The 72,089-nt window shown below is 30.2% G+C and overlaps 1 protein-coding gene across 2 annotated transcripts; it reads left to right on the forward strand.

The window, feature by feature from the left end:
* Positions 1-10,767: 10,767 nt before the first annotated feature.
* LOC119682175 lies at positions 10,768-16,068 on the forward strand. 2 transcript variants are annotated; one of them, XM_038095541.1, is made up of 3 exons: positions 10,768-12,773; positions 13,370-13,441; positions 15,627-16,068. In XM_038095541.1, exons 1-3 carry the CDS (start codon positions 11,910-11,912, stop codon positions 16,041-16,043), a joined length of 1,353 nt encoding a protein of 450 aa, XP_037951469.1. In that variant the 5' UTR covers positions 10,768-11,909; the 3' UTR covers positions 16,044-16,068. The 2 variants fall into 2 exon arrangements, with proteins under 2 accessions (XP_037951469.1, XP_037951477.1); XM_038095549.1 differs by having other exon boundaries at positions 10,770-12,764.
* Positions 16,069-72,089: the final 56,021 nt, after the last annotated feature.

A 72,089-nucleotide genomic window follows, 5' to 3' on the forward strand; every position in this document is an offset into this window, starting at 1 on the left:
AAATTTATTTTATTTTTTAAATGAGTAATAATTATATATTTTTATATAATCCCTTTTTATTTGTAAGATAAAAACTCGTAACTGAATAAAACTTTCTATTGAACCTGTTAATTAATAATACAGTACAAACATTTAATAATAAAATAACTTGTTTTTTGTTGATTAGATATATGTTTTTATTAATAATAAAATTAACATTTATGGTATTTATAAATTCATGAAATTAACCTAATTATAGGCAAATTGCAATTTTGTTTAATGGAGCCCTTTGAACTTCTATTTCTAAAGTGACTAAGAGTTTATAATTAATAATAATAGTTCTTTCAAATAGAATTATTAATTAGAATGATTTCTGATTTAGTTTATATTTGTTCGACATGAGATCGAGCTGTTAAAGTAGGGTAAAGAACATTTCAGACATTGAATTAATGTTAATAGTAGAATAATAATTAGAAGAATAATAAAAAGTTTTGCGCGGGTATTGATGCTGAGTTTAAGTAAATATAAATATTTGCATTTTAATATTTACACTGATCGTTTAAGCTTTTTTTATAGTAATTCTACTACGAAACCGGCAATGTTCGCCGTAATTTAGTTTTGTCTGGCGCTGCAATCGCGGGTATTACAAAACAAAGTAATTTTGCAAATTATTGTGTTATTAAAAATAGAAATAAACTTCAAAAAAAATGAGTAATTACAACAAATCACGTCTTATGTAATTAAATAAATGCAAATGAAGACTGTAACACAAGCTTTTAATTTATACTTATGGCTTCAGTCAGAAATTGAGTGACGATTAAGATAAGTGGTCTGTTATTATTCAAAAGATTACGCACTTACATATATGATTTGAACAACTTTATACGCCCTTTTTACATACATACATGGTATTGAAATGGCAAACAAAGTTCTCTTTTAAAATTTTTAATGCAATGAAGAAGAGATTGAAGAAGATACTGCTATATGTATTTATGTATATTCTTATAAATCTAATCAATAAGTTGATATCGCTAGTTTTCCTAGTTGTCAAATTATCTGTGTATATGCCAAGCAGCAAACCTGCTTGTCTTGAGGGGTTTTGAAATGAACTTTGTATACTTAGCCAAAATGACCATTAGAGGAGGACTGAGAAGAAGAGCTGTTTTGTTTCTAAGTATTTCGAAGTCCAATCACTAAGTAGATATAGCTATGTTCTCCTAGTTGTCAACATATCTGCGTATTTGCCAAGCATTAAACCTGCTCGTCTTGAGGGATTTTGAAATGAACTTTGTATACTAAACCAAAACGACCATTAGAAGAGGACTGAGAAGAAGAGCTGTAATGTGTCTTTTTTGTATTTTTGCTTAAAATATTAATTGAAGATTAAAACACTATATCCAATTAAGGAATATAGTGGTCTATAGATTACGCGTTTCCGAAGCGAATGTTTAATATAACAGTTTGAAAAATACAACTTTTTTTTATAACGGTAACAATGTTTTGGTCATTGTAGAATTTTAAGTTTATTTATTTTTTTAATTAAAATATTTTATTAACAAATATTATTCGACTATTGGAGTTTTCGATTAGTAAATCCTGGTTATTTTTTTCAATCGCGATGCATTTTTAATGCACCTTTAGTGAAATCATGATATTCGATTGGTAAATCTGGAGCATTGATAAACACTCGAGATTAATTTATAACACTCCAGATCAGTGGTTCCCAATCCGTGATTAAAAATGGTTTGTGAATTAAATTTAACAGGAATGGATACATAGCTTAAAGTTTGTCCACTAAGACCTTACTTACTTGAAAATAAGCAAACAAAATTTGCAAGTATTCATAAAACTATTTTATAACCTATACAATGCACCTATGCACTTATACAATTCATTATACATTATACCAAAAAAGCCCAGTTCGAAAAATTTGAGGCTCTTCGGTTTCTTTAAAACAATTTAAACCTACGGTTGTAAGGTTCCAGAAATAGAAATTTAGAAGGCTTTGCAAACATATTTACCTCAGAAGATAAAGTTCGCGCATTTATTTGTAAACTATAATTATGGATGGGGAAAGTTGGCGAAAAAAATTGTGTGCACTTTTAGATGACCAAAAATACGATATGATCAGTATGCATATACACGACAACATTAGAATATATACTGAAAGTACTGGCACGTAATATGAGGAAAGTGAATCCAAAAGTATCCAAAAGCTTCTTCGTATATCTTTTTGGCTTTAATGTTGGGGAAATTGCTGATGAAATCCAAGAAGAAATGCTTGAATTACAAAATGATAGAAACTGCAAAGAAATTTTTAAATCTGTTTCGCTTGAGGACTTTTGGTGCAAAAATGCAGTTTGATATATTAAAACTAACGATATTGCCTTGCAGTATCTGACACTCTTCTTCACGACTTCTCCTTTTTTTTGCTTTGATTGTAACTAAGAATAAGTCTCGAAATCGATTAAATGCAAGTACTGAGATGAGAGTAGCTTTAAGCAATACTATCAGCCCTAGGATTGCAGAGCTAGTAAAGTAAGCTCAAAGATCTCATAGAGGATTTTTCACATCAAATTTTTTAAACTTAGATTAAATCCAGATTTTCCAATTCAGACACCATTTTTCTTTTGTAAATATTTAGCACAAGTCATTTTGACTGAATAACCTAAAAATTACTTAATGGAAATCTTTCTTTAAGAATATTTTTTATTATTGCGAGTTAGCAATTGTAAATAAATATGTAAATTAATGAATAAGTTCAATGTATATAAATGGATAAAAATAATTGAAGAATGAAAATATTTTAATCTTTTTAACTATTACTTAATAAACAGCCTATAAAATTAAAATAAATTTAAAATTCTTTGTGTATAAGTAAATTTGTGTCTGTATCTAAAGAGAATTTAATCTTTATTAAAAATGTATATAATATTACTTCTTATTCACTATTGATTTAAAAATTGTTGACACATAGCAGGTATTAATTACTGTTTAGAATATAAGTGTGGTTCATATCTAATCAAAATAATTGTTTTCGAAAATGCATGAGTTTACAGACTTGTCGTTCACAACCAGTAAGGAATAATGTAATTATTGCTTAACTTATTAGCGAAATCAGATTTCTGAACAAAGAAGAAAAGAAATACCCGTGTGTTGTTCAGAAATTTTTATCAAGACCTCCATAATACAAAACAGTTAGGAAATAGTTATTTCATTTACATAAATTTTTTTCATCCAATCTTTCTTTGTGCTTAAAAACTCCAGCTTCTGCAGCTTTATCACTGTTACGACCTCATAACTATATCATGGTTACAAAGCCATGCCTTCAGTATATTGTTCAATGACAATACCTGGACAATAGTGGTGGATGGCTTGCTTTTAAATTCTAACAGTCTATTATTCTAAATTCATTCGCTTATATACTATTTATATCTTATTTACAACTTCTGCGACCATTACAATCATCATTGATATTAATAAATTTTGCGATTTTTGCTAGTAGTGCCATAAGAGCAGAGCTGCTATTGCTGCTGCCAATGGAATTAAGATTATGTATTATGTTGAGGCTAGTTGAGTCAGTGCACTTGAGCATTTTACTCTCTATTAACTGCGAGGTTTCTTCATAAACCCTTTCTACGCTGGATTATTGTTTATCATCAGACTAATCAACAATTGACCTCAGATCTGCATATCTCCACGAGGAGACTGTAACCATTCTGAGATTTGATAACGCGGTGTTGGTTTATGTATTTCTTGATCGGATCGGTCTTGAGGTCCCTGAGGTGTCATTCGTCCTAATGTACCATGGCATCTTCAAAAATCATAATTAATAAAAGTCTTTAAATTATAAAATTTTGAACCTGTTGAATAAATATGACTTTAAAAAATCACTCCATGAATGTAATGAATGTACTACACAGACTCTAACGTCGCGGAGCTGTAAAGTCTCAAACTAACAATAATTATTCTTGATCGCAGAGTGTTTTAAATAGTATGTATTTTGAAGACATTGAAGTTGTGAGTCATGGAGACATTGAAGACATAAGTGATGAGAAAAAAAAAATATGTAAGCCTCAAAAGACGTTGGAAAGTGACGATTTTTTTCCGCTTATAATCCATTTACTGGGTCTCTTAATTTAATTAAGCTATTTTTTAATTGTATAATAATAATAGATAATAATTTAGCTTTATTTATTAAGTTAAATCATAGCGTGTTTTATTTTTCTTACATAATTTGTCTATGGAGATTTAACTGTATAGTTAGTATAATTGTAATTATAGCTTAATTTATTCATATACTAACAATAATATGATGTCAGTGAAAATTTAGTCTATAATTAAAAATAGTAGGTTCCATGTGCATCAAATGTAACTATATTATGTACGAGTATTTACTATTTTAATTTAATTAATATTTATTGTTATTTTTTTTTTCGTATGGTTTTTGTTGGTTCAATTGTATTCAAATATTTTCTTAAAATTAGCATTTATTTTGCATAAATTCACGATACTTCGCATTTTTAATTTGTTTACAACATGTTTTCGAGTTCTAAACAAATTTTGTGGCATGGAGGGAATTGGGAAACAACCAAGAATAAAAACAACTGCTTAAGTTGAATGCATTTATGGACTTTACGGACTTCTACGGAGGGTCATGGGTCTGCAAATTGCTTTAAGTAGTTGTGCTCGATTAGTCATTTTATGAGTTTTACTTTATTTAAATTATACTATTTTTATTTTTCCGTTTAGATAGAGTTTTAAAAATAGTTTTTGTCTTTTTTATATGTAAATAATTATTTTTTACCTGTATTACTTTAATAAATATTAATGAAGTAGCTTAATGACTTCCACTCGGGTTAAAATAATTACTTAATATATAATAAAAACATTCCAAAAGTTTAAAAACTTGGTAGGAAAATATTTTTAATCTATTACTAAACAGTAATTTATATATAAAAAAGAAAAAGATGATTCATGAAGTTAACACTTTATTTGTATTAGTAATTGTTAATAGTATTAATAAAAAATATTTATTATAATTGAAGATTCACTTTTCAAAATTTTTGTGAAACTTTATTATTACAATTATTTTATTTAAATAAATTATATACGTTCTTGAAAAATGTTTATTCCCTATCAGAGTATTGGCTTCAGTTTTGGTCTCTTAGTGAAGCGGTAAATATTAAGAAAGAAATTGAAATAAGTTAGGACAAGTCGCGAATATCAAACATTTTTACTATTATTCAAATATGTATTGATGATATATAATTCTAAAACAATAATTTTAAAATCATAATTTCAACATATTTTGTGAAGAAAAAATTATAAACTTGTTTTTATATATAGAATTACAGGGTTATCCAATTAGTGGCTCCAAAAATTGTCGAAAATAAAATAGATATGTTATTGAAATTTTGATCACATTTTTATTTCTTTTTTATTTCAGACCTAATAGTAAGGTTTAAATTATTCAAATGTTGTTTCCATGACATCTAGTGGTACTGGATCTACCTTATGTGGTAATATTCGATAAGTTGGAACACATACTTCGTAATTACTTGACCATAACTTGATAGTTGTTCAGTATGATGCTTCAAGGAATCGAAAGTTTGAAGTTTGGTAGTGTAAATGAGATTACTTGCGTAAACTTACCAAGAAAAGTCTAGTGGTGAGAAATCACATAATCATGGTAGATAATATAACGCAACTTAATTTATCATGTCTATTTGTGTCAAAATAGGAAATTTTGTGTGGCTAATGAATCTATTTTTTGAAACCATATTAATATTATATGACTGTAGATCACAATTGACAATTTGTCTTACATTTTGTTAATTTCATATCGTCTATCATATCTCCATACCAACTGGTACACCATACAATGTCTTTTAGTGAAAAGCAATGTTTCATCGTTTAATACTTGGTGATTTGGAGACAGTTTCATATGTGACAACATAGTTTGTTTCCAAATTGTAAAGTGCTAAATAAGTAAACTAAATAAACGATTATTTTATAGTGATAAAAACGTACTCTATGTGCATAGTGCTAAAAAGGTATATTAAGATCTTTATTAAGTTTGTAACGTAGTGAATGGAAGAGCGTTCATATAGTTCATATACTGTATAAATGGGTGTATAAAATAATTATATTAATATATGTATGGTATATAGATATATATATATATAAATATTTATATTATATTAAAATATTATGTGAATATAAGTTGTAATTTAACGTCAAATTTTGCAGACGGAAGTGACTATTATATTTAATAGAAACTAGTATATTTCATAAAGAGGTTTCTCGAACAGTAGTGAACTACAACAACAAAAATTCAGTTTATATTATTTTAATTAATTAAATTTTTGACCATACTGTTTCCAGTATTGCCAAATACCCATCATCAGTGGTCTTGGAAATAATCCTTGTGTTTAATTATTCGTAAATAATCTTTTAAGACTGGAAGTACCTGGAATCGAATGCGTGTCCTGCCAAATTTGAAGCTCAGACACAGCACATTAAAATATTAATATAAATATCGTTGTAATGTATATGAACTAATAATTATATTTATACAATAAACAAAACGAAACAAATTCATTGAGCCATGCTCAATGTCTATATCTATATTTATACCTATATGTGCGTTTCACATAGATTTTTTTGAAAAGAGGTCTTTAATCTTTCATGACATTATCAAAAATGTTTTCTAAGTTTTTAATTTGTTAAATAAGCTGTTTAATTTTTTTAAAATAGTTGAGAGATAATTACTTAAATTTGATGAAATCCAGTTTGGAACTCTCTGAACTGGAAACCACAATGAATATCAATATCTTTGTATATATGAATATAATAACGATTCTGTTCTTACAATTAATAATGAATTTTTTAGAACACTGGAATGCCTTATAAGCTTAAGGTAAATAATAAATAAATAACATGTTTTTCTTACGCAAATAAAAACACGTGTAATTACAATTAAAACTTTGAAATTCCTCATGCTATACAATAGCAATATTGTTTAGCAATTATTAATATTTGCATAAAGGTGATAAATAAATAATATTGTTATGACAGAATTTTCATTTGTTTTGCACCTTAACTTTTATTTACTGCATATTTCATTGAAAATTATTACTATTTTCTTCTAAGTTTAACTGTTTAGTTTATGAACATTTCAGAATGGAGGCCGATGCTATAAACGCGTCTACAGACTGCTCCGACTATGTAGGTGTGCTAATTACTTTAAGATAAGTGTTTCTATTTCTAATATAATTTAAAATTTTATCTACAACATAAATTAATTATTAGCTTTGTTTATTGCAAATCCTTCAAATTTTATTTAATAGCTTTACAAATTTAATTATTCGCTTAATTTTTTCGTGTAAACATGTTTATTGTTGCCAACATTAATTGCTAGTAATAAAATATAACACAAAAAACTATTTCACATAATAGCATAGATATTATTATTAGATATTATTACTATTTAGGCCGTGTGAGAGTTCGAGTGAATTGAGGTAAAGTAAATTGAAATTTTCTAAAGATTTTTTGCACTGCACTTAAGTAAATATTTATATATTTATTTATTGCATTTATTTATTATTTTTGGTTAAAAGTTTTTAAATTTATTTATTAAATATTAAAAATAAATTTTCACGATGGTAACACCTAGTTTACCTAATTTTTATCTAATTTACCCTACTCTAAATTCTGGTAAATACCAACATTCGCTGTCATACTTACATAATTTACTATTTCCCTTAATTTACCATTAATTTGCTCGAACTCGCACACGGCGTTAATATTAATTTGAGTAAACTATATAAAATATAGGAAATATATACATATATACTCATATATATGTTTAAACATACTAGAATGAATTTGTATCCTATTACTTATTGCAAACCACAGTTTTTTATAAAGGAGTTATAAAAAATTATACACAATAATTATATATTTATATATTGTATATAAATTACTTTACCTCCTAAGAGGAGCGAAGGGCCGCACACGTTTCACATTTTATTGGAGAAGATGGCTTCTTGGAGCCAGGTACAAATAAATTGTATGAAAACAGGACATCCATTTCAATATTTAGTGAAATTCGGGGTGGCAAATAATCATCTTTCCGAAAAAACTTTAAGTCAAATAAATCAATTATATAACTTTATTCTATATGAATTCTAATCCACATATAATGTCTTTTAATTTATGATTAATATATTTTTGTACTTAAATGGGTTCAGAAATTATGGTGGTTGAAATTTGAGTTTTTAAAAATGTTTGATTGCTTTTTCAGCAAATCTTATTTATCACTTTTTTTTATTCAAAGGTTCTCAATAAGATTGGAGACATATTAGGTATTAAATGATATAATAGACTACGTATAGAATATTTTCCTAAATTGGTTTTTTGGATTGACGGTTTTCTGAAGTTCTCTATATTATCGTTCTTTGAACATTAATATTACATACACAGCAGTTTACACATATAACATTTATACAATAATTTTTATAAACTGATATAAAAAAATGTAAATTATTTTTTCATGTCAAAACTGTTAGTGGATATATATATCGACAACTAAGGGTATTGTTACCATTGTTGCCTCAAATTCAAAGTATGGAAGATAATTCACATTTGAATAGTATTTTACAAAGTGGTTCGTGATAGATACTAACATATATTTAAAAAAAAGTCAAATTTCGGAAACTAAATAACTTGTTTGTATTAGTTTTCAATTCTTAAGGGGCGATCTTTACCAATATCGTTTAAATTATTGTATAATTAACAGCAGATTTAACCGCTGGTCAGAAATCTATGTCTATGTAACTGCGTCCACTCTTCATTTCTTTTAAAATTTAAACTTTATCTTAATTTTTTTTGGATAGTTAGGCTTTAAGACTGATAAAATTCAATTTTAAAAAGTATTGGATTTTTAGTTAAAGAAAAGATTTATTTCCTACTTAATATATGAATAAAAGCCAATGTGATACATAACAACAATTGATAAAATTTTATAATATCATCATCAGTTAATCAATGAAAGTTGGTCCAATAGTTATTTTTTCACTTAGTGAACCTAATCATAGCTTCTTCAGTTAAAAATGAACAGATGCAGTTTCTGGAATAATCTAGCAGTAAAATTTAAATAAAAAATCAAAATACCACAATTTACACGTAGTCAACCATTACTACTAAAAAATAATATCCAGAGAGAATTTCCTTTTCTTACTTCTACGAAATTTTGACTGATACATATATATATATATTTATAGTTTAAATACTAGGGGTTGTAATTTTGTAATGTCTTTGTCACACATGATTTCTGGAATGAGGTATCGGTATTAGACCTATACGGTTAAACTATTAACATTTCTGCATTTTGTATTCCTTTAAAAAAGATGTTCTGTATTTCCGATATAAGTTGCATATTAAATAATTTTAATACAATGTTTTATTGTGCCGTTTAAAAATTAAGATACAAAGCAAAAACAAAGTGGTTAATGAATAAGCCACTTGCACTACAATGGTGCTAAATCTTAAAACTGATCTATTGTAAATGATTTTTGGAAGAAAATGGAAACCTTTAGACAGCTGTTTATTATTTACAACTGTTGCGAGTATTAATGAGTAAATTTAAATATTTTTAACTTTTTTTTTAATAAAATTTTTGAAGATGCCTGATAACTTAATAATTGTGAAGAATTTAATCTTGTATTAAGGAATTTTTAGTTTCTATGTTCAATAAAAAATATATTCTATTGGATTTTATTTCAAATATTTGCACAATATACATACCGTTTTCTCCGTTATCACGGATAAAGCCTCAATAAAATATGTACTTTTATATACATTTAAATACATATACAATAGAAAATGCTCATCAATAATTTTTTGCGTCATTCATTGGTAGTGATGCCCAGTTATACTTTAGCACTAAAAGATGTTCTATTGCAGCATTCATGACAAAAGAATACACCTATACATATTACGGCCGTGTGCGAGTTCGAGTAAATTGAGGGGAACAGTAATTTATGTCGGTATGGCAGCGAATTTTGATATTTACCGGAATTTCGAGTAGAGTAAATTAGATAAAAAGTAGGTAAATGAGATGTTACCATTGTGAACATTTTTTTGATTATTAAATAAATTAATTTAAAAACTTTTAACTAAAAATAATAAATAAATGCAATAAATAAATATATTTTATTATAAGTGCAGTGCAAAAAATCCAGTGCAAAATTTCAATTTATTTTACCTCAATGTTCTTGAACGCGTACACGGTCTACATTACCTTTATTGCAAAGCTTACTTACCTTACCTTACCTTTATTAATTTACTTACTTTTCATATGTTTACTAGTTTAGGCAGTGCTGCCAAGTTATTCTTAAGCACCAAATGTTCTTCTATTGCAGCATTCATGTCAAAAGAATACACCTATGCATATTACATTACCTTTATTGCAAATATTATTATAACTTTTCATATATTTTTATTATTTTTTATTAATATTATTGTTATTATTTATTTCCTGAAGTGTGTTATCTATGTTAAGCAAGTCTTTATTATTAAAAAAAAACACCGATTATTTCTTCATAGGGTACAAACAAAAAGGATTTGGTAATGTTCAGATATATTTTTATAAGTTACATACGTAAGCAATATTATATATATAATAAGATAATATTGTAAAATAATTATTTGTAGTCTGTATATTTCCATTACATTTGTATTTATTAAACATGACCATTTCAATTTAATCGAAATAACATAAAATCATTACTGTTTGTCAAACGAATATTTCGTGTGACATCTATAAAAACTTCAAAGTCAACAACGCTGCCCCATGCTTCTTTTTCAAAAGAATCGAAACGAAAACAGAGCTTGGCTAAAAGTAGAAAAAACAATTGAAAAACTCTTCCGCAATTTTTATTGGGCGTGGGTAGACGTGCAGGGAAGGTGAAGTGTGTGGTGTTTATATTAGCATACTAGAGCATAACATAGCGATAATAATAATAAAAAAATTAAATAAAAAATAAAAAATAGAAACAGTATTAGTTTGCTGACAGTTGAGTGCTGCAGCGAAAATCGACGACGATCAACAGGCGACCCTGAGCGAGGTGTTATTATGCCTTAACATTTGTTGCTTAAAAATATATTAACAAACTTAACAAAAAAACTTACTCATTTGATTTTACGCTCGTGAGTAAATAAAAAACCAACAATAATAACAACAACATAGAATAACAAAACAAGTAGAAGCAGAGAAGCAACAGCGCTAGCAGCAGCAACAGCAGTGAATTTGAACGAAACGTTGCCACAATTGCCATGAAATGCATTGCTAAGCATTTATTTGTTGTTGTTTTATATTGTTAATATGGCCTTTGTTGTTGTGTTGTGTACTTCCAAAGCTTCAAACTAAAATAAAAGTAAAATAACATTTAACGCGACGCTTTTATGATGACGATGCGGCGACACGAAGCAGCAGCGAGTACCACACCAACAACAACAACGTAAACAATAACAACACTGACACTGCCACACACAGTTTTAATATACGAAATTAGTACAAATCGTGATTTCAACGGTGAATGATCATTTACGTATGAGCTGCAAACGTTGCGGACGGAGGCAACGCATTCAACGCAATCAACGCCAGCAACAAACAACGTTAACAAACGCAACGATAACAGCAACAACAATACTATATACGTATATATACAACATATGTATGTGAAAACGACAAATTGCAGTCATCAGCAAAAAGATAACAAACAATTATTTAATTTAATATAAAAAAAGTTTATACATTCCTTCCGCCATATACGAGTACTTTTTTGACTATACACGACGCTTTTATCAGCATTCCGCCAGCATAAACAAATTGAAGCGGCAACATTGTTGCATATTCAGCCAGCATGCAGAAGAACAGCGATAATAAAATCCCTGTTATGTCAGCTATTACCACAGCAGACACAAGTTCACCTACAACGGACAGGATTGAATGGTCCCGAACTACTATACTCAATTTCATAGAAGATTACCGTCAGAAACGTGTGCTCTGGGATCCGAATACTAAAGGTTATCACATAAAGCAAACGAAATATGAAGCGCTTAAGACACTTGGCCAGAAATATGGTACCGAAATACGTTCCATACGTAGCAAAATAAAAAGTTTGCGTTCCTCATTTCACCGCGAACATGGCAAGGTGCTCAGTGGCCGACGGAAAGGTGTGCATTATCAGCCCATGTGGTTCGCTTATGAGGCAATACGTTTCATATTAGATGGTGAGCCAGTACGTGTTGGTGATGAAGAAATTGATGAGAAATTCGTAAAGAGTACAGGAAAAATAGTACGTGTAGATGAGCAACAGGCGAACGGAGTGGATAGTGAAGAAGGTGCAATTATTGAAAATGCCAGTAAAAAAAATGAAGCAGAAAGCTGCCAAAAACAAAAAATGACAAATTCCAAAATAACATACACTGCACGGGCTGCAGTGATACCTGCACTAACACATGAATTAGATTGTGTAAAAACAACAACAACCACAACCACGGCAGCACCTTCAACAGCAACAACATTCATACCAATGACGACTATACCAGCAATTGCAGCAACAGCAACAACAACAACAGGAACATATTCATATGCTGATGACAATAACTTTGTTGCGCGTGTTGCTGGTGTTGGTGTTGGTGTTGGTGAAATAGTTGGCCGTAACAATTTAACAGCGGTAACAACAACAATGACAGCAAATGAGGAATTCGCTGCGGTAAGTGTGGTAATGATATTGATTCTGTATTTGTTATTGTTATTGTATTTTCGCATATAATATAATTTATTTATTTATTTTTGTTATTAACATTTTCTGCGCTGAGTTTTATTTATTTAAGTTGTGTGCTTGCGCTTGTGCTTGGAATTGCCGAGTAAAGCGCGCAGTAAACGAGTGGTTCAACTTGTTCGCTGCTTGCTGCTTGCCTACCCGACTGTCTTAAGACGTATCAACGGCAGAGGCTAGTCGGGGCAATTATTTTTTGTTTTTTTTTTCATCATATAAAAGCGTACGTGTTTCATGTAGCAAACGACAATGCTTTTGTTTGTGGTTTACTACTGCACGCGGTCTTAAAACTGATAAGCAGCGAAAAAGCATTGCCGTTTTTTCGCTTTGGTTTGTTGTTGCTTTTTTTTGTATTTACATTTATTACTTTTGTTTTTGTTTTTGTGTTTTGTGTTGTGCATATATTAATAATGCTGGGTTGCATCAGATTCTTCACATTTGAACTTGCTAAGCATACAATGTTTAGAAATGTTAAACTGGTTCCTGAGTTTTCTTAAAGTCTATTTATTATTTTTTCCGTTTTAATTTGTCATTTACAGACGCGTTCCTATAATGAGAATGATGTACAAAGTTATTGCAACATTAGAGCTGAAGATGTCAAAACCGAAATTGTAAGTACCTATTAGCTTCTAATATATGTACATATATTTAGTTTTCATAAAATGTTTGTATTAGTAATTTTGAATTGGGTGTGAAGCAGGGCTTCGAACCGGAACCGGACCAAAAACCAAAAAAACCGATATTTTTATCGGAGCGAAAACCGAAACTGAACCGATATATTTTTTTTGTTTCGAACCGGAATGGAAAAATTCAGGGCTTTGAACCGGACCCGAATGGAAAAGCGAAAAAACCGATATTTTTGTCGGAGCGGAAACTAAAACCGAACCGATATATATTTTTTTGTTTTGAACCGGAACAGAAAAATTCAGGGCTTTAAACCGGAAACCGAAAAAAACTATATCGGAGCAAAAAACGAAACCGAACCGATATATTTCTTTGTTTTGAACTGGAACGAAAACCGGTTCGACGTAAAGCTGACCGCTGACAGAATAGTCCCTAAGATATTAATATGTAATAAACAAACTAAAATACTTATTCCTCTTCGTAGAAACCTATTCCTTTTTTGAACCGCCAAAGTATTACTGCGGAAAGGGTATCTGTTATGTTGGAATTTTAAACCATACTCCTCTGATTTATGATCTGTCTGTTACGATCTGTCTGTCCTACTTATTAACGAAGTTTCTGCTTCTTCTTCTTGGGTTTAATTTCTTCATTGTGAAAAATTTATTCACATATGACCCTATCATATATAATATGTAAATAATCACATTTTCATATCAAAAATATTATTAAAAACTCAAAAAAGATATGTTCACATAGGTAACCTATGTTTAGAGGTTAGTGATATAGATATCAATATAAGAATTTGAAAGTACTCGAATGAAATTTGTCAAAAATTAACTACTACTATTTCTGTGCAACTCATACCGAATGTTAACAAAATACAAAAAACTATACAATGGAAAAAAATAGGTTTTATTTGTTCAGTTTATAAAGTTGCTGTTGGATGGATGTTGTTAGCTAATTTTAACTAAAAAAAATTATATTATAATTTTTAGTTTATTTTAATGTGAATTATTTGAATTTAAACAAAATAATGCAGTACAGAATTGCTATAATAATATTCATCTGTGTAACCTGCTACTTGTAAAACATCCAACGCTCTCTACATAATTATGGGAACTGTAGAATTTCTATACATTTGAGAAGGTTTCAATCTCGTTCCATTTCATCTTCCCCTCTACATTTGATCAGATTTTTAAAATCATCAATATACATAATTTGACGTGATATAAAACATCTAGATCTGCAGAATTATCTTTTTACAGTCATGTGTATTTCTAAGTGCTTTTTTCGCACAGTGTTTTGAAATCTTATTTAACTCTGCAGATCCATCTGTTTTGTAGTTCTCTTCTTTATTGTGCTCTCACAGTTTACTATTAACGGTTCGTAAAAAATTGTAGATTATTTATTTATATGTCTGTATAACATGTATAACTGTTATATATAATTATATTAAAGAGATATATCTTATAAAAAGCAATAACTAACCAAATATACACCTTCCTCTGGAATATAGCAAGTCTACTTGTGTCAATTTGTCTGATTCGAAACCCTATCCAAGAACTGTCTCCAATTTTTTTATCTTGGTCTTCACAGTTTTAATTTCTAAGCATAAGTTCTTAGTAGCTCACATTAACTACTTAGATTCTGATCTTTAAGATGTTGAGTTGGATCAAGAGCTTACAAAGGTGTTTAATGTCTTTTATATTTTCAATACTTGCACCGTCTGTTGTTATGCATGGTGCTGTTATTGTAGATACTGTAATCCTATGTTTTGTTTTTATTTATTCTGTTACAGGCTAATCAGTGATAACATTTTTAGTCTAGTTTAATCTATTATTATTACCGCAACTTGTGTGTCCACCTCGCCGATTATTTATAACGTGTAGTTTAGAACAAAGTTAAAAAGGTGGACCAAAATTTTAGATACTTTTTATATATTGTTCATTTAACTATATTATTCATCAACTATATCGTTATTTATTATATATAATATTTATTTATCACTATATTAATTTAATTTAATAAACTGATTATTTCTTCAAGTATAAATTATTTTTAAAGTATGATCCTTATGAATTAAAAATCACTAAATAAAATATAATATTAAACCGATTCTAATATATCTTTTTATAAATTTTTTTTGTGATAATTATTTTAACAAATCTCAAGATTGAAGGCGATATAACTGATTTATCAATATGTGAACGTCAGCGTGCTATAACTCCCAGCTCTTATAATTTTTATCAACAAAAGGATTCTGCAGCCTTAAATAAGAAACGTAAAGCTCATTTGCATTTGGATCCATATAATGAAGAAGATGGTCCAAGTACATCAAAACAAACCAAATCTAATGAACATTCCATAGTTGAAGTTAATCAATGTGATTCTCATAGAGCAACAACGCCTACAGATGAGTATGGCGTGTTTGGTGAATACGTTGCCATAACAATACGTAAACTTAAGTCCTCTAAGTCCAAAATAGTTGTTAAACACTTAATTAACAATTTGTTATATGAAGCCGAGATGGGAAAATATGATCAAGGCATTCCCTCTACAAGGGAACCACCGCAATTGTACAAAATGTAAGAATATTTGATAAAATCAAAAATATTAATAATTACATATAAAAAAATATTAACGTAATATAAAGAAACAAACATAGCTTAATATTGATGTTATATAAAATTTTAGTGATAATGCTTTGATCACTAGTCAAATTTCGTATTTATTCAGGGAAATCAAATCAAGTGAATAAGTGAAATATATACCAATTTTAATGAACTCAGGTGCCTTTATATTAATTATTTTTTAAATACTATTAAATAGTAAAATAAGTTGTTAACTATATGCGTACATATGAATTTGTACATAAAACTTTGTATATGATACGATATATTAATTTATTTAATAAATTATATATATCGCTTATTAACATATTTAATAATATTTTTCGATTATAAATGTATTAATTTGTTTTACATTTGTTGATAAATAAAGTGTTTCTGTAAAATACATATGTTTTTTATACTAGTAGAAAATATTTAATTTAGTTAAAATAAATTGTAGTACTGATGAAAAACCTTTGTCTGGTATACATTATAGTGTAATTTATTTATTTCTTTGTGTTTAACACAGAAAATATGGTACCCTTCTGATTCAAAAAAAAAAAAAATTACTTTTTTAACCCTTCATCATATTGCAGAAATTGAGTGACGACATAATTTTGGTATAGAATCTTTAATATAAGTCAAAACGCTAATGGTTGGAAATTCTACATTATCTTCGTGTAATTTAGAAACAAGAGGAATATAATACGGTGGCTGGTGTGTTATTATTTTGAAGCACAAAACCTGATGAAATAAAGTAAATTCTAAGCTGAAATGTTTCTATAAGAACAGAGATCAATATTGATTCAAAATTCTATGTAAAGGGTATCTAAGCTTCGGTAGAGCCAAAGCTAACATATTTACTTGTTTTAAAGTTTATTAATATTATTAATAGTATCGCTTACACTCTCCCATTTTATTCGATTCTACTTGCTTATTAGCTAAAATTGAATAATTCGTGATAAAGCTTATTATTTATTTGGATGAGGTAGTTTACACATGCTATGAAGAATCTTTTTATCAGACCTCCTCAATACTTTATAACGATTCCAAAAGTCACAGATAAAACCAAAAAGTGTAAAGTTTGTATAAAACACTTTGGGATAAGAAAGACAGTTACATGTCAAGTATGTTTTAAATTGTTCACAAGTTCAAAATCCATAGTTTATTCAGAGATAATAGTTGGTGCCCGACACATGCTTACCTAAAGGTTAGAGAGCTATGGCCAGCAGACTATTCATTAATTCATCATTTACACAAAGCAGGAAAATAAAATATATTTTTTAAATTTTTAAGTAAAGAAGGTTGATTTCAGCAAATCAGAGGTATCTAGATTAATATCTGTCTTTATAGGGCACTGAGCCATAGGATGGTATGGAGCTAGGCTTGGCCTAACCTGTGACAGCTTCTGTAATGCGTGTCTACAAGCTATCGAAAAAAGGGCACCGGACACCAGAATACCTGCTGTGTCTATGCCCAGGTTTGGCTAGAACTAGGCTTAAGTTCCTGGGAATCCCTTCTTCAACACACTCTTGCCTATATAAATGCTTCTGGTTGATTTTAGCTTGATCTCTTCTTTACTACTCATTATTATAAAGATTTGTGGACTCAAAACGACTTTTTTAGCTAATTGAAGAGGATTGGATCTTCCATCCACCAAAACTGACTAATTAACTAGGGCTGATTAGGAATATTACGTACTCATTCAAGATAAATATTCCATCACAATGTTGGATATTGATGACCTAAGCGTTCGTTAATAAAATACAATTTCGGAATTCAGCCTTACACTGTTACTAAAAAAATTTAATGTAATCAAATTAAGATTTGGTCGTATCCATTAGCATAAGTTGGTTTATGAAAGGACTTTTAGGTATCATAAAGTTCTGTTAAAGTTGTAGGGGAGTTTTTGTTTGTTTATATTGAATTGATATTCAACTGAAATGAATATTTTTTGTTAAATAATATATATTATTGTATAATGATATCAAATATATGTATGTGATATATAAACTAATTTATATATTTTAAACTAATTTTATATTATATATTTTATTGATAAAAAACAAATATTTTAAAAAATTCTTCCATTTTTTTGTTGGATTTGTTTGTGTTTTGTTTAAATATCTTTTGTTTTATATGTCAAATATGTTAAATTTAGTTAAGTATTTGTTAAAGTTGAGTCACTCTAAAGTTTATCTTGCTAGTACTGTTGTTATTGCTGTAACCCGGTTTATGAAGGTAGGCATGTTGCTGGTTGGGGTCGATGAAGGTAGGCATGGGCGTGAAGTGGGATATTATTGAACATTAACCTGGGTCCAGACTTAGAAACCTGACCACTTACTTTAATGTGGTAGGTATAAAGTGCAATTGAACAAAGGTTTGTGTGTGATGTGGGACAGGAGAACAGATGGGCGACGAATGCATCTTGGACGGAGAGCTCTACAAGATATGGCGCTATTGGGATGTCCATCTGTATGGCACGCCAGACGGTATTGCTTGGACAGCAGTTGATTATGTGCTTTTACAAGAAGTATTTTCGATTCTGCATGAAGATGGTCAGCATGCATCATGCGATGGCAGCCAGTTGCGATTCGTATTGCCTTGTTTTGAAATGATTGGACGTTAGTCAATCGCGTCTTGCAGAGTTGTGGGGTCCGTATTGAAGCTGCTTAGGAAGCAATAGGACGAGCTATTGTTTTGTATGTGCTTAGAAAAGGCCACGATGGAGATTGTGACGTAACATTTTTGGTCTGAAATAGGTTTGTGTACGAATAAAGTGAACGCTGCTATAACATGGTAACTTTTGATATTATTACAACATTTCAAATGTAGTTGTAGTAATATTAGATAATGAACTACGAAGAAACAGTTTAACTAATAATATATAAATTGTTTTGATGTCTTATCATACGAACGTCTGTTTGTTACATAGACTTTTCAAGAAACAGATAGTTAAACTTTAATCTCTTATTTGCAGTACTTACTGATTGAAGTAGAATGCATTTAATTTATATATAATTTAGTTTAAAAATGAAGTTAGTTGTCGTAAAATCAAGAAGCTTTATCTCGTAAATGTCTAATGTACCTTTTATTTCTAATGAAAACATATTAGGAGTAATTTTGCAATTTATGCTAAAATAAATTCGCATAAGGCTTATGTTAGTATCGAAACTTAGAGAAATACCTAGTATGAAAATGTAGTTACCATAAAGGCCATTAATAGGTGTGATGGATCTGTTATCGATTGCAAATTTTATTTTATATTACATAAATTTTTAAAAAAATGCTTAAATTGCAAATGTTTTTTGTCTATAGAAGTGTTTTTTTTGGTTTCTAAAAGTAATTTTTTATTGGAACATTAAAATAGCAGCAATTAAATTCACATAAATGCTAAAGTACCTGCAACTTTTATTGTATTTACTTAGCAGTTCTAAACAGATTTTCATTTTAAATTTGACATAAATATGTATATACGTTATTCCATTATTAACATTAACTACTTAGTAATATGTAATATATACGATAATATATACGAATATATTTCGTTATAAAGTGTACTAATTTTGACAGAAAATTCTTTGGTCCCAGAAATAAAAAAATTGTATTATGATGCAGATCTATATGTAAGATTTGCTGAAATACATGATGACAGTCAAAAAATCTCCAAGATTTCGAAAATAATAACTTTATTTGGGTTTATTTGGGTTTATTTGAGATAAATGAGTTTTAACTAAAAATTATAGTATTATTACTAAAAAACACATGTCAACCATTATGTTTTCCTAACTAATTTAAGAACAACAACATATTAGGCATCAAAAGGAGAACGATGCTTAAAGAACTGATATTAAATGATTTTAACTGAACAGTTTTCTTTTAGATTAGAGGAGAACAACTTTACCAAAGCTTGAAAATGGAGTACTCCTTCTCATATGACTTATTTGTTTCCGTGTAAAGGAACCACCTTCCGAAATGAAAGCATTTGGAAGTAAAATATTTTATAAGTATGATAAGGTTCATCAATAGTAAGGAACCATCTTCCAAAATGAAAGCATTTGGAAGTAAAATATTTTACAAATATGATATATAATGATATATTAATAGTAAGGTAATGGATAATTTTGATTTTTTTTTCAAGTGCAAGAAATATTTATCAAAATGTATAAAGGCATGGTTTCATTTAAAATTGTTTTTTCAAATCTCTTGAGACTCTTGAATTACGTGTCAGCTTGTCAGCTTGATAAAAGTTAATATTAAATTTATAATTTGTTTTAAATGTCACTTTTGATAACACATTTATTTGACAGCCACCAAATGTTTAGGGTTTAACTTCATAACTACGAGAATACAATTGATATCCATAATTTACTTTATTTCTATTGTGAATTAAATTTTGAACGGTTAGATTAAGATAAATTATCAACAGCCCTTACTTAAAATGCGGTTACAGTCTTTAAACTCAAATTATTGACTTCACCGTATGTACATATATTTTCTAATTCTTTAAACTCTTACCTACAATTTTTGAAAAAAAACCAATACCAACTCCAAAACCTACATTAGTAAATTGGTTTAGTAATTTATAGAAATTGCTTAATAATTTCTTATGAGGGAATTTAAAGTTTCGAAATTTTCAACCCTCATCCTTACACACTCTCACACAAACCCCTTTTCACCTACTTGCATCGTGCTTAACACTATTTTAAACTACTTAAGAAGTTATCTGAAATTATTTTGCCACATATGATAAACGAGTGAAGAACGGTTAGGAACCCACATAGGTAGAGTGAGGCGGGACCGCACGTAAGTGTGTGCTGTGTGAATGGTTATGTGACGCCTACCATTAAGAGTATTTACCAAAATTTAAAAGCTTCTTTTCATAAATAAAATTCTGTCAAATAACAGTTTTTACCCTCAGACAAATGTTGGATGAATGAAAATGCAAGAAAAAGCCACAAGGAAGTAAGTTAAGTTAAGAGCAAGAACAAGAACAACACCTTTGCATACTTGGCTTGGCTTGGTGGCAATATCATTATTTCACTACAGAAATTGTTAAGACTGTTAAGACTATTTAAGGCGATGTGTTTGTGTGTGTGTGTGTATTTGCGTGGAAAAAGATGAGGAAAAGAGGAAAAATACGTATAAGTATAACGCCTACATGACAATGACTACAATAACAACAACATGCAGCAATAACCGTACACACGAAACAACAACACAAATTTAGCGAAAAAAGAAAATATTTGCAAATGATTTTGTTTAAGAAGTTGGTTTTTGGAGTGTTGTTGCTGTTGTTTCTGTTCTTGTTGTTCTTGTTGTTCTTGTTATTTTTTGTTGTTTATTGTTGTTTTGTTGTTCTTGTTGATATTGCGGTCGGAGAAAAACTCATTAGGTAAAAGCATTTATTGCGCTGCTTGGCACATATTGCCGCATAGCCTACCAACAACAATCACAATATCGTCATTTAAGTTTAATAAGGAAGTTGAAGACTTCACTATTAGGCTGGCAGCGCGTTAAAGGAATCCAGCTGGGTTTATAATATGTAATGCTCATATATATAGTATGCACATACCTACGCACATACACACACATATGTGTATATAAATATTCAGCTAAAAGTGCGTACGTGTACTTACGCATTGTTGGCGCTGGGAATGCGTTCATTAATAGTGCAGTAAATATTTAGGGTTGTTCCGGTGAATGTCAAAAGGAAAATGGTTTTAGTAATAATGAGTTTCATTAGGGTTTGAATAAGCACACAAAAAAAAAATATGTATAATTTGGGGAAAAAACAGCGCTTACAAGTATTATGCATAAAAACACAGGCGCACACACACAAACACAAAAGTACACATAATCACATAGAGAAAGTATTTTATATCCTTAGCGAACGCGTATCATTTTAATAGTTTTGCCATTATAGCCTTCATACGCATCCGTAGCCTGAACTTTCGCCAATTGAAATTATTTCATGCGTAACAAATAAATTCATTAAGCGATTTCGCTCATTTACTGATAAAACTTGGTACTTTACTCCTCGTTTCATATTCCTTTCCCTTCATTCGTTCATTCATTCATTCACTCATTCATTTAGTCAATTTTTTATTTATTCATCCAATCGTTTATTGTACTTATGTTGGACTCTTATGCTCTTGGCCTTATGGTCGATAACGTACGATAATAATTATATTCTAAATGGCAAGGAATTCCCGCTGTCCTTTGTATTCAAATGGCATTTGTTCCTTTTCTTCGTTTCATTTAACGTAGCATTTAATGGCTTCTGCTACTGGGACTGGGACTGGGAATAGTAACGCGTAATAAGAAAGGCAGCAAAAAATGTTTGCGATTACAGAAAACCTGTTCATGTTTACTCTGACAAAAAAGTAGGACAATGGCAAAAAATAAGGTGGAACCAAAATAAGGATTAGTCAACGAATTAAAAGAGGAAAATTTATTAAAAGACTCGTTTGACAGTTATTTAAATAGATTTTGGTTATCCTACAGAAAACATGTTTACATAAAGTAAAGAAAATCCCTGAATTGAAACTCGTTTACTGTGGGGATAATTCTATTTAAATGCAGATATATTGAATAGATGAATACATTGCTTTGTTTTACGTTTTCTAAAAATGAGGTAATAACGCAAATCTTTTAATGTTCAAATATAAATTGTCTTAATCCTTACAAGATACCAACCAGCCTGCCTGTAGCTGTTTTAAAGTTCATTAAAAGGTATAAAAAAGTTATCTTTAGCAGCACTCAATACTGCCCATGCAGAAAATTTGATTGTAAATAATTTATTTGGTATTTTCCTCATTAGATTTTATTTGAAATACTTTTAAAGGACATTTTTTAAATCAACTTTAAAAAAGTTGAACCCTATTTGATTGGTCACTCATAAATAAGAGTAAGTGTTACTTAGTCTTTTCATTGATTAAATATATTTCACATTTTTTGGAGCATGTTTATCCTGATAAGTCTGTATTTTTAACTATCCGTCCATTTCTGGAGTACATGTATCTCTATGTTATAGTTATAAATCAATGTCTCATGTCGCATGTTATAAATCAATGCAGAAAATCGTTTGGATTATGCTGAATTATTTGTAAACACTGCTTGGAAGTGATTATTCGAGTAAGTTTTTGATCCACTGTGATTAAACGCAGCCCTTATCTTGCTGACAACTTTTTTATAAGTAAATTTTTTCTTAAAGAGGTTTTCCAAAAGTAGTGAACTAGAACAACAAATATTCTTTTTTATATTATTTTAATTAATTGAATTTTTGGCTGACCAAATTTGTATTTATTCTAATTTGAGATTTTTACTGTATTAGATTTCTCCTACAATCTTATTTCAATATTTCCTATCTAAATAAAAAGGGTATATGAAGTTTATTCAGATTTTTGTAAACTCCATAAAGTATGTATGCTAGGGTGCCATTAAGGTATATGGGCAATTTTTTTTTCGTAAAATCGGTTGACGGCATCCGACAGATAGGTTCATTTTACTAAAAAAATAAACTGTGTAAAATTTTAGTTCAATTGGATAAGTGGAAATGGTGCCCCAAGAGCCCCAAAGATTGGAAAATAACGATTTTTTCCATAAAATTCATCTTTGATTGCTTATATCTCCGACATATTTAATTTTACATAAAAACTGTCTTCCTAACAGTTATAGATCTATTAAAAATAAACAATTCACTCACACAAAGTTTTTCGGTATGGATGGTGCCGCGGGCAATTTTCCGATTTTCGAAAATTAATGGCACCCTAATGTATACTTAATCAGTTCCACGAGCAGACATTTCGCCCTGTCCGTCTGTCTGTCTATTTGTGTTTTCTCAGTTTTTGAGGTATTCGAATGAAACTTTGCACACACATTTTACAGGAATGGACTTTGCTAATTTTTTGGATTGGCCCAATCGGATCACTATATTTTATAATTGTCATATAAACAAAAAAATCGAATTTGAGATTTTAATAAAAATATTCAAATAAAATTGAATATCTAGTTACTTTTTACTATTTTAGTAATTTCGTATATTTTAATTTGACTACTTTTTATCCTTAAGTCATCATTTGAGCGTTTTGTTTTCTTAACAGTTATGGTGCTCAGACAATCATAACTGAACTTAGTGAACTACACAGTTATGTATATTTAAGGGTTTTTCAAGCCTTCAGAAGTTATGGATTTGAGCAACCAATACACAGAGTTTTCCATTTTTTAAAAGTCATCAAAACATGTTTTCTGTAAAAATAGATGATACTTTCATATCGGAGATATGATCTGCAATTTTAAATATACCTTAATTATAAAAGAAAGTTTACATAAATATTTAAAATTTATATACTCTAGTTTTTAGCTTTTCATCAAACAACCTTTGAACATACAAACTTAGTGGTAGTTCAGTAATCATTCATTATTTTTGTAACGGACCTTGTAATGGAACTACTATAGTTCGGAATTATCAAATTTTATCTGTCATGGCTTTTGAGATATAGATATTTTTATTTGTTAAATAACTTAACAAGTTCTTTTTTATATAATCTATTTTGTTTATTATGAAACTTACAACTGCTTGTATGTGTTACATGTCCTGCTTGTATGTGATGTATGCGCGGTTGTTGCTTGGCAAGGGGGCAAGCCTGATATGCTCGCCGGCAATGGGGTATAAATCGTTTACCACACTCAACCACACTTGAACAGCAAACAAAAAAAACCGTGGCAATAATAGAAAAATTTAGAAATAAAACACAAAAAACAACGTAGTAACTAAATGTTGCCGACTTCAGTCTATCAGTGTCTACGTTCCTCCTTCGTGCTATATGTGCAGTTCTTTTATTCACGCTCTTCTTGGCCATTCGACTTCACATCTACTCGTCAATGTCCATAGATTTGGATCTGTCCACCCTCCCTTTGTTGCTATAGCTATCATTAAGCTGCAATAAAAGATTTTTTAACGTCCTTAACAAAAAGGATATGTAACGTCGGTGAAGCGTGTCAGATAACTGTATCATTTAATGAACATAAGATCACAAATAAATTGAGTACATGCTTAAATGCATGTGCATTTCTTAAAAATATTTTTAATTTAACATTATATGGGGTTTCATATAGTAGTAAATGAACAAAACTAAGTAGTACATGCAAATTTTTTGTTATTTATTAAATAGTTTCCTTAGTATTTATTTCTATGAAAATACCTTCACGTTAATTTCATCGTTAGCAATCAATAGTATCGAATGCCTATCACTTTAATTAAATGAATAAAACTTAAGAAATATTACAACATATTTCCAATACAAAATAAAACAGAACAGAGTCTATAGTTTTTAACATGATTATCTGCCGTTAAGGCTTAACACAACAGTGTTCTTAACACATGTATCACGATAATGCGACGTTAAACACACCTATTGGAATTTTGGCGGTACCAATGGAAGCTATACGTTTGAATATAATTTCCTCCTTAGAAGGGAGCAACGTCCTTCTGAAACATATCCTGTGGGAGATATGAAACTCCACACTAAATGAAAGTAATTAATACATTCATTCTATATGCGTAACTTAGGGTTTTAACGACTGTCATCACGATACTTTCATTAAAGAGCCAAACTCAATTGTACTGGACAGCCGAAGCCAGATTTACATATCTGGTCATATGTCGCAAGTTAAACTCAATTAATATCATTTATACTCCTGACAGCATCAGGTGGTGCCTATTGGATTGTAGTCGCCTTTCATGACAGGCATGACTTACTTCGACAATATTCTAACTTCTTACCCGTGGTGGCACAAAATAGAACAATTGAAATTAAAAATTAAAAAATATCGCTTTATTATATATACTTGTTTCTGTCTGAAAGGCCGATGTTGTTTTAAATTAAAAACAGATTTACATTGATTTATACTATACCTCAAGAATTTATGTTTACAGAATTGACAAGAAATAAATATTTAGCATATGGGTTTACTCTAATCTATGTTGGGCCTGGATAACTAATTCGAATTGGGTGATATAATAGTTCATAATAATATTACTTTTAAGAACTTTTCAACGTTGGTGTAGAAGGTAATTATATATTCTTGGTAAACTTAGCTCCAAGTACAAAAGAAACAGAATCAGATCCCACACTAGAGCAATTTACAGGAGCCGTAAAGTAATTGAATAACGGGCAATCACCTGGTGAAGATAATATATCAACAGAGCTCATAAAGCAGTGCGGAGAAAGCACAAAAATAGAGCTATTTACTTTAACCAAAAAGAGCTCATAAAGCAGTGCGGAAAAGCACAAAAATAGAGCTATTTACTTTAACCAAACATGCTTGGGCTAAAGAAAAGCTGCGTGGCTCACTGGTGTAATAGTGCCGCTGCACAAGAAAGTTTACAAACTAGGTTGCAATAATTATTGTTATTGGGCCGAAACTTGGATTTCAACGACAGCAGATGAAAACCAAATCAGTGCTTCCGAAACAAAGGTGCTGAGAAGGATTTATGATCCCATCCGCTTGAACTACGAAGAATTTCGTCGGCGCATGAACACAGAGCAACTACAACTTTGTAACGGTGGAGATGCTGTAAAATTCGCAAAGTCATAACGCTTGAGATGGATCGGGCACGTCATATGAATGCTGCAAGATAGACCACAAAAGCGAATACTCCATTTCACGCCGTACAGTGACGGGCAGCAGAGGTAAAACACGTATTAGATGTCTCGACGACGTGATCGACGACATCAGATAGGTATCAAATGGGTATTTAAAATTGGAGGTCTAAAGCAACATGCAAAGCAGAATGGAGGATGCTGATAGATGCAGCTAAAGCTCACCCCAGCTGTAACGCTGATGATAATGATGATGACGGTGAATATTATCTCATGCGCTTGAAAATTGCAGTACACATTAGTGAAAGACTGGTAAAGCTAGAAATAAATCGTAAGAGAATAAATCAGATTAGAATGAGAAACTGTTTAAATGATCAGATTCTAATGTATCATTTTCACAGCTATTTATAAGATGTGATGTAATAATTCAAGTGTTTTAATTTATTTTGATAGATAAAATATAATATGCTTTAGAGTAGAAGATAAAGAAAATATACACGAACAATAGAAAGTCATTTCAATTGTATTGTTCGGTAGTAAACTTTGCTTATTTAATTTTGAAGTGCATATATATGTATTAGAAATGTAATATTTTAACAGACTCACTGCTTTAACCGCAATAACTAGCAACATTGATAAGCGTACATAAGCCAACAATGTTTGCGGTTATTTAGAATGTTAGCCCGTGTTTGATATAAAAGAAAATGCTATTAATGGAAGCTCGAGTGTATGCATCTACATATTAAATTTTCTTTGTGGTTTTTTTCACTTCTACCTGACTTTGTACAAATTTATGCTAATTTGTCAACAGTTTTTCTTCTATAGCCCGGAACAAACTAACAAAGAAAGAAAAATAAACATAAAACGAGAATTTATTTGCTGGGCTCATTAGCAGCAATTGTAATCGACAATGATGGCAGTGCCGTTGCGTTGTTGTTGGTAGTAAAGCGCAGTCAATGAAGGTGGTGGTGGTGGTGCTGCTGCTGCTGTTGTTTTTGAGTTGTTATTGTTGTTGTTGCTGACGATGACTGTGTAGGAGACGGTGGACGGTGATGTGGCACAAATGTTGACTAATTTTCACTTTAGCTGCGTTGACGTGTAAAAAAAGTTAACAAGAAAATTAAAGAAATAACGTTACAAGCAGATAAATTGTTAAAAATATGGTTATATTCGTATCCAAAAAAAAAAAAACTAAAAAAATTGTTTTTCTTATGTGTGTATATTGTGCGTGTTAGAAGTGCTTACAAAAACTTATATATACCAATAGCTAACAATAATATGGTTAACTAACACTGCAAACGCTCTGAATAGTGCGTTTGACTGATATGCAAAATCACTTGTCCATCCGACCACAACTAAACGTAACTCAACTGATTTTTATCTTGAGCTTTTGAATATTTTATTACTATAGCCATTCCCGATCCCTTCCGTTAATGTACGGTTTGTGTTTGTGTTATTTGTTGTTATATTTCTCGCATAGCTCTCCGTGCCTGTTTACTTTAGGACAAGTCAAAACTAAGGGACGCAAGGTGTGTACATTAAATATATAATATTTGTTATATTGTTTGAAGGTCGCTTCGGCAGTAGGTGAGGGTGAGTGAGAAAGCCAATGTAAAAAAAAATATCATTTAATTAACATTTTATTTCTATTTTCATTTTTCAACAATCATACAGTTTTTCTTAATTATTAATATTTTCTTTTGTTCTAATTCTGTTGTTATTGTAATTAAGTTAAAATAAAACAATATTTTGGTTATTTTCATTAGCAGTTATTATTGTTGTTGTAGTAGTAGTAGTTGTTGTTGTTGTTGGGTTTTGAAGAGAGAACTAATATTTTCGTTATTTTTTGAAATTTTGTGGCTAAATTTTGCTTAAATAATGGTTGGAGGATTTAGGTACGAACTAGCTGACCTCTGCGTAAATTATCATTAATAACGGAAATGGTGGCACTTTCATGGCAAGCGCCTTCCCATTTTTCAAATGAATAACTTTTGACATTTGTGTAGCAGCGCCGCACAGCTTTTTCAAGCGTTCCCATTGCTGTTGTTGTTGCTGTTCTTGTAATTTAGTTAGCGTGTTGTTGTATTTTTTATTTTTTTGGTTAAGTTTTGTATCGTCAACAATTGGCGACCTAATGGAAAATTCACTCGACCGCACCAAAAGCGCTCATATGCACGCACATCCTTGTTTTTTTGTTAGTGTTGTTGTTATTTTTTTTTTCACAGAAGTTTTGAACATATCATGTTTTCTTTTTGATTTTTTTTATGGTTTTCTATTTTTTTGCTTAGTGTGTGCTTATTATGGTCTAAACTGTTTTAGGCCCTAAAACTTAGGCACATGCAAATACCGTGCGGGGGGTAGCCACAATACATTGTTAATATATAAATTTTTTGTTGCTAATGTTTTTGTAATGCTGCATAATCCGCATGTTTAGTCTGTGTTATTATTGTTCTATGATTTATGGTCGAAGGTGTCATGCGTCTCACACGTTATATGTGTGATATTTGCAACACTTTGCTGCTCAAATAGGTTAACTTGATAAAAGTGGAAAAACTATACGAAACGTTGACCAAACGGAACGCAAGGGAGCGTTCGCTATAGGAAATGATATCAGATTTCAATACTTTGCTTGTAAATTGAAACTTTTGTTTTGTTTATTAAATAAAAATTTGTTTTCTTTTTTTTTTGTTTTTTTTTTGTTTTTTGTTTTGTTTATAAAAGTTCTTTTGATGGTGTTAGATGACTGACGATAGCGTTTTATTGGGTGTTTTTGTTTATTGTTAATGTTGTTTTTGTTTATAAACAAAAACTGAAAGATTTCAGGCTGAGTTGTTTTTAAATTTGATGTAATTAAGATAAATTACAAACTACATTTTCAGAAATTTAAATATATTGTAATAAAAGTTAATTAAAATTTTTTTTATTTTGAAAATTAGTCACGTATATTGAGATTAGGTTTCATTTTTAATAAAAGTTTCAATTTTTATTGAAACAAAAGTTTTACAATTATTTGTATAAATAAATAATAGAATGCAATATTATTAGCTATATATATTATTAGCTAAAATCAGATAGTGTTCCAGCATTGCGAATACGGTAACTTCATTCTCCAAACATTATTATTATGTTGAGGCTAGTTGAGTCAGATCACTTGAGCACTTTTTTTCTCTATTAACTGCGAGGTTTCTTCATAACCCCTCTCTACACCTTGACTGGATTATTGTTTCTCACTTCATCAGACTATGCAATAACTGACCTCAGATCTGCATATCTCCCCGAAGAGCCTGTAACCATTCTGAGATTCGAATGGTATGTATTTTACTTCTCATAATATTTAATCTTTCGAACTAGTGGCAACACTGCGCCCTTACTCGTATTTCATTTAACGAAATCTTACATTTTCTAACCGAAATCTATTATTTCTATAATTAATCTATAATTAATTTATCCATAATTTTTTGTTTTGCTGTTAACGGAGAAGACTTTCACCCTTGACCCGAGTGTGTGAAACTTCATGCCAGTAATTTGAAGAGAGAGTTGACATAATGAGGTTTAGTACTAACAAGCTTGTGCTTATCAAACTTAGAATGTTTCCAGAGTATTAGGAACTGTAGTTTTTAGCGTATTATATTAATAAGTAACGTAACGCGATATAATTCAAACCAAATGAGGATTATATAAACTTTTATCAAAAAAATATTTTAAAATAAGGAATTTTAGAATTCATGTATTGGATTGACAAAAAAAATATTCAGAAAGTACAAAATAATCAAAATTCACTTTCAATTGGCAAACGATTAATTGCATCTACCAAGTCTTTTTTGTTTTTAAATATTATAAATTATGCAAGTGTAAAAAAATTAAGATAAAAATTGGATTTTGTAAAATCGAGATCTGAGTTTTTGAAAATATTCAATATATTTTACAATTTTTTTTTTGATCAAGAAAAAAACTAACTGCGATAGTTCTTGAATTTTATAAGCAACTTCCCTAACATTAATGCCAATATGATTACGAATAAGCTTTTGCATACTTTTTGATTCCCTTTTCTTATATTCCGGGTATTATCGATTAATTGTATCGGCCAGTACTTTCAGATGTATTTTATTATTGTCGTGTACATGCGTACTGATCATATCGTATTTTTGGTCATCTAGAAGTGCTTTTAAAATGAGAAAATTTTTCCCCAAATTTGGCTATCCTTAATTGAAGTTTGCAAATAAAAGCGCGAAGAAGCTCATATTAATTCTTAATAAAAAACAAGAGAACATGGGTGAGAACTATCCAATAAATAATCCGGAAATTGCATTGTCAGACACTGTATTACGATTTCTGTCATCATCTTGGTGGTATGAAATTAACTTTACAATAAAAGTAATGAAGAAATTTTGTTTAGTACTGTATTAATAGTAAAATTTAGAATTTATGAAAATAAAAAATTGCAATAAGAAAATTTCTAAATTCCTCATTTTCGGTTATGTAAAACCATAGTAATATTGTTAATAAATTGTATATTCTTAATTATTTATTGGAGTTTGTTGGCATCTTTGTGATATAAGATACAGTTTTGCTTTTATTCGTTCAAATTTATATGATGTTAACAGAAATATTTTACTGTTTATGATCTACAAAACTGTGAACACGGCCTTCTAAAAACTCCCGACTAAAAACTATGGCGATGCCTTATTCGATAAACGTCATTCACTCTCGTGTGGTACTTATAAACCTATTTTATGTTGGTTGTAATTTTGCGTTTGGTGAATGTTGGATCTGTTTCAGCCGGTGAAATCATGTCTTTAGCGGTTTTAATGCGATTCTTTTTTTTGCATGAAGCTAATATTGTTCACCACCAGCTTTGCAGCAAAATGTCTAAGGCGTTAATATTTGATAAAACTAACTTAAAAAAATCCATAACCACGACCTTCTTTCTTAATTGAAAATTATGGTCCAGCGTGTTCAAATGAACGCCAATCACTTACTTTAATGTTCGATAGTTATGCCCGTCCTCTGGTTGATAATTTTCGGTTTTCGACCAACATGTTTTTGTTTTTATCGATGATTTCATTGGTTTTTGATTTTTATAGTCTTACACATCGTTCGTCATCCTCAACGTATTTAACACAACTTTTGAGCATTCTTGTCACACTTAAACGTTAGGTTTTAATAAACCATAATTGTTGAAATACTTTTGTATCATTTCTATGGCCATTAAGCCCACTTTATAAGTACAGAAATTTAATGAAAACTCGCCGTAGTAAAGTTATATTCATTTTTTTTATATATGTAATAAACAGAATAGTATTGAAATTTAACAATTAATAATTAAAAATAAAAAATATATTTAATTAATTCAATAATTCTGCAGCTGGTTTATGATTTCGTTTTAATATAAATACAGCAAATGAATTTGTTAATAAAAGTTTCACAGTAAATTAACAAAACTTCAAAAAAATGTGGGAATATAAATGTCAAGTACGGTTTTGGGTCAGTTGGTTAAGGAGCGCTGACTCTGACTTGAAATTTGACAGGGTGCAAGTTCGATTCTTGGTGCTTGCAGTTTCAAAACATTATTTACGAATAATTAAATACAAGAATTATTTCCAAGATCATTGATAATGGGTATTTGGCAATACTCGAAATAGCTGTATGGTCAGTTCAAAATTCAATTAAATAAAATAATATAAAAAAGAATTTTTATTGTTGTAGTTCACTACTTTTCGAAAAAAAAACCTCTTTTTCTAAAAAGTAAATTTCACAACCACTCATAAAAGTTATCTACTATCGACAGTTTACGTAGGAAAGTTACTGATAGATGTGTTAACCTCTGTGCAATGGGGATATCTATTAGTAATATTTTAAAGCGACACCTAACCGTAATTACTGATACTTTTTTTATCAAAGGTACATAGTTATAAATATATGATATAAATCAAAAATAAAAAAAAATTATATGTTATGTAAGATATCAATGGAATATTTCATAATATATGGTATATTAATGAGAGGGAAAAAAAGATATTTCATATTAAATGCTTTTATTAAAAATATGATATATGCAAGATTTAAGTAATAAATACTTATATAATTTTTCGTTTGTTGTAAGTAAATACACTTTTTTTTTACAAAAAAAAAGTGAGAATGCTGTATGAAAAATTGAAATGAATAAAAACCTTTGACTATTTAATTAAATACTCACATACGTATATATCCAGATATTAAATAGAATAAAAATGTAATATGTCAACTTGACTTACGGTGCCTGTAATACTTGTTTACTTGTATGTAAAAAAAGTGATTTGGTGTTACGCAAATTATTTAAGATTTTCAACAAAAATAGAATTTAGAAAAAAAAAATTAACATTTAAAATATGTTGTCAAGGATTATGGCAGATTTATGAAAAACCATACCACACAATATACAGAGCAAAAAATTTAAAATAAATAAATAAAAAGAGCAAATACACAGAATTTTTACAATAGTACATATTCATACACAGGAAAGTACACATTTTCATTAGCATTTACAAATATTACATATTACACACACACACACACACACACAAAAAAAAAACAGTTAAAATAATCTCCTTACCACACGCTAAGTCCTGTGAATATGCAATATTTCACACATGTTTGTTTGTGTGTTTCTGTATTAACAGTGAGAAATATGCTAAAATAACTTTCAAAGAACGGCTTTATTATAAACAACAACAGCAGCAGCAGCAACAACAACAACAACAACATCGTCTACTTTACAAACTACAATAACAACATATACAATGGAAAGTAGCGCTAATGAGTAAATCAAATACACTGAGCACTGATGATACTCAGGACGCTAGAAGAGTTTCACATATTGCCGTTGTTATTGTTGTCGTCATTGTCGGCTGAATCCTTTGAAGCTGTTGCAGTAATAATTTCAGTTTGCTGAGTGTCAAAGCATTAATAAGTAGCAAAGAAAGAAAAAAAAATATATGGAAAGAAAAAAGCAACAACCCCAACACCACTGGCAACGGCAGCAGCAGCAGTACCACCAGTAGCAGCAGCCTTAATAGCTTTGTGGCAATTCTCCACTTATTATTATGCAGAACCTTCGTCCTTAGTCATCAGTTTCAGTTTCAGGCACAGCGATGTATTTGAGGCTCTCTAACGAGGTTTTTGCCTGCTTATAAAAAGTTCTTTTCTTTTTTTTTTTTTTGTTTTCTGTTGTACTCGTATTTATCGTGCATTCTTTCTTTTTCGTGGCGAAGGAACTGTGAGAAGTCTTATACGCTAATAGCTAAATTATGTAATCATGATGTGTGATATGTATGTGAACACTCGCACACATTTACACACATCTACGCATTAACAAATACTTGCAAGCTTAAATACTGGCATTTATAATTGCACAATTGTTCACTTATATCAACAATTATAATGAAAAAGAAAAATTATGAAGTGGAAAATGAAAAGTTTGGTGCTCCAAACTTGGATATAATAAAACGGTATGAAGCCGTGAAGGAAATGAGTGGAAAAATTTAGAATTACAATTTACTGTTTTAAATGAAGTAATATATTTTAATTGGCATTACATATTACGGAAGTTAAATAACAACTGGTATTGTAAGAGAACTTAGTTTTTAGCATTAATGACGCCCATTCTAGGATAATGTTACCGCATGTTGTACATATATACCATATAAATGTGAGTAAATCTTACTTACTTTAAAATAATATATATATGATATCATATAACATTACATGTACAACATCATCACTTAATCAAGAATTATTTGCGTTAGAAAAGTTTTTAAGTATATTTCATTTATAATTTTATACCTAAGTAAAGTAAATTTGTAATGTATGTTATATATAGATTACTACATTTAAAGTTAAAATAACTATTTTTAAGGGTTTTTTTTATCTTTCTAATCTGGCAGTAGGTTTCTTTTTGTTAAATAATAAAACGTTTAATATTTTTTATTATACTCTATATTTCGACTCTCCTTGAGAGTCATCCTCAGGATTATGAGGCGTCTTCCTCTTTGTTCTATTGTTTATATTCATTTTTATCTTACTGACTTTAAATAAAACTTGTATATAACAATCTCAGAATATAACAAATATATTCATATTATTGTTAGCTAACCCCTTTTGTAGTTAAAGTAGGTCTCTTAGCTCTGTTGTGTCAATAAAAAGTAGTATAGAACGTACTTTACAGAGTAGATTTATTGTTTCTTCTGTAAGATTACACATTTCCAGAAGTCTATTCTGTATGATAGACTTTAGCACAGGGCATTCTACCAGCACATGTATGGGCGACTCCTAATTCTTTTCACAGAATCTATAGTTTACATCTGTATGTATACTCAGTCTCGTAAGGTGGTATTTCAGTTTACAGAGTCTTGTTAGGATTTTTAAGTTTTTGTTTTGATACGTAAATACAATCCTGGTATCTCTTATTGTCATAGACACCAATAAGTGATTAAGATTGTGTATATTGGTTAAAGGAAGGCATGCAAACATCAACGAACTATCAAAAAACTGATGATTATCCGACGATTATTTTTTTTTGTTAATTGGGCATATGCAAAAATGCAGAGATTAACATCGAATTGTCTGATACGAAATCAGTTAGCAATTTACCGGACAGATTTAGGAATATTTATTAAATCAAAAAGTGCAAGAATTTGTGAAGCCAGCATATGTATAGGAATTATACGATACTTATAGTATAGTACTTAAGTATAACATAGTATAGAAGGAAATGAAATCACTGTTTTCGCTAAAAAGCCATCACAAATTATTATATGTATTATCTTTCATAAATTAAAGGTTCTGTAGGAACTATGTATAGGAAGTACACTATACTTAAAGTCTTAAGTGTAGTATAGAATGAAATGAAATTACTCTGTTTTCTAAAAAGCCATCAGAAATTAATATATGGATGCCACTGTCTTCACTGGTGAAGTTTCGCCAGTTAAATGACAAAAAAATTGGCATTTAGGTAAATTTGAAGTTCACTGTTTTTTTGTATATTAGAAGCACGGATTTCTTTATATTAAAAGAGCTTAATAACTTCTGCGTTACGTTTTTTACGCAACTCGTATGTCCAGTTAGGGTTTAAGCAGCTGCTTATACGAGTAACCGAGATCTTACTCGAAAATATGCTTGATAATAGTTCATTTTACAGTTTCATTCTCAAACCATATCAATTATTTTAGGTTTACCGCTTAATAAATAATTTCAACCATTATATATACTCATAAAGGACTAAGAATTTACTTTGAAGGAGTTATTGGTAACATATCTTCAAAAGTATTCTATAGTAATTTGATATCTACAAGAATTAAACAAGAAAATTGCGGTAAAACTTTTTGCCTTTTTTAATAACTTACTAAGGAAACCAACCATACTCGGCGCCAGTTCTGTGATCTTTAAGATAAAGGTACGTACCCTTTCCTAACATCATATTATATTATGTGATTAAAACCGTTTTAAACTTTTTTCTGTTCTGCACTTAGAAAACATATAAAATATTTAGTCATATATGCCAAAAACTGCGGAAAAGGGGTTTCACGTGCTCACATAAAGTTAACCCTCTTTCCTTTGGAATTCACATCAAAAGTAAAATTTTTCTCGTAATACCTCAATTTCTGGTTTATAATTTTTGTTTTGTTGCTGTTGTTGTTGTTGGCGTTGCTAGTGTTGTTGGTGTTGTTGATGTTGTCGATGTGTTGTATGTGTTTTGTGTAACCAATTTAATTTTAAATTTTTCTTAATGAGCGACAACGCGTATGATAAGGGCATACGGCATAGGGTATAAGACGTTAAGCATGAAAAGTAAGGCGTAAGGCGTAAGGCGTGATGCGTGAGGACAAAAGGGCGTTGGCTTAGTGTGAAAATTAAATTTTGTTTAATAAGCAACAGTAATTTTTGTTTCTCTTTTTGTTGGTTTGAATGTTCCATAATTTAAAATTCAAAAAAAAGCATAAAAAACAAAAAAGGAAATGTAAAGTGAAAAAAGAAAGGGTTGCGTGCAAGTATATAAAAAAATAAGTTAAAGATGCCAAATAAGTATTCGTACGTAAGATTTAACAAATTAATGACTTACAAGGAAGTTATTACATTATTAATTCGATCTGAGAATTAGGCGGCTCAGAGACGAGCCGAGAAATACACGTCTCTTTGCTGAATGTGTGGAAAGATTATTAAAAATTTTTCATAGGTTTGTTGCGCTGACATGCAATGCCTTCTTGCCTTTCTTGCCAGGCAAATGCCTTTAACTAGCAAACTTTGCATTTGGTGTTTACAGAGTCAGCAGGAGAGCAGAACGGTTCTTGAATTATAAATACCTTAAATTTGTTTAATAAAACTTCCATTAAGTAAAATAGAAAAATATTTGGAATAATTTGTACTTGTTGTAGTTATTGCTGTTGTTGTTGTCATTGTTGGTGCAAAAGTTCGCATTGTAAACATAAATGAATTATTTATTCGCAGCTGAAAGATAGCTAAACTTTGCACGCCAACGTATGCGGAGAATGTCGAAGAAGAATGTCTTAGATTTAACAAATTAGCGAATTTCTAAGTTCCAGAAAAGACTAATTAAATTTTTAATTTATCTAAGGGAATCTGCTGCGTGCATGGGAATTTGGAGTAAGAAGCGGAGAATTCAACAATAACACGAAATTTTCATGGAATTTATGTTAGATTGCGGTGGGTTAACATTTTTTTTTTGCTGTATAATTTTGACTTTTATTAAAACACGAACAATTTCAATCATTAAGTTGAATAATGCGGTTTAGTTTTAATTAAAATTTCAAAAATAATATAATACAGAAAAATAGAAAATTTTCTATTTTAAATATAACTTTCATTTTGTGTTTAAAAATATTTTATATTTTGCAGACATTTTTTTCTTGCAAACAATTCAGGATATTTCGCTATGCGTATAGACAGATACGAATATATAACGAGAATATACAATTCTTATATGTAAATCGACAAGTGAATTGAAGGTTTTAAAATTTTAGAAATAAATGTATGTATAGTATTTGACCTCTTATGTTAACTATACATGGTACTGTTTCATTTTTGTTTCAAAATTTTGTTTTATTGGTATAATTTAGTTTTATAAAATTTTTTAAAGCTAAAATTATCTAATATCTATCTAATAGTCTTCGACATTATTTTAAGATGATTCTTATATTATAGTTATGTTATTAATTGTGTTATTTTTTTATACATAGTACTATTATTTTGTTAATATTCGATATGCAGTTAACATATTTACTAAACTAAGCTTAAAAGATTATCACGAGCAGAGAAGTAGCAACCGATAGTCTAAAAATAACAGATATATTTCATGGCCAGTCCATCCTTAGAGAGAAGATCATATCCCTAGGTTTTCTCAATCTGTATGATATTTGCATAAAATGTTAACTGGCTTAAATAAATATTTACGAGGGTCATTATTTATATTTTGAGCTTAATGATAAAAAAATACTAACTTATTGTTGAAAATTGCTTTATTGTTTTTTGAAATATTCAAAAAAAACCAAAGCATTTTTTTCAATCTTCTTCAGACACCTTCAAAACATGGTTTTTAAATGCAACAACGGCTTCTGCTTCTTCCACCGATATAAATCTGTAGCCTTGTCCAAGCAATTTATTCTTCACGTTCGGGAACAAGAAGAAATGATTGGGTGCCAAATCAGTACCCAGACTGTACAGTAAATAACCCATCAATTTGATTCTTTGAATGTTCGAATAGTCGGTTGTTAGACGTGATTTGTGCGCATTCTTGATTGTCTTGATTGAGATGGAGAATGACCCAACGGCGCTTGTTTGTTTTTGGTATTTCACTGAAGACTTACAATAAACCACTAGTTGCTTACCATTCGAAATTGACCATTTTACGTTTCTGTAATGGTACGAGTATAGTTGTCACATGACCAGTTTTCCCGAAAAAATAAGCGACCATTTGTTTCGAGTGCTTTGAGCGCAAATATCCATATAGACGACTGCAATCTTAGTCGTATATACATCTTTTGAAGCACCGCCAATCGACATGAGCATTTTTTTGACATTTTGTCAAATGATGGAATCTAACGAGAACAAACCTTTTTCACAGCTAAATGATCGTACACTATTTTATATCTGCTGGTGAAATTAGGAACTAATGCCTAGGCTTCCCTCAATTTCACAATATGTAAGATGACGATCTTGCAGTAGCAGTTCGTGCCACGAATAAAATCATTGTAATAGTGTTTCACAGTGGCAAAACATAGATATAGAGCTTCATCTCCAAATGTGGAAATAAATGGATCAATTTATGTTAGACACCATTTTTTTACTAGACCTGAGATAGGCTTCAATATTTTGCAATTAGATGCTTTATTTTCTTTTCATAGCAGTAACTGTATTCGCTTAAAATTCAACTTAATATAGTTGTGTTTTACTTATAATGGATTATCAATAGAGTACTGTAGATGGCTTTTAAATTGATTAATATTCTAGTGTCTAAGATAATAATTTCTTATAAACAATTATGTGTTACATAAGGAGCACCTTGAATTTTAATACACTACCAATAATTTTCAAACACAGTTTTAAAGTGTGATTGGCTTTATATCTATTATTTTTTATCGATGGGTAACTTTTGGACATCTTAGATAGGAACTGCATATGGATCGAGTTAAAGCGTTTTGGAGTTGTTTATAAATTACTTTTATCTTCGACAAATAACGAAAGCTGTGTGTTAAAAGAATAGAATATTATTCTTTAGTTATTTACTTTTAAAGATATCGTAATGAGTAAATAATTACAATCTTCTTTTTCTTATTTGACACTACAGTCCAGTGTGAACCTTGGCCTGCCTTAAGGGTTGAGTAGCAGTAAAATTTTTCCGATGCAATTAACCCCCAACCTGGAGGGCCATATCTCCTTATTTGCTAACCTGAAGATAGTATTGGTGTTTAGTTGTTGGATAATTTCCATACAACTTTATGCTTTCAGATTATACCGTCTGTACTAAGTCGTCAGAGCCTAGTATTTGAAACACATGATGCGCTACGGGTAGGTGAGGTTCACAATTGAGAAGGCTAAGCTATATATTCGCATAACTTCTTCACTGCGCCTACGGTTTTGCCCCTTACATCCCAACGAATTACAATTAAAGACTTTAATAACTTATGTGTTATGAATAGAAGAGATATATAAGTATTTTATAATAATATTGTATGTAATTTTTTATAAAATTTACTTAACTTTTAAACAACTTTTTGAAGTTTTTGACATCCTTCTTTTGTTTTTTTCTTTTTTAATGTTATTTAAAGCGGGTACTTTATCAACCACATACTATAAATGATATATTTAAAATCTTATTGCTAGGGTCGCTATAAAATGTTTTCTATAACTGGATTAGTATGAGTAATGGCTTTACATATCCACTTAACTTGCTTTTGTTCAGCAAAACACCGTTTGAGTACGAGTACGAGTACGAGTATCTCAAATAGTAAACAATGTTCGACCTCCTTTATGCGAAGTAAAACAATTGTTTTCATGGCCTGAAACTAAATTTCTAAAACGATTTTTGTGCTGCACAACATTATAAATGCTAAACATTGTGCATAAGTATAAGGAGTGCGAGCGAGGTGTACGTTTATGAGGTATAGGAGGAATACACATGGATCTGAAATGACGTGGTTATAACCTTAGACGTACGTTCGTACACAGCAATTTCGTACATAGAAAAAGTACTTAACGTTTTCAAAGTGTTACGGAAACGATTTTAATCGTTGGCAACGGATAAAAAGCATTTTTGTATGCACAATTTTTTCGTGCTTTCTGATTTTATGTTTCTACTCTTAATAATAATATTTGCTGCATATGCTGTGCAATTACTTTGGCTCAATGCAAGGCCCATACACACAGTAGCTGCTCCAAAGTAACTATAAATGCTGCCTCTACTTGCACTGCACTGCACCACCACGTGTGGTGAAATTTTTCATTCCTGCAACAAAGCTGAAAGCTACCAATGAACAAATGTTATTATGTGTACACATACTCATACTTATTTATGTGTAACTGTGTATTATGTGTTGTGATGTAAATACGCTACTTGCTACTTGCTGCTTGCTAGTTGCTAGTTCATATGTACTCGTATTAAAATGGAATCAGTGTTGCTAAGGCAAAAGAGAAATTTTTATTTTTGCAACAGAAACATCAGCAACAACAGCAGTAATTTTCAGCTGCGCTCATTTATTATTATGATGAGGACGTCAACGATAACATTTGCACAGACACCAATATCAACTAAAAACTAAACAAAAAGAATGAAAGCTACTAATTCTAACGTTTCTAACAATTTAATTTCATCAGCACTAAGTACTATATTATTTTTATTATTATTCTATTATTATTATATCATATTTTTATTCTGTTGCAACAGATTATTGTCCTAATTGTCATAAGTCATTAAAATCAAGCCCCAACGAAAAACACTCAAATCTGTGGGATCATCCAATATTCACTGCGAAGATTGTATGAGCTAATCCTTTTGCAAATTCTATTGCTGTTCCTTTATAAACCTTGATCCAGTCAAGAGTTTAGATATTATAATGCTTAAATTTTCAATAATGTATAAATTTATTATAGACAAGTTATGTTGTGTTATAGAGAAGTTAAGTCCAAATACATAAATAAAAAAGTAGGACGATGTTCAATGCAACTTCATTGCAGGGGAATCTTTTTATTTTAAAAAAGTCTGAGTCTATTTGCAAAACATCTCTAAAAAAAGTGCAGTTCTAAAATATGAAAAAAAGAACAACTTTAATCGTAACATAAACAATGAAGACGTTAGGTAGGTAGGTTGGAGTGGCGGCCTTGTTTTCAAAAAGCTCACTTGCGATCAAATAATGACCCACTGTGGTACCACAGGAATAGCATTGGTACGTACTTAGATTTAAATCAGTATACAGCCAGCGCTGAAAAAGGTACCGGCTCCCCCATTAGGTAAAAGAAAACCAACCTCACAGTTCCATAAACTTGGCCAGGTCCCTAACATTACAGGATGACAGTTCAGTCAGGTCGGTGAGTAAAGGGGATCCGAAGATTTTTGATCTAAATAAACAATCTAGATGACATACCACAACAACTTCGTTGATTACTTTTCGGTCTTATTTTTAAAAAATTAACATCCAATAATGTAAAATCGTTTTAAATTTTTTAGGATTTTAATTTTTATTTCGAACGTTTCTTTTAGTATATGTCTATACGCATATCGCCAAATTCGCTTTTGTCTTCATCACGTGGATTCCTGATATTAAAAACATTCACACAACTAATAAATTATTTATACTTACTACAGGTCTTATATTTAATTTTAATTAGTAGTGTTATATTCGTATCCTTGTGAGTGTCAGATAAAAAATGGTGACGAAGTGGGACTAAAAATGAATCCAATAATGGCTTTTGAACAAAAACCATACCAAAATGCAGTTTAGGTTACATTTAGGAATTTTTAGTAAATTGAAATTGTGCTCCTTTCATATAATATTTAACGATTTATTTTGATTACTAACTTATCTTACATAAATTTAATTTCATAGCTTAAAACTTCTTTAAGTTAAAGTTAAAACTAAAAGTTAAAGTTAAATCTATACCTACCCTACTACAAGTCTTTACTTCGTTTCTGTATATATTATAACAATACTTTTAGTTCTAAACCACACTATTCCCTAGAGAATTCGATTTCCTATAACATATCTTAAGCTATACATAAAAGCTTTGTGACAAAAATGTAACAAAAATGAAAAGAATAGCTATTTTGACATCTGTTACTTCTCATGTGGTTGTGTTATGCTGCAAAAACAGCTGTTTTATTTTGATGTTGCAACTCTGCAATATAGGTGTTCTCGCACTCTTGCAATTTTAGTACAGTATTCTTGCATTTCGTGCACTATGCAAGATAGAGTGAATATTTTTCATATCAAACACTTAATATGGTTCCCGCTGGTGGAAAACGAAGTAGTGTATGTCCGATTATTCGCTGGATTATACGCTGCAGACAAAAGCATTATCTGATACTAAGTTAAGTATGTGTTATAATGAAATGTGAAAATATGTTGGCTAAGAACCAACTCAAATGAAAAGCTTTTAGGCGTAACTGAACAAGAGAATGTTAATATGCAAATCAAAAGACGCAAATTCAACTGCCTAGGACACATTTTAAGGAAGAACGACACTAGAGTGGAATCACCAAGTAACCAGAAGAAGGGGCCGACCAAAAACGACCTGGAGGCGTTGAAAAACCATCAACGAACTACGGTATTTAGCCAGACACAGAGACAACTGAAGATTCTATGTAAATCGTCTATGTTTCTGATGGAATATGTGTGTTCTAATATTTGCTTAAAAAATTGTAAATTTGTTCCATTGTAGCCAATATTGTTGTGGTACTTGACGAGCGATGCATATTTCGCACGGCTGTAATTGTTTCCTTGCATTACTACTTTTTTTTACCAACTCATACAAATAAGCATATATATAGATATGTTTGTATGTATATACTTTATATGGAAGTTACGAGTTTGGTTGCCTTTTGAATAGATTTTTAATCTTTGTCATTATCGAGCGCGCAGGCAGTAGCGAATGAGCAAATTTCTCCCTATTATTTTTATGACTTTTCAGTGCGATGCACAAACAGAAAAAAAAAATAAAAATAATAATAAGTATAAGTAACTGCAGTACTGATGAAGGCTATACAGCTAGGAAAAAAGGTGGAGATATGTGGGGACTATTAAATGTGGCAGTTAAGACATCATTCGACTCACATCAAACAAATGACATCAAAGTGTTACTTTTCTTCTTTTCTTTACTTTTTAATCTGGCAAAACTGTCAATATGAATATATACACACGTGCATAGTGAACCATATATATGGATAAGGATGGTACAAAGCTGACATACCGACATATATGCTTAAATGTATTTTAAAATGTACACACGTCAGTTTGTAGGTTTGTATTAACAAATACGCTTGTCAGAAGCGGATTTAATGATGGGTTGCAAAAAATAAAAGATGAAGAAGGTGACTCATGTCGCCTGTGTATGTTTGCTTTGGTACCATATACAATATATTCGTTCATATTGGTGTGGTTGTGTGTAATGGAGTGGAGGAGGTACTTAACGTTGTCGTCGTAAATTAAGTTGATTTTTTCTTCTTCTTTTTCTGACATGGAGATATGCTAAAAAGGTCGTAAATTTAAATTTTATTCAAGTTGTGCAGCGCGCACGGTTGATTAATTTGGCAGAATTGAGTTTAATGACATGAAAATGAGAGAAAAAACTTTTTTCTAAATAAAATTGTTTTAAAAAATTGTATTATTGTATAAAACTGCAGTTTAGTTAAATTGCACATAAAAAATTGCCATAAAAGAGTGCTCGAGTAGCTGCAAAGCAATTCATACTTGCAGCACAACAACAACAACAAAATCATTGTTACATCCTTTAAATCCTGCAAATTTTAAATTTGTTGATTTTAATGTTTTATCGTTTTGAAGCATGAACTCCTATAGCATTCGAATGACAAATTTTATTTTATGAGAAATAAAGAAAAAAACAAAATTAAATATTTTATTTGCTCTTTAGGAAAATTTTAATGTTGAATTTAATTATTTACTTATTTTCATAAAAAGCAATACATTTTATTTATTTTAATTTTCATTTTGTATGAAATTATTTTGTTTGTTTTAAAACAGAATACAAAATTATTTACGAGAGCAATAAAATTTTCATATGTCCAACTAAGTTCTAGCAGAAGTAGGTTAAGTATTAAAATATTTATATTAATCATACGCTAAGTGGTGCAAAAGATTATTAAAATGGTGTACGATGCATAATTTACAATTTTTTAACACATTTTATATACATTAAAAATAAGAAGTTTTTAATTCTTCTTGCAATGAAATTTTCAAGTTACTTTATTTATTGCCACTGTAACAAATATAATTATATATATGGTGTCAATGTATGTAACATATAGTAAAAACTCTTCCAACGGACCAGCGATCCTATCCAGATAACAGAATTATGTGCTTAACCAAACGCACTCCATATTGAAAATGAATACTGGTGTCTAGAAATATTATACAGTACAGTAAAAATTCTTTTAAGCGGACAAGCAATCCTGTCCGGACAAGGGAACTATTTGCTTAACTGAAAGAACTTTATATTGAAAATAAATATTGGTATCTAGAAATATTACACGGTTAAAGGAGATCTAGTCGCTTCCCCATTGACCATTGACCATATTCACACTACAACAAATATTGGAAAAAGCCAAAGAACATAACATAGGCACCCACCATCTTTTTCGATTATAAGATAGTTTTTGATAGCCTCATAAGATTTCATGAGGTGCGCCATTCCGCCGAGCTTAAGTATAACTTGGTATCGCTGCAAATATGGCTCTACATAATGATGTTCAGTAGAATCCCGTTGCTCTGTAAAGGTACAATCGAGTCTCAGAACCTTTTGATACCGAGCTTCAGATGAGTTCCTTATACTTTAGTATGTTGATCTTTCTAATTTCGTCATGGAAGTAATCATGCGCATGACAGATATTCAAATAAATGTCACAATATTCAGGAAATGTATTTGAATTTGGAGTTCCAGTAAAACTTACATGGCTATGTAAAACGAACCCCTCTGAGTAGTTAGATAAAAAACAAGGTTTTATACAGAGTGACACTTTGTTGTGTGGTTTCTTTAGCCTAAAGTTGAAAACGATGGTACAAGAAGCAGATTCAAACCTTGTTGGCACAATATTTTATAAAAGTTTGATATTCATATTGTTAGTCAGTGCGGCTTTTTCCAACTTAGAAAAATAAGCGAAGTTGGTGACTCTTGTGGTAAATGAGCACAAAACAAAATTCTTTTAGTCAACAAATGAATTCCCTGAGCACGTTGTAACACACGTCACAGTTGATAGCTATAAGTTGGAGGTTGTGAAGAGTTTGTTTATTTGGGAACCTCACATTAAAAATGACGTCAATCTAGATATTCAACAAAGAATCACTTACGGCTAAAGAGGCAATTGAGCCTTCTCTCGACAAACAAAAATCGTGTTCTATAAAATTCTTATCATACCTATTCTTTTGTACGGTGTAGTAATTTGGACAATTACCAACAGTGATTATAAGGCTTTAGAAGCATTGCAAAGCAAAATTTTTCGGAAGATCTATGGTGCGTTTTGAGTTGGCAACGAGTATCGAATTAGATGGAACGATAAGCTATATGAGCTATACCTTGATATTAACGTAGTTAAGCTCATCAAAATTCAGCGGCTTTGTTAACTATTTATGAAAAAAATGCTTCCGCTAGCAAGTTGGTTGATATGCGGTAAAGGACGTTTGCATCTTTGGTGAAAGGATCAGATGACTAACGATATGAAGGCACTTGGTACTACCAATTGGCGACAGCATGCCACTTACATCTGTAATAGGCAACTAAAAAAAACAGCTTTCAAGATACCTAAGGATGGGTGACATCAACAAAAGAAAATACTGAAGATAAATATAATTAAGTTTTATACTTTTCTATTTAGTATTTAATAGTTATATATTTTTTAATAACACTTTTCCATTGTCTTGACGACATTTGTCATTACTTAATTACCAGCAATTTTCATCATTTCGGACGCAAGGGACTTATAAAGTCAAGTGCATTTGTCCAATTTACTTACAAGAAAATTAAGCTTTTTGCATACCAGAATATATCACCGGAATAATTACGTTAGAGTAATATTAATTTAAGTATTCTAAATAAAAATAAAACATAATAAGTAATAAAAATTAATTACTAAAATGCAAGACCCGCATAAACTGGAAATAATTGCAAACCCAGGAGGTTGATTTGCATGAAAGCTTTTATGAGTAAGAAACACAAAGCAAATAAAAGGAAATACAAAAAAGGTTGTAAAAGTCTATGTGGGGTATGCATAAAATACATCCAAAAAAAAAACAAAAAAAAAATAGGTACAAAAACAAACACAAAAAACAAAAAAGGAATAAGGAATATGAAATGGTTGAAGAAATAAAACAAAAATTAAAAAAAATGTCAGTGTAATATATTAATTTTTATGATTATTATGCTTAGCGTTAAAAATAAAAATTTAAATCAAGACTTCTGCCAAACGATTTTTTCTTTGAACTCAAGGATATATGAAAATCATAAAGGCGACAAGAATGACAAACACTTTTAAAAATTTTAACAAATAAAAGTATTTTAAAATACAGCGTCTTAACCTAATTTTGGCGTACACACATAAAGACACAAGCATTTTCAACAAACATTTGCATGAGATTTTTGCATATAAACGGGGGAAGGCAAAAGTTTACAGCAAAGTAAACTTTGTAAGTGTAGCCAAATAACTTTTTTAAATACAAGCGCACTTAAACAAATAAAAAAGTCGTATAATTTTAAAAACAAAAAAAAAAATTAATAAAATTAATATAACAGCAAAAAGTAAACGATTTATTTAAAAAAAGGGGTTACCGCATGTAAATTTATACTTATGTTCCTTTGGTTGGTTGTTTAAAGTGGTAGATTTGTCTGCTTCTTATAAAAATATGTAATAGAAATAAAAAAATTTCATAAAACTTTAACAGAATTTTGTATAAAAGTGTGCCTTCACAAACTGTATAAAAGTGATTATTTGCTTTTACAATAATATAAAAGTAAAATTCAAATTAAAGTAATGACAGATACATATGTGTTTTGTTTTCATATAATTAACAAAATATTATATGTTAATTCACTTCCCTTATTTATATATATATATTTTAAAATAAAAACGAATCCCGTGCGAGTCGTGGAGCAACATTAGCATAACTTTCTCAGTATTAAGTTTCTAGATCAGGTTTTATACATAAGAAATAATATATAAATCATGCAAGATATAATGCCTCTGCATACGGAATAGTATTGAAATACTATTTTACAATTAAAAATAAAAGAAATTAATTAATTCAATTATTCTACAGTTAGTTTATGATTTCGTTTTAATATAAACATAGCAAGTAAATTTGTTAATAAAACTTTCACAGCAAATTTACAAAATTCCAGAAAAATGTGCGAACATAAAAGTCAAGTACAGCTTTGGGTCAGTTGGTTAAGGAGTGCTGACTCTGAGTATCCAATTTGGCAGGGCACGAGTTCGATTCCAGGTATTTGCAGTCTCAAAATATAATTTGTGAATAATTAAATACAAGAATTATTTTCAAGATCACTGATGATGGGTATTTGGCAATACTTAAAACAGCTGTATGGTCAGCTAAAAATTCAATTAATTAAAATAATATAAAATGAATTTTTGTTGTTGTAATACACTATTGTTCGAAAAATCTCTCTACAATTTATAATAACATAATTTTAATATTTAAAGTACATATAATTAAATAAATTGCGGAAGCAACACTACATATGAAGTAGTAACATTAACAGTAAATGTTGCTAACATAAGTGTGATACGCGTAACATAAGAATAAAATTTAATAACTTATGACATTTTAAAGCCCGTGCAGTGAGGCAGAAAAGCACTGAAATTGATACATTACAGGCAAAATCATAAGCAAAAACAAAACTTCCTTAACTTACCCACAACACAATACTAACACACGTACACATACAATGGTGAAAAATAATCAAAAGTTTTGGCCAGAATATGTGGGAATGGTATGCTATTATAGCATTGTGCACTTTAGTGTTTGTGTTGGTGTGTAAGTTTAATTAGACCATAGCGTAAATGAAAACTTTTATAATTAAGCTGCCTTCGAGCGGCATATTTTATTTTATGTTCTCAGACTTTTCTTCAGGCACCAATATACAGTACATATTTTCTCTACAATTTTCTGCAACACTTAGACGTTTTTGTTTATTTGCTTTGTGCGACATTGCTCTATACCCTAGCTACCTTATTTATTTTCAAAAAAAATAAAAATAAAAAAAAAATAAAAACAAAAACAAGAAGCAAAAAGATCTTAAATAAACTTCGCTACTGTATCGCTTTCGTATACGTTTAGTCGTTTAGTTGTTTAGTCGTCTCAGGGTTTCAAAGAGTATTCATAAAAAAGGATTAATTGCGCGCAATTAAAGAAAATATATTGCGGAGTGTATACGCCCATGCCGAATATTGGGGCAGACTGCAGGTGTGGGGAACGATTTTTATGTTTTATTATCGTAACTTTTGTACTCTTTGGGAAACTGTAGTGAAAGCCGTAAATTTGTGTGTGGGGTGTGAAGGATGCGTGTAGATAAATGTTAGAATTTCAATGATTTTGTGAGTGATATGTGCTACGCCGTATGTTGCTGCTGACTCTAGTGCACCTCTACTGCTGTGGCTGCTGGTCTTATTGGTTATGTTCTGCAATTGCAGTAAAAATTGTTTTGACTTATACATTTCGAAGAGGAGTTTGGAATATTATTTCTTCTGAGAATTGAAAATGTATAACATATGACTCTGACACAGCGTGAAGAGAGTGATTAAAGCTTGTCAATTCGTTTGTAACACCGTTAAAAATATATAAGAGATTCTATATAAAAAATAAGGAAGTTTGATATTAGACGATTTATTAGTTCGAAATTTCAATATCTATCTATTATAATGACTTTCAAGACGAATTATCTTGCTCATGTACTATTTGATAATGAAAGCTGAGAAGAAGTAACATTTCTCAAAATGTCAGAATTATATCTCATTTCATTGCATCTTATATATTACGCAATCAGAATGATTAACATTTTTCAAACAAGAAATTAAGCTGGTATTAGTAAAGTTTGCAAGTATGTAGATTCAACTGATTGCTTTCAATATATCACACATAACACATAAACTTCCGGGATAAGGAGTTACACCAGTTAGGAAGGCGATTGAAGAAGTAGCAGCGTAGTGATGTTTATGTATTTATCCTTTGAATAAAAATAATGTTTGATATGCTTATCGCTTGAACAAATCATTTCAATAGTATTTATTAAAATACCAGTTGATCAATAAATTATATTTTAAAATAGTTTTGTATAAGTTTAATTATCAGATATTATGTTACACACCATTATTTAAATTTAAAATATATTTGTATGTTTATTTTAGAATTTATTTACAATTGCCACAAAAACATGTATGTTTATTTTAGAATTTATTTACAATTTTCTATTTGTTATTTAATACTTCTAATTTTCGTATAATTGAACTTCAATGATGCTTCTACGTGCGGCGGCCACAAAAACACGATCGAGAGAGAGCAAAAAACAAAAACGGAAAAGGAAACTAACCAAACGAAGCAATAACAACATCATTCCATGCCTTCAACTGTCAAAGCAGATAAAGGCTTGGATTTAATGTTATGACTTGCTCATTTGGTTCAGCCTTTATCGATAAGTGTACGAACAATATTCGTTAATATATCTACGCGGTCCGTTAAATATAATAATCTTTTATAATATAATTGTATATATATATATATAAATATAAATATATATATATAAATATATATATTATTCATATTTAATTATACATATTAATTTAATATATACTTAATTATATGTTGCTTCGAGATTTAGCAAATAACGACCATTTTATAATATTTGTGTGAGTTATTAATACGTATGTAAATATTGAACTAAGGACTTAGACTTAAAACTCGAATGCATCGAGTTAAAAATAAACTTATTATTTTATGTATATACCATAAACTCATCTCAAGGTTATATGTATATATATACTCAAATCCAATTGAGTTGGACATGAAGGTGAGGTTATGCTGGCAGAATGTCACGCGCAGACCATTAAGATCCATTGATATATCAGATCAGAGTCTTAATTTTTTAGCGATAGAGTGTATCGATTAGGATGTGCATGTTATTAGCGAATATTATAAGGATTTCAACAGAAATCTCAGGTATGTGCCCCAGTCCGGTAAAATTGACAGCCACCAAGTACTTTTGTCGTGTTCTTGTGAGAGTTGGGTAGTTACACAGCAGATTCTCAATGGTTTCCTTTGCATCCGGGTCGTTGCATTTCCTACAAGCATCGCTGCGAATTAGGTTCAGTTTGTCTGTATGTGCTGCGACCAAACAGTGACCTGTCAATACACCAATTAATCTTCTGCAGTTCCTTCGGCTATACGGTATGACATTTTCGGTATACTTTTCCTCGTATATATGTTTGCACATGATGCTAGCTATTCTTCAGGTGGTTAAGTTTCGTCACCTTTCCTTTGCTGTCCTTTGTAAAGAACCTTTTTTTCTTAAGCCGGGGTTTTTCTCGCCGGATCCCAGAGTCGTTACAAGAATATTTTTTCTCTGTAACCCTGAATCTTCTCGTAATTAAAAAACGGGCTATTTTCGTTAGTTTCGTGGTTTTTATTATTTTTCTCAAAATAAATTTATTACAATATTTATAGTTATACTTATGTACTAATGATATTTTATTGTAATTATAAATACGGACAATTAATATAACTCCTGTAAATAAGAGAACACAAAAGAATGACTAAAGGTAGGCTAGGAGACAACACTACCGACAGGGCTGTGTTGCTAGGTTCAGTGTTACCGACTGGGCTACACTGTGGGATTAGGAAACAACACTACCGACAGGGCTGTGTTGCTAGGTTCAGTGTTACCGACTGGGCTACACTGTGGGATTAGGTAACAACACTACCGATAGGGCTGTGTTGCTAGGTTCAGTGTTACCGACTGGGCTACACTGTGGGATTAGGAAACAACACTACCGATAGGGCTGTGTTGCTAGGTTCAGTGTTACCGACTGGGCTACACTGTGGGATTAGGAAACAACACTACCGATAGGGCTGTGTTGCTAGGAATCAGTTCTATGACTTAATAATTACCTCTGTGATTACCTTGTGAAGTGTTCTGCTTCACGACCTGTGATTGTACCTCTGGTGATGTGCACTGTTCGAAGTGCTGTGGCCAAGTCCCTCTGGTGATGTGCACTGTTCGAAGTGCTGTGGCCAAGTCCCTCTGGTGATGTGCACTGTTCGAAGTGCTGTGGCCAAGTCCCTGTGTATTACTTTGCTTCTCCTTTTATACGGATTTTATAGAACGGGATAACTGTCTTCTGAGTGCATACTGTGTAGTTTTCTTTTAAGTTGTTATTGCCTGCTACTGATCTCGTTATATTCTGCTGTTGTTGTTTGCTGCATATTTATTATTAAAATTTTGCAAAAATAATTACCCTCAAAGAAATCGGAAGTATTATTACTTAATTTGTATTTTCAAGCGATTTATTGTTTCTCTTAATTTTGATAACTAAATTCTATGATAATTTATAATTACTTATTATTATCTTACTTTCTAAAATAATTCCTTTTACTTTATTAATACTTTATATATTTTTTCATAGCTTAGACTAATATTTTTTTCCGTGGGTTTGGTTTTACTAATAATAGCTTAATTCTATTGTTTTGTTTTACAATAATAATAATAACTTCATGCTATTTTCAACTATCATAATTTATTTGTGACGCGTTGGAAAAAATCGTCACACTCCCTCCCTTCATTGGAAAGGGGAGCGACCCGGATTGCACCAGAATTTGCTATGAGCACCTTATGTTTTTTCCTGATTTTGCACATAAAAAACATGGCGACGGCCCCGTTTTAACTTTTGAGCGTCCCTCTGTATCCGTTCCCAAAGTTCTGCGTGCGGTTGTTCTGGGGCTAGTTTTACAGCAAAATGAGCCTGAGCGTTGGATAGCGGATGTGTTTTGACTAAAACCATATCGCCAATCTGTGGTTTCCATGCTCTGGGTCGTAAATTATAGTGCTTGGCTTCTGTAACGTTTCTTCGGACTTTTGAATATTTTATAAAATTCGTCTTGGGCCGTGGTGACAATCTGATCGTTCTCCGGTTGGGTTGTACAACAAATTTTCGTTTGCCGTTGCTGGTTTTCTGTGCTGACTTTGTCATCTGTTTCGAGACAACGTTCCTTAATTTGGTATGGTAATTGTTCCTGTTGGCCTTGTTGTGTTTCAATAAATTTTATTTGCTGTTGTACTATTTGCTCTTGTGTACCTTGTAGTTGTTGTAACTTTTGTACTTTGATAGGTCTCGGATCTTGCTGTATTTTCTCTCTGATAGGCCTTGGATCTCGCTGTATTTTCATTTTGGTAGGTCTTGGATCTTGTTGTTGTACGCCGTGTTCTAGCGTGTCTTGTGGTTGCTGTGAATCTCGGCTAGGTGTTGTATTGATAGGACTTGGATCTCGGTATTGTTGTAACTTTGGTGCTTTAGTAGATTTCGGATCTTGTTGTATTTTTACTTTGATAGGTCTCGGATCTTGTTGTTGTACGATGTGTTCTAGCGTGTCTTGTGGTTGCTGTGAATCTCGGCTAGGTGTTGTATTGATAGGACTTGGATCTCGGTATTGTTGTAACTTTGGTGCTTTAGTGGATTTCGGATCTTGTTGTATTTTCACTTTGATAGGTCTCGGATCTTGCTGTGTTTTCCCTTTGTTAGGTCTCGGGTCTTGCTGTATTTTCACTTCGATAGGTCTCGGATCTTGTTGTTGTACGATGTGTTCTAGCGTGTCTTGTGGTTGCTGTGAATCTCGGCTAGGTGTTGTATTGATAGGACTTGGATCTCGGTATTGTTGTAACTTCGGTGCTTTACTAGATTTCGGATCTTGTTGTATTTTCACTTTGATAGGTCTCGGATCTTGCTGTATTTTCTCTCTGATAGGCCTTGGATCTCGCTGTATTTTCACTTTAGTAGGTCTTGGATCTTGTTGTTGTACGCCGTGTTCTAGCGTATCTTGTAGTTGCTGCTGCTGCCGTTGTCGATTAACTTGCTGCTGTTGCTGTTGATTAGTCTGCTGTTGTTGCTGTCGTTGTTGCTTAACTTGCTGCTCTTGTTGTTGATTAGTCTGCTGCTGTTGCTGTCGTTGTTGTTTAACTTGCTGCTGTTGCTTAGTCTGCTGCTGTTGCTGTCGTTGTTGTTTAACTTGCTGCTGTTGTTCTTCGACGGCTATGGATTGCAGTAGTTTTTGTTTTTGCTTAAAGAATCTAGACGGGATAAAAAACTTTAGAAAATCAACCTTGAAATGTGTCCAGTACTGCCAACGACAATTGTTGTTGCGATACCATATCAGTGCATTATTTTCGAGAAGTAAGGGCATTGTGCGTGGAATTAAGTTTACATCGATGCTATACCTGTCTGCCAGTTCTTCTATGTGTTCGATGAAACTCAATGGATCCTCACCACCGTCATATCTGAAGGACCATTTTTCCACATGTTCTATTGTTTGAATGGATGAGCGCATTGTAGGACTCATATCTGCCCCTTTGTATTCCACATGTGATATACGTTGATATATTTTTTCCTTCCAGAGTTCTTAAATTCGTTTTATTCGAGTTAAGAGTTCTGTGATGTGACCAACCAGGTTCGTGCTAAAATCGGATCCTCCTTACTCATTATTATATTACGAAGTTTCCTACGTTGTATTCAGGGTCCCTGCTCGGGCGCCACTTGTAAAGAACCTTTTTTTCTCAAGCCGGGGTTTTTCTCGCCGGATTCCAGAGTCGTTACAAGAATATTTTTTCTCTGTAACCCTGAATCTTCTCGTAATTAAAAAACGGGCTATTTTCGTTAGTTTCGTGGTTTTTTATTATTTTTCTCAAAATAAATTTATTACAATATTTATAGTTATACTTATGTACTAATGATATTTTATTGTAATTATAAATACGGACAATTAATATAACTCCTGTAAATAAGAGAACACAAAAGAATGACTAAAGGTAGGCTAGGAGACAACACTACCGACAGGGCTGTGTTGCTAGGTTCAGTGTTACCGACTGGGCTACACTGTGGGATTAGGAAACAACACTACCGATAGGGCTGTGTTGCTAGGTTCAGTGTTACCGACTGGGCTACACTGTGGGATTAGGAAACAACACTACCGATAGGGCTGTGTTGCTAGGTTCAGTGTTACCGACTGGGCTACACTGTGGGATTAGGAAACAACACTACCGATAGGGCTGTGTTGCTAGGTTCAGTGTTACCGACTGGGCTACACTGTGGGATTAGGAAACAACACTACCGATAGGGCTGTGTTGCTAGGAATCAGTTCTATGACTTAATAATTACCTCTGTGATTACCTTGTGAAGTGTTCTGCTTCACGACCTGTGATTGAACCTCTGGTGATGTGCACTGTTCGAAGTGCTGTGGCCAAGTCCCTCTGGTGATGTGCACTGCTCGAAGTGCTGTGGCCAAGTCCCTCTGGTGATGTGCACTGTTCGAAGTGCTGTGGCCAAGTCCCTGTGTTTTACTTTGCTTCTCCTTTTATACGGATTTTATAGAACGGGATAACTGTCTTCTGAGTGCATACTGTGTAGTTTTCTTTTAAGTTGTTATTGCCTGCTACTGATCTCGTTATATTCTGCTGTTGTTGTTTGCTGCATATTTATTATTAAAATTTTGCAAAAATAATTACCCTCAAAGAAATCGGAAGTATTATTACTTAATTTGTATTTTCAAGCGATTTATTGTTTCTCTTAATTTTGATAACTAAATTCTATGATAATTTATAATTACTTATTATTATCTTACTTTCTAAAATAATTCCTTTTACTTTATTAATACTTTATATATTTTTTCATAGCTTAGACTAATATTTTTTTCCGTGGGTTTGGTTTTACTAATAATAGCTTAATTCTATTGTTTTGTTTTACAATAATAATAATAACTTCATGCTATTTTCAACTATCATAATTTATTTGTGACGCGTTGGAAAAAATCGTCACACCTTGTCATATGTTTCTCCAGAAGTGTATGTAATTGTTTCAGAGGTCTGAGTATATCCTACATGAAAACAACAACAAAATAAGTTAATGACATAACAGTTGTGTTTAATTACTATATACTTTTATAAATCTACATAAATACGACAATTTCACTGGTGAGTATCTTTTTGGGTAGGTTTTGATTTGTGGTTGTATGACAATGATGAGTCATCAATAACCTGTTAGGAATCTTAATTTAATTATGTTGAAAGAATGTGCTTCAGAATTCAGTTTTTATAGTTCAGCATAGTTCAGGCAGATTTATAAGTGGAATCTGTAAGAAGTAATTAAAATAACAATTACTCAATCAATTCAGATTTGACATGAAGTAATTATTATTGAGCTCACAATAACAATGTAAAAAGCTTATGCATTAAGCTTCAGATCTTTTTGAATTATAAATTCGTCCACATTAAGTTGTATCTTCAAAAATTTTTGACAATATCTTTAATGTTTGTGGGTCTTTTTGGAAATTCAATAGAATTTATGGTTTAATTTTTTTATATGTTGGCTTATTTGCTGCATGAAAGTAACCCAAATAACCAATAAAAGTATTGTTTGCAAACTTTAAGGAACTCATCCGTTTTATGTGCCTTTTTTGGTTGAGTGAATAGTAACTACACATGTGGAAGGGTAAATTTCTACAAACTCAACTCCTCTGCTGCATTCTGTTAGAGATATGTGTATGTTGATTTATAAACCTAAAGTTTATAGTTAAAGGTCAAAGCATTAAAGTTTTCATAATTGTTGCATATTTAAAATTGAAAGCATTTATTAGATGAAATTTCGGATTTCAGTTTCATATCACGTTTGAAAGTTTTCTTTTTGCAAATAAAATGTCGTAAATACTTGAAGAAACTTTTGTTCCTATTTCGGATAATGTTGATAATGCTGCGGTTTTTAGTTGGTCGGTTTGAAATTGATGAATTTGCATGCTCCACTCCTTTTCACACTTTCTAGTAAATTGTATTTATCTAAATTGAAATTGCTTAATGTAGATTCAAGTTTTTATTATAGCAGTAAAATTTTATAGGGTTTCAAACTTCTCAATTATATTACACAAGTTTGCTTTCAAAATTGTTGCAAACAACGATATGTAACATAAAAGAGTTAATGCAAAGTTTATTTTTGCTTTTACGAGATACTAAAATGTGCATAAAATAGTTTAAATTCGATAAAAGTTCCATATTCCTAAAAATTTAACTAATCAAAGTAATTATCTTTCCGCTGTAGCAGTGGGATAATAAAACAAACAGAAACAGTAAATTTATTAAACCGCATCGGCTAAAGGGTGTGGCACTTTCTGACTATTGTTTTATGTATATATATATTATACGTATTGCGATTATTTTATTTCTTTTTACTTCCACACACATTAGATGTGAGAGATATATTAGGTTTGACAACAGATTTATAATACAGTACAAGAGGCGGTGGACACTATATAACATAAATCTTTTACAAGATCAGAATAATGTCACACAGTAACGTATTTATTAATGTCTATAAGTTTAACTGTCTACCTGCTTTGTCACTTTCTATTTATATGTTTGTCTGCTTTAACCTTCATGACTATAAGTTGGTTATAAATATATAATTAGTTTTGAACTATAACCTTTTTAATGTACTTTAACCAAACCATTGACTTTGAAACGGTTCTATTGCGGAAATAATAAATCAATGACCCCTAGTTATGTTAAATTAATACTTAAAGTTGATTAAAATTAGTCAAGAAGAATTGTATACTATTGTCAGCTAATTTATATTTAATAAGATTTGTTACCTCAACAGAAATAAACTTTGGTGTGTTTTATGGGCTAAAGGTATCATTTAGTTAAAGATTTTAAAGATAGTGCCGATCAGAACGTTGCAGTCAATATGGAGGCATGTATTTCCACAAATTTAAAAATTATTTAATAAGACTATAAGCATATCACACAGCGTTCAAAGCAATCAAGTTACTGCAGATAACAGTAGATGGGCGCATAGTTTAAGGTAATTGTTCTGTGAATCAACCGCCACGATCGTGTGAGTCTTCTTAATTATATTCTGTAAAATATAAAAAAAAGCTGGTGTATTCAGATAATTGAACCCCTTGATAGGCAGTATTTGCAGTAATATACTGTTTAATAATTTCAACTATAGTAGTATATAATATCCCTTATATATCAAATGGTTAGAAATATTCTATTAAAAAAAAAATTTAAATAAGAAAATAAATATTTCGTGTAACGGTAGACGATACCCTGTTTTTTTTTCTACATTACTGTTAATGTGGAGGGTTTTCACAGTCAAGCTTATGAAAAGCTAAAGTTAACCAATTTTGAGTTCTTTATAGAATTTTGAATCCTGATTCAAAATCATTCGCTGATTATGATTAAAACTAATGTGAGGTACTGAATTTCTTTTATAGTTAACATAGTTTTATTTTGTTTTGAACAAGAGACAAGTTGAGCATAGTAGAACGAATTTATTTAATGGTATTCTACTATATGTGTGGCTCTGTTTTTGTGCCTCATTACCATCTTCACTTATACGCTAATTAGTCTCTTAGTTTTTGAAATAATCAGCTTTCAACAAAATATTGGTTCATTATAATACATATCGCCCATATAAATTATGACTTGAAATGACCTCATAGTAAAAAACTTTATGTATTCTAAAACAAGTTAGTAATGATTTTGGAGATTTTGGGTTAGGCTAAGTACCCCTTGCACTGTGACCAGCTTGATCTAATGAACATCCCTTTGTATTTAGACATTTAGTATCTCGAGTTTTCGAACCAGCTCGGAGGGAGTTTTCGAAGATCTTCTTCCTCTAGTTGGTTTGCACCTAAAATTTTATTTCTTCTGTGGCCTAGTGCATCACAGTTGGTGATCAGATGTTCCCTAGACTCTTTCTCATCACAGCAGAATCTGCAAATATTAGTGTCAGATATATCTATTTTGTGTAGGTGTTTATTGCAGGCGGCGTGGCCTGTTAGCACGGTTGCCACTTGAAAATTTTTTTCTGTACCAAAATTGGTTTAAAAAGGTACTATTTCTGTAAAAAAAGGTCCAACATTTTTTTGGACCTTTTTGTTTTCTCGTTCTGTGTTTTTCATAGTGTTATAAATGAACAAATTAATAGTTGCAAAACGTGCCATTTATAAAAAAAATTAAATTGAAATATCCACATAAAGTGGGTCGTCAAAATGTACCATTTTTGAAAGTGAGTACAGACGAAAAAAAAAAAGGTACCAATTTTGGTACTAAAGTACCATAAGTGGCAACCGTGCCTGTTAGTGCACCAGAGAGTGGTGTTTGCTCTTTTGGCAAACAGTTAGTAAGTAATATCACTTTCTACGAGAAGTGTATTGAAGCCCGACATGCAGTGCATGCGTACTCATACAATATTGTATATATGTGAGTTCTGCTATATACAGAATATACAAAATCCTATTGATTTTTATATTTTTTTTATTTCATAGCACATATATTTTTCAACTATTCATCATTATAAGAATTAAAACCAAATTATTCAAGATTAGTATTGTGGGGCCAATATCATATCTGTTGTAGACTTCCGAAATATGTGTAAAATAAGCAATCGATCGGAAAAATGAAAATGATAATGCAATTGAAGTAAACCATTGAAGAAAGGATATTCCTTGGATTGAAGTTAGTATGTCACATGATATTTTGTTTACAAATGTTTAATATTTTAAGAGTATAAGAACTTAAGTTTTGTTTTGGTTATATTTTTCTCTTACATACACTTTTTTAGGTTAATAAGAAAAATGGTAGTTAAATCGACCAATGAATCATTTTTTATCTTAGTTGGCAAAGACATTTCCAGTATGCACACTACATATAAACGAATCTAAAAATATGTAATACTGAAACCCATTTTGCCAATTAAAAATTATATATTACATACTTTTTCTTTCAAAAATCAATACCATAAAACTATTAGAATGCTTTTCCAAATATCCAAATCCAATATTAATATTTTTTTTAACTAATTATACATTATATTGTAATAGTTATAATTTTGCTTTTATACTAAATATTATACTTTCAAATAAACAAATTGAGAATTATAGATCGATACAATAATTCATATTAGCAGAAACATGGAAAAGAAAACTTTTTTCGTGCCAGTTTGATTGGAATAGAATATATTCATATAGTACCGATTTTCGTTCAAAAAAAAAAAAGATATTTTCGGTTCTTGTTTTAATTTTAAAAGAATAAATTTTATGTATTGTATTATAAATTAATTTCTTAATTTTTTTAAATTAATACAGTTAATGACTTATATATTTTTAAAAAATTAATAGTTCTTATTTTTATGTTTTTATGGCAAAAATATTTTTTTTGGGCGTTTTTTAAAATACAAAGCAGTGTATAAAAATCATTTGTGCATAGAAAGGTAAAGGGAACATAATAATAATTATTTTTGAAATATATAACATAAAGCAAATTTAATAATTTGTTTTGAGTATCATTTTAAAATGATAAGACTTATTAGTTGCTTTTTATTTTTTTTTATAATAACTGTAACGTTCTTTGTTCAAAAGTTTATGTTTCCTATTTATTAAACCCTTTTACTGGTTTTATTATCGTATAGATTTATAATTTCTTTTTGCTGGCACAAATGATAACCTTCAACGGCTCAATTATATGGTATAATGCTTGCATGTGGACAGAATAAGTAGCTACTAATAATTTTAAAGAAACAAATAGAACACAAGTGGATAAAATATCATGTCTATAAAATTAATCAATAAAAAATTAACGACTGACAGACAATAGATATCTTGTGCCTGTTAGTCCCTTTACGTATTCGACTTTAAAACTTATCAAATAAAATTTTCTGCAGGCACTTGTTGTGAATCCTGACAAATAAAGTTAAAAAATTTCTATATTATACAATGATGTCACTATATAAAACAACTTTCAAAACTTAAATTATTATTTTTAAAACTTAATTTTACTTAATTTGTAAATAAATGAAGTATATCAATAAACTTGTAAAGTACTATGCGTCTGGTCATTGGTGGATAGGAACCGGCGCAGAAAAACTGCGCATTCCTTATAATTCTCATTGCAGAAGTTGTGAAAACCCGCAGGAAAAAGAAACCATTATACATTTCCTCTGAGAATGTCCAGCTTTAGCTTCCAGAAGAAATAGGTTTTTAGGAAGATACTTCTTTGAGAGTTTATCACACTGTTCATTGGTGAAGACCATATAGTCTCTACTCTTTTATATTAGGGATTCTTGCGAGGAATATGGTAGCAAAACTATGGTGGCGAAAAATCTCTAAATGAGTAAGTAATGGAAGCTATCCAATGTCCAGCCACAGCAACCAGTCAACTATTCATTTGTCAGTAGTGAAAGTAAAAGTTCTACGTTATTTTAATATTTCTACGCTATAAGAATGTAGTCAAAATTTCATTATAATCAGTTTTGAATTTAATCTTTTCACAACAGATTAAATCGGTAATCATGCAGTGATTGTATAATATGTATATAAATGTAGTGGAAATTTATATCAAAATGGTGAGTCTATTAGATGTATCTGCTCTTTTAAAAGTAATGTCCTGTAATTGATAAAATAGTTTTAGGTAAGTAGTAAATTACACAGGTCAACAAAAAAAATTATTTTTTTCCTAGATATGTTGTTGGGTGATCCAAGAGGTATTTTTCGTGCTGATTCCAAGTCTGCATTTAGATTCTTTCTATCACGTCTAGATTTTTTAAAACAGGTGAATGTATGTTTTTGCTATAAAGTAGTAATTCACCTTCTGCTCAAAAAGTATCCGGATTTTGTTGTTTATTAACTACTCCTTAAATAATAGGCTTTTTTCAGAAATTTTATTTTTGTTATGTTGGTACACCCTTTCTTGACATATGGTACAAATTTGAGCACCATCTGTCAATTAGTTTGTTTACAGCAGCTGTTAATGTGAGACTACCTCAAGTGCGTTTAGCGATTTTTACTATGGAAAATTCTTGTTGTACGCGATTTCAAAAGTCAACAAAAAAATTTTTTTTTTTTTGTCCTAGATATGTTATTGGTTGATCCTAGATCACCTGTTTTAAAAAATCTAGACGTGATAGAAGGAATCTAAATGCAGATTCGGAATCAGCACGAAAAATACGTCTAGGATCTCTTAACAACGTCTGTAGGACAAAATCTTTGTTGACCAGTGTTATTAGACAAAGACAAAAATTCTTCTTTTTGTATGTCAAGTATATATTAAGCAGTATGGAATTATAGACTTGCATGGAAATATATTGTAAGGATCTTCTTTCTGCGCATAGAGTACTCGTAAGTCCAAAAATTATCTGTTTTTTAGGGATAGCTGATATATTTTGTGTGTAACTAAGTAATAGGACGAAATCAGATTTTGTTGTTATTTTATTTGGAAAATGATTGTGGTGAATGTAAATGGCCGTTTGTGAAGCCTAGTCAAGGTGCCATGAATGTTAAAACAAAGTGTTTTACAGTCACACATTTATTAACCATAAAGAGTAAATTTAATGACACTAATAAAAATGGTAAATTTAAAATTGAGAGAGAGGAAAGAAGGAAAAGCGAGAAACTCTGCTTTTCATGGGTGCGACTTAATGCAGTTTAAAAAGTATTATTGGCAATAAAACTCTTTTCGATTTAATGCATTCATGCAAAAAACAATAATTTTAATGTTTTTATGTCTTACATCCGCTACTGTTGTAGTTAGCGACTTTTCTGAAAATGCAGCAATGCGATGGAACTGCGGAACATCCCCTAAAGCATAAAACTAATCGGCAAAGACCGAAAGTAATTTCCTCCATCAGCAATAAAAGAATAACAAACGATAGATTTATATACTTTAACTTATAAATCAAATACAAAAACTAATAAATAATGTGGAAAACTGAAACAGGAAAATAGTATTTATAATCTCCGTTAACGACTTCGGCAAACGCGCTACATTTTAAAATTTGTAGTTGTAAATTTAAATGAGAGATAGATATAACAAAATACTACAGCAGGAAATAAATCAAATTTTCAGTATGAACTTAAAAGATTAAATAAATAATTCAAACAGAAAATATTAATAACTATAAAGCATTTACACAAAGATTTGTTAAAGGAAGATAAATATAAATTACGTAAGGACATTATTTTCATAATGCAGTTGCCATTGAGACAAGAATGGCGTAGAAAGGATTTAAGGACAGAAATTATGGATTAGGATGTTCTCATTTTTTTTGAATAATGAGAACATAATATGTTTCCCAACATGTTAATAATTTAGATAGTAATTAGATATAGATAATTTCTTTAGTATTGAAACTTAACTCTAGAAACAATATTGTTTACACAATAGTTCATATGCAGATATATTGAGGTACATAAAGGTTTTGATAGATTACTGAAAGAAAAAATAAAAAATATGACCAAAAATATATACAATATAATAATGATATCCGCAAAAGATTTGTTGAAAATAATAAAAAGGCCTGAAAGCCATATATATATATTTACATCATATATAGCATTTTGCAATACATAACATAAAGCATACAAGAAATTTCTACTGATACTACAAATTGATGGAAAACACATAATCTAAGATTCATATTAAAGAATTATATTCAATATTAAAAGAGAAAGAAAATTTAAATATTAAAGGACTTAAGGTCCATAAGAATATAATTATAGGTATAAACATTAATACAATAATTACCTTAAACAAAAATAGTACTTTTCTGGTTTTTATTCATAATAACTAAGGCATAAATGCACAAAGTGATTCTGCAATTATTCGAAGGGTTTGTGATTATTCAAAAGGTGATGCAGTACATCACCTGAAAAAAAATATAGAAGTTGTTACAATCAATAGTTGGTTCCATATAATAATGCTTTTTTAAAATTCAAAAAGTGCGAACATAAAAGTCAACTATAGCTTTGGGTAAATTAGTTAAGGAGCGCTGACTCTGAGTTTCAAATTTGGCAGGTCACTATTTCGATTTCTGGTACTTACAGTCTCTTAAAATTATTTACGATCAATTAAATACCAGAATTATTTTCAAGACCACCGATAATAAGTATTTGTCAATACTCGAAACAGCTATATGGTCAGCCAAAAATTCAATTAATTAAAATAATATAAAAAAGAATTTTTGTTGTTGTAGTTTATTACTTTTAAAAAAAATTTCTTTAGTAAATTTTTTTGTAAATACTTATTATTAGAACTAAGACAATATCAATTGTTCTATAGAGAGATTTAAATTATTACGCTATACATATAGCAGTGTTTTGCGGCGAAGATATTGTTTCTTAGTTTCACATACATAGATGATGATTTTATGACTATGTGTAATACGAATAGAATTAACAATTTCAGTCAAGTTGTTTCTTAACCATTTGTAATAAAAAAAAACTAAGTAAAAAGATTAGAGATACAAATTAGATGCATCCAATAAGAATTACTCTGATAACCAGCTAGATATGCCACTGTATTTCTGGATTATATCGAAAATTCTATATGCAAAAACAAAAATTTTTATTAGATAGAAAATAACTGTAATAGCTGACGGTATTTGGTTGAAAATTATATCCGTTTAACTTGTGCAACTCATAAAAGAACAGATTCTCTATTAAGACTTCCTAAAAAATCCAATGTCAATCTCTTAACAGAATTCATTGCTTAATAATAACACTCCCAATTTAATTGCATGATATTAATAAAAGGTTTTGTAGCAGCTGCCATTTACATACAGACAAATTTGTTTACTAGCACTTTACAGATAAAAATGTGAATTCCCAGAACACCTATTCCAATTTTTAAGATTTTGCATAACTATATATAAACGATATTAGTCAAATGTTTCTGTTTTTTCTTAATACGAGTTGAAATGGTTTTTTTTTCTAAAAGAAATCAGACGAATCTGCTGGCAATTCAATAATAATAGAAATTAGTTTCATTGAGTCAACCGTAGGTTATTTATATACTAAAACGTTAAGACTTAATTTAACTTCTGAATCTATTTTTAAATTTTTCTGCGCTGTTTTTAAATCAAAAATATTTTGCATTTATAATAATTTTTTGTTTTACTGATTATGAAATTATTCAATTATTCACACTTGAGTACTGATTTAACATATTTTTATTGTAGGTATTAAACAACCATGTCTACATTTTTTAACTATGACACTCAGGCACTACAATGTCTTCGGAGGTGACATTTTTAAAAATATAATAAAATATAAGCGAAAAGACAACGAAAAAAATATAGGTATATAGAAAATATACATAAGACCCCTATGCATATTTGAATAATTGTCTGCAAATCTATGGTTTAATGTTCAACCCCGAAAAGCTTAGGTGTTATAATCTAGAGAGACAATGTAAAGATGTAAACTCTTTATGAAAGTGACTCGGGAAAATTGAAAATCTTCCAAAAAAAAGTCAACAAAGGAATATGTGGTTCACTTAAATAAAATAGAATTTGAAAACACCGTTAAAATACGAGAAGAAAGTAAATATTGCAACTTCAATACAAATTATAGAACTAAAGTTTCGATCAAATAATTAGAAGAGATCGTATCAAATTGAGTTAAATGATGATCACCACTAAGATGGAAGATCATTTCGAAAAAGACAGAATAATGAGAAACTAGAAAAAATTCGCTAAAATCAAGCATAAGTGGATGCAAATCCTAATGCAGGCGAAGATACAAAATGGATTATTCAGCCAAATATGATGATGTTATGTATTTTCACTTTGCATTAATAATTTTTGACTTTTCTGATAACTAATGTAGCCACATAGAAAGTGTAGCGAAACAAATGTATTAATAATTATCTCTGTTCATTCGTGGGCATATATGAACTCAGATACAAATAAACCAAAATGTTAGTTGTTTTTTTTGTATTGTAGATTATTAAAATTTTATTTGATTTTTTCAATCCTTTTGATTTTTCACAAATTAACGAAGCCAATGAAGCATAATATTGAACAGAAATAAAAAAGTTTTAAAAAAAATTTATTTCAATGTAATTGATTTCCTATCTCCGTGTACAGAAATACAAACTGCAATCAAACATATGCATTTGTTTGCTTGTTGGAAATAGGGAAAAACTATGAATTTGAGATCAAACGAAATGATATAAAATTATATACCCGCACAGAGAAGAAATTAAAAAGTTGGAAAAAAAATATATAAAATTGTAAAATTTTGTTTTGATGGGGTTAAAAAAAAAACAACAACAATCACAAATGTATGGTAAAACAAATTAAATCCATGAAAAAATTGAATAAAAAAATGGAAAAAAGTTATAATAAAAACGACCGAAAAGACCGTCAGCACGATCATCATCAAGAACCATAAATAAGACTTAACTGGCATAAAATACTGCAACAATAACAACAACATCAATAACAACTACAATATAAAAACAACTAAAATGCAAAGATTCAGATACAGCGAACAACAGCAAAGTCAAGAGTTAAGTCAAGTCAGAGACAGAGACAGAGCCAGAAAAAAATATCAACAACAACAACTATAGCAACTTCACAACAATATACAAAAACAATATAACCACCTCAAAAAAAAAAAATTAAAAATCATGGAAAATATCAACTCAAGACGCCGCACCTTTAAAACCGTCTATTCCACAGGTTTATCGTTGTTTGTGCTCACAGCCACAATATATTTACGTATATTTGTGAGGCTACGGTGTGTAGAGCTAGGCAGAAATCACGAAGTCCGTCATATCAACACCACCAGCATTATTGCAAACATTGGCAGCACCTTCATCCACATCCACGTCGGTATGTCAACGTTCACGTCTATATGTATTCACATTCAACTCTACAGACAAACTAAGTAATTTAAGCAGTTTTTCTTTATTTTTTGGTTAACTCCTCCATGTATAATTTTTTTCCTATAAAAAAATACAAACAAACAGACATAGTCACATTTATAATGCTTGGCTTGGAAGAGATTTTATACAAGAGTAGGCAATATATAAAGAGGAATATAAGCTTAATTGAACACTTTTTAAGCTGTTATGCAGGTTTTATAAATTTGGTTTTTTTTTATTTTTTGGATTTATATTTTACTTTTGGCTTACATTGTAGTTTGTTTACTGCCATTTTCCAAAAGAAAAAAAAGCATTTTAAAATAACGTACAATGGGACGTGTTATACAAAATTATGCCCAAAAATAAATTTCAGATTGCAATTAATACTAACTTACATTTATTTATACTTGTATTATTATAATGTCAGTATAAAAATATACTTATCTAATAACATATACTAGGTACAATACAGTACTGTATAGTATAATATAACAATAATATAACATAATATAATATATTGTATTATATATATACTTTAGGAATATTTAGGTATGTTGAAAATTAATGTTTGGAGTGTGCTAAGTGTTATTTGGGGGTTTGAACCCGCTAAAATATTTTATTGATCCTGTCTGTATATGATCTGTATGTATATGAATATGTCTGTACATAAAATAATTTTAAAAATAAAACCTTTTAGTAGGATTTGAATAGCAAAGAAAAGACAAGAACAAAAGTTAGTTAATTTATTGAAATTTGGCTGACCATACAACAGTGTTTCGAATATCCATTTGTTTCTGCGTCCCTTCAATACGTACAGTGATTTGTATTGGCCCGCATTCGCACCTGGTCTGGACAGCCCTGATCTAGATTATATGGTTTATAATCGCCAGAGTTTTTGTGTGGCATTGAATTCTCAAACTCTTTACGTTTTGTGACATCTTTATAAACATCCTTCCAGTTATGAGTAAGCTATTACCTGCTATGACTGAAGAACTCATTGAAAGATACCTCAAAACGAACTAGTACTATAAGATGCTCGGGGAGGATATTTTAATAGTTTCGTATTTCGCACTTAATTGTACGGCTCGGAAAATATACTGAAATAGTAATTTGATAGAAATCTCCAACACAAGTGTATTTTATTTAAATTTATTTACAGTCCACAAAATGCTTACCACTGTGTGTTCTTATTTTCATTTATAGGTGAAATTGATCAAGTTTTTATTTTTGTTGTTATGTAATTGTTATATAAATAAGTTTGTTAATGAATTTGTATTGATAACTTTACAAACCTTGTGAAAATTATATAGTTTAGGTTACTTTTAAATTGTATTTTGGAGAACTTTAATGTTTTAAACAATTAATTAAAAACAAATCACAAAACGAAGATATAAAGATTATAAAATGTCAGCTCTAGTCATCAAGAAAAAGCTTTTGACATTTAGAAAATTGTATTGCTTTATTAATGAAAGGAATTGTGTATCTGGTCTGTTTTTGCTGAATGGTGTAAAATGGGATTTTTAAAGATATACTGAAATTTTACAAATTCAATTCTTTTGTTGTTATAATTAATTTATTATTCGTTGTTTTCGTCTTAAACATAAAGCAAGACATGCTTAATATGATTCATACATTGTATATACCTGTTGTCTGCCATTCCTCTATTTTTATTAGTCTGTAATTTATTCATTCTACTACGTATCCAAAAAGAGCATGCACTTAAGATTAAAAATTTAATATTCTTTTTGTAAAAGTTTATATCGTAATATTCAATAAAACTATCCATAGTGCAGCGTAAGACAAGACAGACAACAGCAACGGCCTAAACTATAACCGCAAGCCCAACTTGTTAAACACCAACAACTCTTTAATTCCGATAATAATAATAACAATAACAAAAAATAACAACTCCGAAAGAAATAAAAACAAAACACAGCTGATATAGTGAGTATCTGTAGAGTGAATTGGATATACTCGTAATACACTTACAAACAAGCAAGTACATATTTACAAAATCGTTTTTTATTTTCTTTATAAGATTTTTTTCCATAACCATTTTTATACACAATCAGCCAGACTTGACGTGGATTGAAGTGACTTTTTTTCCTAAATTGCCTTAAAGCATCAGAAGTGTGTCTGAATAGGTAAACAAGTTTTAATTTTTTGTAGCTTTGTTGTTGTTTTATTATTTCTAATTTGGATTACTTAGATCAGTACTTGCCTTTTCGCACTAATTTTTTTTTTACATATGAGTATATATCTTTTATATATAATGAAGCAAGTATCAAAACAGGAAAATTTTACATTTCTTTTATAGATTGTTTTTTCTTTTTTTTGGGTAGATAAGATACGTTAATTTTAATAGCAATTAAAACTCACAAAAAAAAATGTACGTGTACACATAACATCTCTGAAGATAATTGAACAGAGGGCAAATAAGATAGTGTTTATTAAATATGGTTACTTTATCTAAAAAACAAGTGTCAGACATGTACAGGTAGTTTCGTAGCAAAACAATATGAAACTGGGAGGTGTTTCCCTAGTCAAAGAAATGTAGAAATTGTATAGGTAGTACACAGTTGATCGGTCATGTTTCCAATATTAACTGAGCTATAGACAGTAGCAGTAGCCAATGAAAATAAATATCAACAAATATCAAAAATTCTAAATATCTGAAAAGTGAGTTACTCAAATAACATAAATCACCTAATAAATTTTAAGTCCATTGATTATTATTTAGTTCGATTTATAAGTTATTGTTGTAGGTAGGTATAAAACAGATCGGATATAATAGTGAAACGTTACTTTAAGGGATGATTGTTGGAATCATTTCTTGAAAAAAATTTTTACAATATGATGTATGAAAAATGTGCCTAGAATAACAAAATTTATAAAGAATTTTGAGTTAAAGTATGTTCTCTGTATAAAATATAGCAAATTCTTCAAAAGAATCAGTTTGAATGTTAAGGAATTTTTGGAAGGATATATTTTTGGGTTTAACATAGTTATTTTTTCAGAAGAATCAAGTTCGCATCACCATATTTTTTGTGAACCCATTTAATTAATATAACCATTTAAGCATCAATTAAAAATAAGTTCCAAAAATGATCATGACTAAATCATGACTTAAGTCAGTATTGAGATTTAGTCACTGCTATGAAAACAGCCCTTAATACTATAGATTAAATAGAGAGATACAATTAAAATGTTTAGTCGAACTGAATATTAGGGATTATTTCGTACCATATATTTTTGGGTTTTGTTTTCGTTGATACTTAGCATTTCGAGAAATAAAAAAATGAACTCTTACGAAGTTAAATTAACGAATTAACGAAGTTAAAGAATGTTGGTTCAAGAAAAAAGTTTTTCGTAAGACCTTACGTCGTGTACAAGTTGGCGACGACCATCGCATGCGTCTAAGCTATGAGCTGAATGAGCTTTGTCACGACAGCGGCTTCGTTGGCTTAGTCATGTCGTGAAAGTGGATGAAGATGCTCCAGCGAAAACAGTATTTGAAACGGTAAGTGGAGGAAGAAGATATAGAGGTAGACTGTGTCTGCAGTGGAGTGATCTAGTTGGGGTAGCACTAACTGGACTGGACACTGGAGAAGTTGCGCACGCAAAGGCTCCTAGAAAAACTTCCTGCGTTAGGGTGAAACCCGGCCAAATAAATAATTAAGTAAGTAGAGGATGTTGGTATGAAACAATCTGTATATGTTAAATTATTATAATACAGTTTTTATTAATTTTATTGTCTATCTACTGACTTTATAATCATAACAGTTCAAGCCTTTAAAAAATAATTTTGAATTTTATATTATAATACACATTAAAACTAATTTTGTACTTTTACTGTTACTGAGAAAAAATAAATGCTCTATTCAAATTTGGATATAGTAAATATATTTTGTAATTCAAAGAGGTCTTTCCTACATTTATCACTTGTAATATTTTCTGTTAAAGTATAGAATTCTTTCGAATTTTGTGTACGGCTATGTACTTCTTATGTTCTTCTCCTTCCTTGCGAAGAAGTCTGCAAGCAATAAAAAATTAATATGACTACATTTAGCAATTTAATAGCTTTTGAAATTGGCCTATGGAGCACGTTTCATTTTAAAAACCATCATCATTTTTATAATATAATAAAATTGTTTACAATCGTTTGCTTATTCCAAATGCAAACAGGAGTCTGGCCTAGCATATGTGACAATTGAGCATTTCGTTCCGGATGTATCAAATGTTGAGTATAAAATATAAAATGTCTTATGTGTTATTTAGAAAAACGAAAACAGCACAACAAACACATAAAATGAAATATATTAAAACACAAAATGATATATAATGTTTCAGTCCAACAATATTGTTTCCATTTGAGTCACATAGAAAATGAATTGCTTATAAAATATACTTTTTAAAAATGATCACAATATATTAAGGCTCAAATTATGTCATTTCATTTTATATTCGGCTAGGGTAATCAGTCAAAAATATTCAAATAAATTGAAGGAAAAAGGATACGCTTAAGTGGATTATAGCAAAAAAGGCGACCAGTGACGAAATAGTTGTTGAAATGATGAATACATAAAACATAAATTACTCTTTTAAACTTTGCTTGTTGTTTGGGGAAGAATAATTTCTAAGTAGGGGAGATTTGGCTCCGAGATGGTCTGTATTTTGCTATTCAGTCCACAAAAATGTGATATGGACTTAGTATAAACTAATTAAGAAAAATTAATATATTTGTACAAAATTAAGCAATTAAATTGTAGTATAACTATAATTAGTTTAGGAAGAATTTTCTTATACGCTATGTACTTCTTATTTTCACGTAGGATTTTATTTTTGGAAGTTAGAAATAAAAGTCACGTTTGGGTTTGGGTTTCCTAAACATCGGCTACCCAAATTACAAAAGAATTTCGGAGAAATATTTTTAACTTGAAAACAATGTTTATTAAGAGAACACATGTTAAAAACTATTTTATTGACGAGGAAATTCCTAATAAAATTTCAGAAGTTTCGTTTATACTTTAAGAAAACTTAATATAACTACTTTTATAGGACACCACTGACCATATTTGATTCTTAAATAAATTATTTTAGAAATTAATAGCAACTAAAAAACATATATACATATACGAGTAGTTGAGGGCTGAGTATGTAAAGAAGAGAGTGCTGCACGGTGAGCTAATAACTCGATAAAATTTTTTTATCAATGAAATGTTAACATTTCGGTGCAAAATATTCGGTTATATGTTCCTGTAGCCCCTTACAAGAGTACTTGTTTGTAACTACATATGAGATATAAATACTCCACTTTGTTTCGTAACGAAAAAGCAGTCAAAAGAGGAAGGTTCTAATGAAGGTATAACAGTTTTAGATTATAGGTTCAATTTTTTGGTTTGCATTTGGTGTAATTATGATTCACTACCCAAACATTATGCATCCATTAACCATAATCAGTAATTAATCATTGCTTTAAAACACCACTCTTCATAAGTAACTCCGGTGGGGAAAACTAGGTATTGTATTCAGCTGTAATTTCATATACATAAGTTTTAGCCTCATCGATGAAAAATTTTAAAAAAATTGTGGCTACAACTAAACGTTCATACACATGATGCGTAATTGGTTTTTCGTTTAAATAGTCCCCATAACTTCTACAATGAGTGTTAAAAGGAATATGCAGTTTTTCTGCGTGGTTGAACTTTGATATTTGCAATTTTATTAAATTG

This window comes from Teleopsis dalmanni, chromosome 1 (assembly GCF_002237135.1).
Source record: "Teleopsis dalmanni isolate 2A chromosome 1, ASM223713v2, whole genome shotgun sequence".
In the NCBI taxonomy this organism is placed as follows: domain Eukaryota; kingdom Metazoa; phylum Arthropoda; class Insecta; order Diptera; family Diopsidae; genus Teleopsis; species Teleopsis dalmanni.

Bases quoted from the DNA above. Each gene is read 5' to 3' on its own strand.
- LOC119682175 (XM_038095541.1), top strand. From the start codon at position 11,910: ATGCAGAAGAACAGCGATAATAAAATCCCTGTTATGTCAGCTATTACC. The intron at 12,774-13,369 runs GTAATGATATTG...TGTCATTTACAG, and splicing joins AATTCGCTGCGGTAAGTGTG to ACGCGTTCCTATAATGAGAA. The intron at 13,442-15,626 runs GTAAGTACCTAT...ACAAATCTCAAG, and splicing joins AAGATGTCAAAACCGAAATT to ATTGAAGGCGATATAACTGA.